The sequence below is a fragment of the Musca domestica genome, unplaced genomic scaffold, assembly GCF_030504385.1.
Source record: "Musca domestica strain aabys unplaced genomic scaffold, Musca_domestica.polishedcontigs.V.1.1 3, whole genome shotgun sequence".
Taxonomy (NCBI): domain Eukaryota; kingdom Metazoa; phylum Arthropoda; class Insecta; order Diptera; family Muscidae; genus Musca; species Musca domestica.
The window spans coordinates 9,361,146-9,433,234 of NW_026712299.1; the positions used below are offsets into that span (position 1 = coordinate 9,361,146).

The 72,089-nt window shown below is 37.8% G+C and overlaps 5 protein-coding genes across 10 annotated transcripts in view; 1 reads left to right on the forward strand and 4 right to left on the reverse strand.

Annotated features, from left to right (window-relative positions):
• Positions 1-2,964: 2,964 nt before the first annotated feature.
• On the forward strand, positions 2,965-5,375 carry LOC101888982 (uncharacterized). Its single transcript, XM_005176208.4, has one exon. The coding sequence runs from the start codon at positions 3,056-3,058 to the stop codon at positions 5,288-5,290; it is 2,235 nt and encodes a 744-aa protein (XP_005176265.1). The 5' UTR covers positions 2,965-3,055; the 3' UTR covers positions 5,291-5,375.
• Positions 5,376-10,107: 4,732 nt separating this feature from the next.
• LOC101898410 (uncharacterized) lies at positions 10,108-25,179 on the reverse strand. 4 transcript variants are annotated; one of them, XM_059124568.1, is made up of 4 exons: positions 25,043-25,179; positions 11,628-12,871; positions 10,647-11,570; positions 10,108-10,339 (listed from the first exon to the last, which is right to left on the reverse strand). In XM_059124568.1, exons 2-4 carry the CDS (start codon positions 12,802-12,804, stop codon positions 10,329-10,331), a joined length of 2,112 nt encoding a protein of 703 aa, XP_058980551.1. In that variant the 5' UTR covers positions 12,805-12,871; positions 25,043-25,179; the 3' UTR covers positions 10,108-10,328. The 4 variants fall into 4 exon arrangements, with proteins under 4 accessions (XP_058980551.1, XP_005176229.3, XP_011295365.3 ...); XM_005176172.4 differs by lacking the exon at positions 10,108-10,339 and having other exon boundaries at positions 10,480-11,570; XM_011297063.3 differs by lacking the exon at positions 10,108-10,339 and having other exon boundaries at positions 10,480-11,570; positions 25,039-25,165.
• Positions 25,180-28,925: 3,746 nt separating this feature from the next.
• On the reverse strand, positions 28,926-39,654 carry LOC101888803 (uncharacterized). Its single transcript, XM_005176207.4, has 3 exons — positions 39,583-39,654; positions 35,861-37,087; positions 28,926-30,313 (listed from the first exon to the last, which is right to left on the reverse strand). The coding sequence occupies exons 2-3, from the start codon at positions 37,059-37,061 to the stop codon at positions 28,977-28,979; spliced, it is 2,538 nt and encodes an 845-aa protein (XP_005176264.2). The 5' UTR covers positions 37,062-37,087; positions 39,583-39,654; the 3' UTR covers positions 28,926-28,976.
• A 1,423-nt stretch (positions 39,655-41,077) lies between these two features.
• LOC101897892 (uncharacterized) lies at positions 41,078-50,927 on the reverse strand. Its single transcript, XM_005176170.4, has 5 exons — positions 50,623-50,927; positions 50,334-50,423; positions 45,390-46,313; positions 44,579-45,326; positions 41,078-41,185 (listed from the first exon to the last, which is right to left on the reverse strand). Exons 3-4 carry the CDS (start codon positions 46,270-46,272, stop codon positions 44,602-44,604), a joined length of 1,608 nt encoding a protein of 535 aa, XP_005176227.1. The 5' UTR covers positions 46,273-46,313; positions 50,334-50,423; positions 50,623-50,927; the 3' UTR covers positions 41,078-41,185; positions 44,579-44,601.
• A 12,751-nt stretch (positions 50,928-63,678) lies between these two features.
• Positions 63,679-72,089, reverse strand: part of LOC101897724 (ATP-binding cassette subfamily G member 4) — a 51,837-nt gene continuing 43,426 nt past the window's right edge. For 2 of the 3 annotated variants that reach the window (XM_059124573.1, XM_005176167.4), the window contains exons 3-8: positions 69,505-69,622; positions 69,101-69,436; positions 68,803-69,041; positions 64,835-65,296; positions 64,505-64,761; positions 63,679-64,435 (exon numbers count right to left, since the gene is read on the reverse strand). In XM_059124573.1, the coding sequence (XP_058980556.1) occupies positions 64,007-64,435; positions 64,505-64,761; positions 64,835-65,296; positions 68,803-69,041; positions 69,101-69,436; positions 69,505-69,622 (1,841 nt within the window). In that variant the 3' untranslated portion in view covers positions 63,679-64,006. Of the gene's footprint in view, positions 64,436-64,504; positions 64,762-64,834; positions 65,297-68,802; positions 69,042-69,100; positions 69,623-72,089 lie in introns of those variants that run through there. The other variant, XM_059124574.1, reaches the window with a different exon arrangement.

Genomic DNA, 72,089 nt, shown 5'->3' on the forward strand with positions numbered 1-72,089 from the left:
AAACAGAAAAATTTCCTAATTTTGCAGTTGCTCTATAGAAATTTACGAGGAGTTAGTGTTTAGGACTGGGCAGAAGCCTACCAATTTGGGCAGCCATCGGACAATAATTAGCGGGTAAAATATAACCTAACATTTATATAAGAAAATAGGAAATTTTCAACTAAACCGCGAATATTTTTAATCCCAGCCAAAGCTCAAATACATTAAATTATCGTCCGAACCTCACGATCCGTGTGGGTTATGAGTCAGAAATAAATCCTATTGTTCTCAAGATGTAGTTTACGGGTTTAAATGGACTAAAAAATATTAAATTTTTCTAATTTTTGTAATCGTCCTATAGACCACAATTAAAAATTAATCGACACCGAATTTCGCATCAGAAGAGAGTTAAGGACAGGGAAGAAATCTAAAATCATCAAAATACCAAATATCGGGGGGTACCAATATATGAGGGGCTCTACAATATCGTGGACCGATATAGCCCATTTTCGAAACTGACCTGCGTGCATACAAATGACTGATCTGTGGAAAATTTTAGCTTCCTATCTTAATTCATTTTGACTATAGAGTGATTACAACAGACAGACGGGCGAACGGACGGGCAGAGCTAAATCGTCTTAGCTGATCAAGAATAAGAGTTACAAATGATATGATGGAATAAATGTACCCTCCATACTATGTATGGTGGAGGGTATACAAATCTTAGAAATACTCGTGTAATCGTGGATTTTTTTAGGAATATCTTCTGAATGAAATCCGAGGTTTAGAATCATGAGTTTTTTAAGAATATGTTTTGAAGGAAATCCAGAACTATAGTCGTGATTTTTTCGACTATTTTTGGGAAGAACCCTAGATAAACGTAGATTTTTAGGAATATTTTTTAAAATAGTCCCAGAGCTATAATTGTGGTTCTTTTGAAGAATATTCTTCAAAAGACCTGAAGTGTATTTATAAAAATGCTGTTCTATTGAAAGAGTGCCATAGTCTTTTTGGGCTATGGAAGCCCACAGAAGAACTTTTGTGTGTAGCATACCTCTTAAACGTCTTTGGGATTTTAAAGTTCTTTCTAAAGGTGCCTTATCGAAATAACAGTTTGAGACCGTAGGTCTAATTGTACTAAATCCCTTTCTGGAAATTTGGAATCGATCAAGGGTTTCCGTCCGTCCGTCTGGCTGGCTGGCTGTGCACGATAACACTCGAAAGGAGTATCCGATTTGACCCAAATTTGGTACATCGTAATATTATTATCAAATTTAGATCGAACTGAGAGATAGGATACGATTTTGTTGAAACTTAGAAAATTATAATATTTTTGTCAGTTTTAAGTCAGGTGGAAAAATGGACAGTATTATCCTACTCCATCAAGTACCTCCCCTACAAAGGTCAAAATTCGGAATAATTATAACTCTTATAAAATATGAAATAAGAGTTCAGTTGTCTTCATATTTCGCATATCTTAATATTTTTATTAGCACAAGATCTGGTCTAATCTGTCGATCTAATATATTGGTTCACTTCTTCTGGTATCTCCCCCACAACGGGTAAAAATTTGGAATAATTAACGCTGCGAAATAAGCCTTAAATTCTCTTTAAATTTCACCCATCCTAATATTTCTATCAACACAAGGTCTGTTTTGAAGATGGAACATATCGGTACACTACTTTTGGTACTTTTCCCACGAGGGGAAAAAATTTTGAATAATCATGAAGTTCGTAAAATGTGAAATGAGCATGCGAAACCCAATCCCAATATGTTTATCAACACAAGATCTGATTTGAATATGGAATATATCGGTTCACTCCCTTGGTACCTCCCCACAACGGTTGAAAATTTTCTATACCCACGAAGCTCGTAAAACGCGGAATGAGAATCCGATTTCTTTCAAACTTGGCACATCTCAATATTTCCATCAACCCAAGATTTGTTGTTAAGATGACAGATATCGACCCACTCCTTCTGGTACCTTCCCCACAAAGAGTCAACGTTTTGAATAACCAAAACGATCATAAATTACTAAATAAGCATCCGATTCCCTTCACATTTTACACATCCTATTATTTCGTCTGACAGATGATCTGCTGTGAAGATGGGATATATCGGCCCACTCCTTCTGGTACCTCCTCCACAGAGGGTTAAAATTTTTGAATATCCATGAAGCTCATAACATACGAAACAAATCAGCGATTCTTTTCAAATCTGGCCTATCTAAATATTTCTCTCAATCAGAAATCTGATGTGAATATGGAATTTATGCGAATGTTGCAAATCCCTAAAAATGTTAGTCTTCCCAATTCCCAAAATTTTATGGATATTGAAGCTTATATATGTCTATATATGCGCCCAGCTTAATGGAGTTTTATTCCTCACCATTGGAGTTGAGTTTAGTATTTTTTTTTATCCCAATCTCTCAGTTCAGTGTAATTTCGCTGGAGAAATTTCCATATTTCGAAATATGAAACATTTAAAAAAATGAAGTAAACTCATATTAATGACTATTTCCTATCTTCCCCCAAAAGACCCCTTGGGCGCCACGAAAAAAGTATTAGTTATGTATTTTGTTTTTTAACTGGGGGCTATATTTTTGGTACTGGTGAAATGTGTCTGTGGCTTCCAAATGAACCTCGGCGTTTGCGTATTAATGACGTCTTGCACATTTGGTGCCGGCATAACTTCAGGGGAAGGGGGTCTTTTGGCGCAAACAACAATGTGGATTATTTGTTTGTTGTTATGAGAGTTATTGTTGTTGTTATTGGTGTGTGGACAAAACAAAAACTTAAATTGTTTTCGTCGAAGATGATGATTTGTTTTGGTGGGGGATGTCGATCGGAAACAACAACAACAAAAAACAAATAGACAAACAATTTCACACCTTAGTGGACAATGCTGTGAATGAGCCAGTGACAAGTACGGCGGAAGAAAACCCAAATGACTCGATGACCCGAAAATTCAATAAGTCGTTGAAACAGTCTTAATTGGAAATTCGTTAGCGAAAGACGGGACACGCTTAAAAATCGGAACGACAAAATAAAAAAACAAAATCGGCGGATTAAAAAAATGAGTTTTTTGTTCAAGGGATTTGTATCCTTGTTGCTGTGGATTAGCCTAGTAGCTTCGCACACCCACGATGAGTTGCCTAAATGTGCCCTGACGGGGGTGCATAAAACACGCCAGACTATTTTGGAATCACCCAATTATCCGGATGATTATCCACCCGGTACCTGTTGGGATTATGTGATCAAATCACCTTTCCGCTGTCCCACCAAATTCCATATTCAATTTTTGGATTTCTTTTTGGAAAAGTCTCCAGGTTGTAAAAATGACTACCTCTCGGTGGGTTTGGATAATGTCGATGAGGATATGGATACCCTGTGTGGCCAGGTGGTGGGTATAAAAAAATATCACACCCCCGATGGAGTGTTGCGTTTACGTTTCCATGCTGATGATTCGCCCTGGTCAACGGGTAAGGGCTTTAAGCTCTTGATAACCCGGCTGGCTTGCGAAAAGGAAGAGGTTTTAAGAAATCTCAAGAGCAACGATGATGACGATGAGGAGGATAGTGATGACACGGTGACAATTACGGCACCTGGCACCCATTTGAGTCCACCTCAGGTTCAGTTGATGGAATTGTTTCGAAACATTTCAGGTGCAGATCAACATCAGGTGTATCCCTTGCCTCCTCTGTTTGGTTTGAATTATCCCAATCAGTTGGCCACGCCTCTGTATCCCACCACCTATGGGCCATTTTATTTGCCCACGGGAACATTCAATCAACAACTGCCACAGCAAAATAATTATTTGGCCACACAGCCGACGGCTGCCTCGGAAAAGGCCTGTAAGGATAGCAAACATCACACCAAGAAGCAGCAACAACAACACCACATACAACCCTATTTGCCACCATATGTGGTGAATCCTTATGTTCCGGTGACCCAGGATCAGTATATTGGCACTTGGCCCTCGACCAGTTATCTTAGGGCCCTCGATGGCGCTGGCAATGTCCTGGAAGCCTGCTGTACAACACCTTTCCAACAGAAACGATTCTACCTCTCCAGCCCTGGATTTCCCCGCACCATTTTCAGTAACCTCCTGTCCATCAATCGTCGCGATTGTGAGTTCCGCTTGCAGAAACATTCCTCGAATATTTGTCGACTTCGTGTCTCGTTTAAATTTTTCGATTTCGGCAAGAGTTCTCCGGGTCTAAGTGGCGTGGGGGGTACAATTGGTCTACCCGGTATTACGAGGAATACCTGTCCCGATGATTTCATTGAAATCGACAATCAACGATTCTGTGGCTGTCGTTCGGATTATGTCTACAATGGATTGTGGAATTATCAGGGTGATAAGAAGATACGCATGCGCATGGGTTATTCGGGTGTGCCATCGAGTGGTTTCCTTTTGGAAATAAGTCAGGAATCATGTTCGGAGTCGCAGTTTGTCACAACAACAATTAGTCCTACGTTGCCGATATCGGCACCGGTCACGGTGGGAAGTACGAATTTATTGGGGCAAAATTTCCAACAGCAACAGGGCAATTATCCGGGGCTATCACAACAGACGTTTGGGGGTCTTAATCAGCAGCAACAGCAATTGGTGCAACAACAGCAATTGGCTCAGCAACAGCAGCAATTGTTGCAACAACAACAATTGGCTCAGCAACAACAGCAGTTGGCACATTTACCCCAACAATCCTTCAATGGCCTCAGCAATCAATTCCCTCAAAATCTGCAACAAACCGGAGGCGCCAACTTCGGCCAGCAACTTTTCAATCCCCAAGGCCTGGGTCAATCGTTCCAACAAAATCCTCTCTATGCCCCCTCATTTATACCACAACATGGTGGAAATGATCTAGGATTACCCCAGCCCCATCCTCCACAATTCCCCGAGGGAGGCGGCTTTCCGGGCTACGCATACTCCAGCCCCAACCCCTTACAACAAAACCAACCATTCGGGCTACGCTATGCCCGTTCTTTCGAGGATCAAAAACCCGTTAGCATTGTGGAGACCAATTCCACACGCAAGGAATATTATTTCAGTGAGAATGCAGAGAAGGGAGATCGGGATCCTTTGCTAAGCATTGCCATGTCACGATCCAGCAAAGCCGAAGATGGAGCCTTGCGATGGGAATCGGAAGAGTTAAGGGCCAATGATAATCCTCCACAGGCCCAAGTGAGACAAAAGTGCAACTTCGATATGGGTGATATTTTACGTCTGTCCGTCGATGTGCTGTGGCTGACGAAACCCACCTGCTATGCCCCGCAACGAAATTGGTTTACGAATTTCTTGGGTTAATTTTTAAGTTTTAGAAAAAAAATGAATATCGATTATGAACGAATAAAGAAAGGATAATACCATGGTCTCTAGAGGAGGATTATTATTTTAATTTGTCGTTTTTTTAGAGATAGTTGTTTTTGTGAGCGGTAAGTAAGTGGATATTTTGTTAAAATTTCTAAAACAAGACAAAAATTAAGAAGTGCCAAGTCTGAATGGAATCGGATGTAAATTTCGGGTTTTGTGAGCTTCATGGATATTCGAAATGAACCTTTGTGGGGGAGGTATGAGAAGGAGTGGACCGATATATCCCATCTTCACAGCAGATCTTGTGTTTGTCGAAATAATGGAACGTGTGAAATTGGAGGAGAACAGGATGCTTATTTCGGATTTTATGCTCGTTTTGGTTATTCAAAATTTTAACCCTTTGTGGGGGCGGTACTAGAAGGAATGGTAACAGATATTGTGTTGCTGGAAATATTGAGATGAACCAAGTCTGAATGGAATCGTGTGTTAATTTTACGTTTTAGGAGCTTCATGGGTATTCAAAATGTTGACCCTTTGTGGGGGAAGTACCAGAAGGATTGGACCGAGGTCACACCAGACCTTGGTTTAATAAAAGTATTGTGATGTGTGTATTTTGAAGACAATCGGACTCTCGCATCACATTTTATAAGAATTACAATTATTCAAAATGTTGACGCTTTGTGGGGGAGGTACTTGATGGAATGTCCATTTTCGTACCTTACCTAGTATTGATGCAAATATTAGGATTTTTAAAGTTGGAGTCAAATCGGATTATCCTATCCTTTCTCTTTCTGAGCAGTAAAATAATTCTTTTGGAGAATTTCGAACTTTTGTGGGGGACGTAACAGAAGGATTGGGCCGATATTGTCCATCTCCGAACTCGATCTATGTTTGATAGTAGTATTACGATGCACCAAATTTGGACCAAATCGAATAATCCCTTCGGACGGACATTCTTAGATCTACTCCCAACGGATTTGGATCAAAGAGACAAAGGGTCTAAAACTGTTATTTCGATGAGGCATATTTTGGCCGTATCAAATGATATATGCGCTCTGTAGCCATATGGCTGAGGCTATAATTACAATAAACTAAAAAATACGATCAGATAATTGTCAATGCAGATTTTAGATAAATGTCTATGCAGGTCCACATTTTGGTATGGCTTCCATATAACATATTACACAAGAGGGCAGAAAATCGGGAACTATGCTGTACTCTTGGTACTCGGGTGGTTGATGTGAAGTGTGATTAGACGTCGATTGAAGGTGACGGGGTGCTTGAGGGTGACCCTCAGATTCTGACAAGTGAGCGTAACGCTGGCGTTGGGGATGGTGACGATTTCATAGTAAACGGGAATTAGTAGATTGCCGTCAGATGTTTTGATTGGTTTCGAAATTTAGGAATTCCAATGCTTATGTTCGGGATGTTGACGATTTGTAAGTAATCAGGTAGTCGTTTGTTATCAGAAATAATGAGATTGGTGCTCTTAGTGACGTCGGCTTACGGGATGTTGACGATTTGCAGGTAATTTGGAATTTCAGTGAATGGTCAACGGGCTGACGAGTGGTGGATAATCGAGGTTTACGATTTAGGTGTTTGGGATGTTGATGTCCAGATCTTTGGAAACGGGTTAGGGGACTTGTGGTATAATCGATAGGGGATGGCAGTCCACTGTAGAGATACTAGGGAGAAGGTAGCCAGGTCGTCTTAGGTTGTTCGAGTTGGCCAGCTTGCAGGTGCTATTTCGGTTTTCTAAGATGGATAGAAATTCGTTCGGGTTCGACAGCCCACTGTGGTTATGTTCGAGAGCGATTTCTAGGTCTTGAGGAGACGGCAGTCCACAGCTTGAGTTCGAGTTCGGCAGCTGACTGTGGTAATGTTCGGGTTTAGTTGTGTGGGTTGTCCATAATGGCTAGGAAATTCAATTAACTGCCAGTGTTTGAGCTATGAGACTGTAAAACGAGATGGATCTCCTGCGGAATAATGAGCCGAAGCTCCTGCGAAACAGCGAGCCGAAACGCATGTGTAAATGAATTATCGGCCACTGATATTAGTGGGAGGGAGAGCCCAGCTAACGATTCTGTTAATCGAAGTACAGAAAATACTTCACCAACTACTCTTTGGCAAGCCCCCTGCATTATGCAAGCCTCCCTCATCGTAAACAATGCCGAAAACTGTATGTGACCGGCATTATAAAGTTATTGCGAATTATATACCTCATGAGGATGAAACCATCACGTTACACGATTTCAATGTAATTGTAACTTCACCCAGATCCTCTAGATTCAGCTAATGATTCTGTTAGTCGGAGCACAGAAATTGATTCAGAAAATCACTTTGGAAAGCCTATCTCAGCGTAACCCAAACCGAAAAAGGGTGAGATAAAAAACTGCAACCAAGTTAAACGCCATCATTTTTACATTTTTTTAAATTCTATTGAATGAAAGCAAAAACTGTCGGAAATAGCATCAAATTTTAGACTAAGTTTAGATTTGTTCGAACTGGTCACCATTGGCACGAATTATGGCCTTCAAACGGATAATGAAACGTCACACGCTGTCCGAAGGTTGCTCTGCGGTATTTTGGCCCATTCCCGGCCATTTTTAGTGTCAACCTTGCTTTCCAAAATACTTCAGACGCAATAGTCCAACGGATTGGTATCCGGAGATTTTGGTGGCCATTGTGCGCTGGAAATGAAGCAAGGAATCTCATTTTGTGGAATGTCCAAGGTCTGCGGCCAAAATGTTTGCGTGGCCAAGGCTACAACACACTCTTCAAAATATTTTTGCTACAATATTCGGCATTTATTTTGATGCCACGGTCGATTAATACGAGGGGAGAGCGACCATCGGCTGTTAGGCAGCCCACACCATCACCATGGCCTGCGCTTGAGTTCTGGTGGCCAACAGAAGATGCACATTTTCTGCTGACCTCTTTGTCAACTAAACACGATCATTTTGTTTGGTTACAAACTGCTGGACAACGAATGTTTTGTCATCGGAGAAACCCAAATTCGGCAGTTCACCACTTTCGGCCAAGCGAAGCAACTTTTTAGCTCTTTTGAGTCTATTTTCTTTCTGTTGCGGTGTAAGTTCTTGCATATTTTGGAATTTCAATGGCTTTACTCCAAGCTCAGTTTTCAATATTTGCAGAATGGAATATTGCGATATATTCGGCTCACGAGCCACTGCGCCGCGGGTTTTGATCAAGTCGCTTCTTTACTTTTCGCACTATTTCTGCTGATGTTGTTGATGATGTTTTCTTTCGTCCACTTCCTAGACGTCAGGCTAGTATCACGGTAACGAGCGATGGTACGAGACACAAAAGATTTATTTACATTTAAGTGCTGGAGTGCTCTTACCATAGCCACATGTGGTTTTCCAGCCAAATATAAAGAAATCACACTTGAAATCCATCACGAATAGCTTTTTTCCTGGAAAATTCTCACCAAAATGCTTTTGTGCACTTGTAAACAATATAATGAGCTGTCACTGAAATAATTTTAACAGCTGTCGGACGAGTGGCTTCGAAATGACAGCAGTCTGAAGTTGGTTGCAGCTTTTCTCACTTTGTATATGTGACCAAGTGAATGAGAATTATTTGCCTTTTGAGAATAAAATAATCACCATACATGAATATGCTAGCCAACCAAAACCAACACAACACATTTGAGTATGTATGTTTCACAGATTAGAACATCGAGAGAGTAACTCTCCCTCTCTCTCTCGGTAAACATTGTGTGTGTGTTAATCCACGCGAAGTTCAAAATCACCAATCCTCCTACTTCATTGAAAGCTGAAAAGCTACTGAGTGTTTGCAAAGCAAATTTGTTGTTGGTAAAGAAGCATAGACAAATTAAGATATAGACAACGAAAAGTTAGTTTGGTCTTTTTTTCCAGGTGGCTCTCATCATGTTTTGCATAGTCAACATGCTCATTTACGCGTTCAAGCCACTCGACTTCGAAAACACATTTCATCGTTTTTCAAGAATTTCACTTGATTATTCCGGAATTTTTTGATGTCTTCTCGTAATTTTCACATTTATTTTATTATGGAACAATTTCCAACTGACAAATATCCTACAGTTTTTGTTATTTTTAACGTTTTAGAATTGAGTGACTTCAATATTCCCACTCAAACCCCTGAAACGATATAGACGACATCTGCTGATTCGATTTTTTTCGAAGATAAACGGTGAGAGCATTTCGTTGTCTATATTTTCATTTGTCTATGTAAAGAAGTGAACAGTTATGCTGGTGAGTTTAATGATTGATGGCATAGACAAATGAAAATATAGACAACGAAATGCTCTCACCGTTTATCTTCGAAAAAAATCGAATCAGCAGATGTCGTCTATATCGTTTCAGGGGTTTGAGTGGGAATATTGAAGTCACTCAATTCTAAAACGTTAAAAATAACAAAAACTGTAGGATATTTGTCAGTTGGAAATTGTTCCATAATAAAATAAATGTGAAAATTACGAGAAGACATCAAAAAATTCCGGAATAATCAAGTGAAATTCTTGAAAAACGATGAAATGTGTTTTCGAAGTCGAGTGGCTTGAACGCGTAAATGAGCATGTTGACTATGCAAAACATGATGAGAGCCACCTGGAAAAAAAGACCAAACTAACTTTTCGTTGTCTATATCTTAATTTGTCTATGTTGATGGTGAGTTTTATACACAAAACTATGATTGTGTGCGAGGTGTGTTGAATTTCACATGGGTGGTGTTTTGGCAATCCCTGCTCCTATACTTACCGCTTCAAAAAACAAACTTGAACATAAAATTACACAATTGACAGTAGATATTGTCATTACTAAATAAAAAACAAATTTATTCGAGAATTATGTTTTTTTCTTTTTCAACTACAACAACACAAAAAAAAGGAATCTCAGAGAGTATAAAATGTGTATATATATTTTCTCCTATAAAAATATTTCGCAAAGCTTCGACATTTACATTAGCAAATATAGCAAAAGCTGGACACAAAAGCGCTCATTCTGTTTCTCTGTTTTTCACTGCTTTTCTAGAAATATCCTGGAAAGAAAATTTTCGAAATAAAACAAATGTTGGATAATTTCGTGTGAAACAAAGGGTGCCAAAGGGGGAAAATGAAAAATGGGGTGCCAAAAAATAGTTAGTTTTTACAGAAAAGATTTGGAAGAATTTTGAGAATCTTTTTCTTTTGGGGTTCAGAAAAGTTAGTTGATAAGGAAAGCTGTTAGGAGGGTTACAAGTGTTGCCATACACCAGGTGTTGAGTCCACTACCACCACTACTGACCAAATGTCGATTCATGGATTCAGCCACTATGGCCGAGGTACGTGAATTGACATGATAATCACCTGGTAACTTGAGTAGATCGGGATTTGCACCGGGGCTGAAGGGAGCCAATGGTACGGAGCCCTCGGGTATGGTGAAGGGTGTTGTCTGCAGGGGAGCTAATGCCACACCTTGGGCTGTGGGTTGAATTGTGGCCTCTGTTGCGTGTAACTCAGTTGAGCTGGCTGCTGCCAATGGGGCCGATGTTGTTGAGATGGGAGTGGTTTCTGTGGAGCCGGTGGCAGCAGGAGCCGCTGCCGCAGCAGCTGCTGGTGCTGGTTCGGGAGCAGGGGCATTATAGCAGGCAATTTTTTCTACTTCAATGGTCTTGGTGCTGTCATTGGGATCAGGTTCCGGTACTTTGACAGGAACGCAAATAATGCCACCGGCAGCAGGAGCGGCAGCAGGTTCGGCTGGTACAGCTGCTGGGGCAGCTGCAGGGACTGCGGGAGCTGCACTTGAATCTGCACCACCTGCCATGGCTGCTCCAGCAACGGCCGCTGTTGCAGCACCAGCTGCAAGGGCGGGGACTGCAGCAGCTGCAACACCACCACCTGGATTGCTTTGGTCTGGTACTGGATTTGTGGCCTGGGTGGGTATGGGACCAGGTGCGCCGGCAGGTGGATCAGGATATGTGGGATTCATGGGAGCCAAATTTGCACCAGCTTGACTATTATAGGTGGGTGCTGGAGCGGGTGCAGCTGGCTGGCCTCCATTGGTTGTAATAACAGTGGTGCCACCACCAACATCTTGTGTCGTCACCGAACCCGGAGGACCATTATTGATGATGATAATCTTGTCATCATTTTGGGCAGCAGGAGCAGCAACACCGCCGCCACCACCTCCATAACCGCCGCTGGGAACATGTTCAATAACCTTGGTGTGGGTGGGGGTAAGGGCATGACCCAAAATGGCACCAGTCAAACCACCGGCCAGTAAACCGCTACCTGTTTAAGAAGGGGTCATTTAAAGGTGGTACTTTGAGATTTTATCTATTTACTTACCAAAACCTAGGCCAGAGGAGGACTTCTGGGGCTGCTGAATAAAGGTGGCCCCTGCGGGTATGGCCGAACCGGCCGGCAAGAATGTGGCACCAGCTGGCAGCGCCTGGGCCGAGGGATAGTACATTGGAGCCTGAACAGGAGGTGAAGGATAATAAGTTGCTCCCGCCGGCAAGGCACCAGGACTGTGGTAGGTTGCCCCAGCCGGCAAGGCTCCGGGACTGTGATAAGTGGCACCAGCAGGCAGAGAGGAGGCCGAAGGATAATATGTGGCACCAGCCGGTATTTGACCGGGAGCATGATAGGTGGCTCCAGCTGGCAATTGACCCGAGGGGTGATAGGTTGCTCCAGCCGGCAATTGTCCTGCCGGGTGATAGGTAGCGCCAGCTGGCAAATGACCTGCCGGATGATAGGTGGCTCCGGCAGGAAGCGATGAGGCCGATGGATAATAGGTTGGTGCTCCCGATTGTTGCTTGGGATAACTGGACTGTACACTGTGGGCATTGGTTGCGGTTATGGGTGTGTGGACCCCACCGCCAGTGCCAAATCCTCCGGTGGAATTGAAACGATTGCGATTATAGCTCGATTGTTGGCTATTGTAGTTGGTGGCACTGACCGGACGATTGTTGTAGTTTGTGGAACTGGCTGGACGATTGTTGGCATTTGTGGCCGCCGAATAGCTGGGTGGTGCGGAATAGCTGGGATTATAGGCTGGTGACTTTTCATACATATTGGTCTTGGCCCCACCCACGGGATTTGTGGCCGAATATGCTGGCGGAGGTCCTTGAGGTTTGGGTGGCACATTCCAACCTATGGGTGAGGTGGTTGGCCGGGCCGGTGAACTATGGGTGTTGCTGGCATGACTATTGGTAATGTGGGTATTACTGCTGCTGCTGGGACGTTTATTGGCCTGTTGATTATAGCCAGCATAGCTCAAGGAAGACAATCCCGTGTGAGACAGAGAAGGATTCGAGTGGGAGGTGCTGCCACCTCCGCTATAGGAATTCGATCTGTTATTGGTATTGGTACGCCTTACACTCGACGATGAGGAGGACGACGAACGACGACTGCCACTGGAACTGTAAATACGTTTGGCTTCAACATTCAGGTCATGACTCAGCAATAGTACTACAAGGGTCAGCAGAATGCAATTGATTTTATTTCTATCACGCTTTGCCATTTTTGGATTTTTGTTTTTGTTTTAACGACCTGCAGGCACCCTTCTTGGTTGCTTCAGTTGCTAAATTCTGTAATTGAATGAAATAAGAGAAAAACAAAAACCGACAGATGAGAATTAATTCAATAAATTAAATAAATTTTAGTGCTCTCGAAGTTACGCCGCACCAAGAAATTGCCCACGATTGCCGACATCCGGTGGCTAAATTACATTGTTTTTTATTTGTGAGATCTTGTCACGTCTTCGTCTCATCTTGATCTCGTTTACATGATGCGAACGAACATGGTTGGAATCAAGTGATTGCAAGAAATTATGAAAGGCAATAGAAAGTGACAAAATATTCAATTAACAAATATTACGTAGACGATTTTTGGGAAAATTCCAGAATTTTTCAGAATTTTTCTTAAAATAAAGTTGGAAAATAGAAAAAAATACTGTTGAAAGCCAAGTCTTTGCTGTGTTCGGCCTCTTACTCTCTCTCACACAAAATGATTCTAAAATTAGTAAAATGACGGAGAAGCCGGTGCATGTTATCAACTCGAAATGCTTGTATTTTCAGCTGTCAGTGAAGTCAGTCAGCGGTCAGTAAAGTACTGTAAGAAGTTCAATGGCTGATACTCCCCTCAAGTTGCTGAGAGAGAAAAGGTTCTGATCAGGGCAAATCTTAAGACAGAGCGGAAGTTCAAAAAGTAAATAAAGCAGCTAAGTTCGGCCGGGTCGAACTTTTCATACCTCCCCCACTTGGAAGAAACTTGAAAATTTTCAAAAAAAAAAAAAAAATCGTCAAAAATATCGCTGAAATGAATACCGTTAAATGTGCGTCATACGAAGACGTGGTCCTGCATAAGTAATTTGTGTCATAGGCTGTAGTAACGGTTCCGAACTTTATATACGTAATTTGAAACAATTCAGGTGAGTAATGTCGCAAAAATCATGAAAATACCGAATATCTGGGGGTACCGTTATATGGGCGCTATGCTAAAACGTCGACTTATTTAGGCAATTCTCTTCTAGGGTGTAAAGCATTCCGAAGGAACCTCTTTTGTGGATTTTACGAAAATTCCATTGACATTTTTGGCTGAAATCATAAAAATACCGAATATCGGGCAATATCGGGCGAATATCGATAAAATTTGGCAAAGGTATTTCCGAGCTATATAAGGTATATGCTACGAAATATCATTGTTGTCGAATGCATATTACGAATGTGAGCAGAGCAGAGCAGTGTGTAAACAATGAAAAAGATCGTCTTTACTTGCCAAAGAGGTCAGCTAAAAATGTGCACCTTCGGTTGGCCACCAGAACTCAAGCACCGGCCATGGGGATGGTGTGGGCCGCCATAGCAGCCGATGGTCGCTCTCCGCTCGTATTAATCGACCATGGCATCAGAATAAATGCCGAATATTATTGCGAAAATATTCTGGAGGTTGTATTAAAGCCTTGGGCACGCAAACATTTTGACCGCAGACCTTGGACATTCCAACAGGACTCAGAACCATCGCACCCAGCACGCGCCACCCAGAGAATGTTTACAAAATGAGGTTCTTCGCTTCATTTCCTGCGCACAGTGGCCACCAAAATCTCCGTATACCAATTCGTTGGACTATTGTGTCTGGAGTATTTTGGAAAGTAAGGTTGGCACTAAAAAATACCAAAGTATCGATCACCTCAAGCAAGCGCTTTGCCGGGAATGGACCAAAATACCACAGAGCAACATTTGGGCAGCGTGTGACGGTTGCATTGTCCGTTTGGAGGCCATGATTAGTGCCATAAGTGACAAATTCGAAAAAATCTAAACTTATTTTAAAATTTGATGTTATTTCCGACATTTTTATATCCTCCACCTTGGAAAGGAGGGTATATTAACTTTGTCATTCCGTTTGTAACATCCTTAAATATTCGTCGTAGACCCCATACGTAGACCCCATATATAGTATATATATATATTCATAATCAGCATAAAATTCTAAGTCGATTTCCGTCTGTCTGTCTGTATGTTGAAATCACGATGCAGCCCACATTATTTGACGTAGAGCGCCAAAATTTAGCAGAGCAATTAGCCCCCATATAACGGTACCTCCCGATATTCGGTATTTTGATGGTTTTTGCCACATTTTTGCACTGATTGGTCTAAAAATTGGTATTTGTAGGTCATAATGGGTTCTAGCTCCGTTGGCGATACATTACATGTGTAGGTCCACGATTTGGTATAGCCCCCATATAACGATACCTCCCAATATTCGGCATTTTAATGGTTGTTGTCACATATCTTCTAATGTTTCCTTTACCCTAAGGTGGAAGGTATTAAAAGTTTGGCCCGGCCGAACTTAATGCTTTTTTACTTGTTTGCTTTCATTCAATAAAATTGAAGGAAAATATAAAAATTATAGCGCTTGACTTTGTTGAATTTTTTTTCTCACCTAAAACTATATCTGAAGCGATTTTCGCAAAATTTGATGTATTTGCTTCTAGACTGAATTTGGTTGAAAGTGCAAAATTCAGGTCATTTTGAATCGGTTGAAGCTATATATAGGAGGGTTCTTCCTTGCGGCAAACAAATATTCTTTGGAAAATTTCATCTCAATCGGATAAGAAATGCGACCTGCATTTTGTTCACTAGATACATGGACAGATGGACGGACGAACAGGCGGGCTGATATGCATAAATCGACTCAGTGATTCTATGATTCCTCAAAAGTAACTATAGGTCTACCTCGCTCTATTCTTCATGTTACAAACAAATGCTCAAAGACATAATACCCTTACCACCATGTGATGTAGCTACCCTTAACCTTATTCTGAAGAATTTCATTGAATTTTACTTAAATCGCATTTTATTTCATATTCGTGCTATTTGTAATTAAACGAATTCTCTAAGCTGAGCAACAACAACACAAAGAAATCTTATCACAAAAATTAATGCTAAACTGCCGAAAGCTTGACTTAGGATGAACTCTGTAGCTGATAAGCTTGAATGTTATTCCAGATTAGAGAGCACAATTTGCGGAATAACAAACGATGGGAAATGCCTGTTCATGATTAATGTGTCAAAAATATATACAAACAAATGTACATATTTATGTTTGCAGTATAAAAAAAATATTAAGAAACAGACTGTGTAAAGTAAATATTACATTGAATTAATTGGATTGGATTGAAAATTCGTAGAGGTCCAGTCAATAATTTATTGAGCATTGGGAAAAAATATAGCATTTTTGACTTAAAAATGTAGATAAGAATAACATATATAGAAATTAAGTCTAGTTCAATGTCAGGGGAGACAAAGTGTATACTGAGAAAATGGGATTTTATACATTTTTTCATTTTGGAGCTTAACGAGGAGAGTATTAGTGGAACCATTTCACAATGGATCCACATCCAATTTTTCTGTCCAAAACAATTTCAACGTCTCCATATATAAACACTAGCAAGCAACAGTGGCCTCAATATTAAATTATAGTATTTCAGCTTTGTAATTTCCCTCAATTCAATGAACAACTTGCACCTTTCCATCCTGAACACCAACAGTGACTACTACTTTTCGAACAAAATATTCATTCACTATCCAATTTAGTACCACATTTTCAAAAAAAAAAAAAAAAAAAAAAAAAAAAATCGTCATACCTTCCCCACAGACACCAAAAGTGACTTTAATATAAAATTTCAGGATTTCAGCTCTATCTCTTCACCTAATACCAATTTTAGACACATTAAGTACTTTTCGTTCAATTATAGCACACATTGTCAAAACCACCCTCCATATCTCAATTCTAGATACCATCAGTATCCAAATATCAAAATTCAGAATTGTATCTCCATCCCTACATTCAATACTAAATATAAAACCATTTAGTACTTTTCGAACAATTATATTACACATTTCCAAAATCATCTCCATATTTTAACCACAGGCGCCAACAGTGACATCTGTATCAAATTTCAGAATTTCAGCTCTAATCCATTACCCAATACCAAATGAAGTACTATTTAGTACCTTCCATACAACTATAGCACACAATTTCAAAACCACCTCCATATCTCAATTCCAGATGCCCTCAGTAATCCAAATATCAAAATTCAGGATTTCATCTCTATCCCTTCACCCAACACCAAATATAGTACCATTCAGTACTTTTCGTACAATTATAGTAGTAGTCATTTCCGAAACCAATTTTATATGTCCAAGCTACAGATGTATAGCGACCCTAATACCAAATTTCAGATTTCAAGCACTATCTGTTTAACCAATACCAAATTGTATCTAATATAGTACTATTCGTGCACTTGTAGTACACTTTTCCCACACCCAATTCCCAATTCCCACACCATCCGTTCACCCTTTACTTTCCAACCTTGATTCACATAACAAATTTTTGGCTCTGTCTGGTCAATTAATACCATTTTAGAATTTTAGTATTATTTCAGAACTTTTTGTAACATTAAATTCCAAATTTCGGAAAGCCCTTTGGCATATGTATCCTGCACTTCTTCAGCGTCTCTCATTCTAAATTTCAGAATCTAGCTCATTCCGTTTGTCCAATACAAAGTATTGAATTTTTAATACATTTTAGTAATTTTCGAACTCTTTATGAATTTCCAAAAACCAAGCCTTCCCACTCGCCTACGAACTAAGACTGACCCTTGTGCAAAATTTCGCCTGGGCGTTGATTCTGGATCAGTCAGTCAGTTACTCACCACTTTTTATACCCTCCACCATAGTATGGAGGGTTTATTAAGTTTGTCATTCCATTTGTAACACCTCGAAATATACATTTTAGACCCTACAAAGTATATGTATATTCTTGATCAGCATAAAATTCTATGTCCATTTAGCGATGTCAGTCCATCTGTCCGTCTGTGGAAATCACTCTAGCTTCCGAACGAAATGAAGTAGATTGATAAAATTTTACTCAAATGTATATTATGTCTGCAGGACTTTTGTTATTGAAAATGGGCCATGTATGCCCTTCGTATAGCCCCATATAATGCTACATCCCGATTTTCGGTATTTTGATGATTTTAACGACATTATTCACCGGAATTGTTTCAAATTTGATATTTGAAGTTCGAAATGGATACAACAGCCCAAGACAGAAAATTGTCTGTGGAGGTCCACGTTTTGAATATATAACGGTACCTTCCGATATTCGGTACTTTGATGATTTTAGCGATATTATTCACCAGAATTGTTTCAAATTTGGTATTTGAAGTTCGTAATGCCACATCGCCTATGCCATAAAAGTATCTGTGCAGGTTCACATTTTGGTATAGCCCCCATATATGGCTTATGACAAAATTTGCCTATTCATGTCCACGTCGTCGTTTAGACCCTGATATGACGGCCACATTTGGTATTTTTAAGATTTTAACAGAATTTTTAACGGATTTTATTTTTTTGAAAATTGCCAAACTCTTTCCAAATGGTAGATGGTATTCAAAGTTCGGCCCGGTCGAACTTACAGCTTTTTACTTGTTTTTTTTTTACACTAATTCACAGTGCGAAAATTTGGTACCATTCTGTACATGTTTCGTATTTGGGTACAAATTCGGAATGTAGATAGATAACAAAATTGAGACACGGATCTCAACTTATTACACATTCGAGGAACACAAAATTCGAGGTACCGTTAGAGATCCTATTCTGAAAATTTTTTGAAATATTGATCCAAATTGAATTTCAAATTATAACAAATTCCGTAGAATATTGCGAAAATCAATATGAATTGTTACATAGGTCCTGTTCCATCCATTGCAGTTAAGTACGACATACAGTCAAATTTTGTGTTTAAAAACTTGTTTTTTGTTTACAAGCTATGATTTTTTACTATTCCATTAATTACTTCACATCCAAATAGCTAAGCTGTGTATTGTTGTGGACAAGTTCGTTGTAACCACTTTCGAGTTCCTACGACTATTAGGTGTTTGTATGAGTCATACTTGCATATGTTTACATGCTTATGTATGATTTAGAACGTTACGGTAGTTAGGGGTGGAATGCTTGACCCATTGTATAGCCGTTGCATTAATGAACACTCTAATTCAACCAGAACATAGTGTATAAATCAAAAGCAGAACAGCTTTTGGTAATTAAAAAAAAATGATTAGAAAATATATGTTTTTAAAATTGAAAAAATTCGTTTAAAAATAAAATATCGCATTTCCTCAATGACTACGAGTCTATGTGACAAATTTTGTCCTTTGAGGCTATGCCAACATAACGACGGTTTTCTGCTTAAGTGGTCCATACGCAATTTATTCGATTTAAGTAGAACGTATTTTAAAGTGTTCATTTCAAACTGCTTGGACCTGGTAAAAAATTGTGACAATTTGTGACTTTTTTGGATAAAAATGCTATTTTCCGTATTAAATAAATTGGAAAATTTTAGAAAAGAGTTTTTAAGAAATATTATTTTGAATTTATTTCATATCGACACTTTTGACGCAATTACGAAATATTTTGTATTATTTTAAAAAATACACAATTTTTCTCATCTTGGAATGTAGCATCCGAATTTTTATATTTATACCCTCAGACATATGGCTATAGAGGGTAGATATCATTTGATACGGCCATCGAAATAACTATGTTAGATCCTAGGTCTCTTTGGACAAAATCCATTTCAGGACATTTGGAGTCGATCTAGCGATGTCCGTCCGACCGTCCACTAAGCATATTTAGTAGAGCTACCGTAACAAAAAAAAATTATTTGAAGTAGATCATACTACCTATCAACATTTGGCTTTAGAGGAGTTATTGTTTAGTTTCAGAGGGAACTTATATATGGGAGGCATATCCAATTCTGCATCGATTTTCACTAAATGTGACGGAGACATTTTAATCTGTTATACCAAATAACATTGCTATAGAGTGCATGATAGGACTTCCCAAATCGGATGAAACATATTTATGGGAGCTATAGCTAAATTTAATGTGCTTGCTTCTAGACTGAATTCCGTCGAATGTGCCAAAATTTAGGTTATTTGGACTGATATTAGCCATTATTGGATAAAGATATATATGGAATCTGAACCGATCTCGATAAAATTTGACAGATGTATTTTAGGGCAGTATCTTATGTCCGGTAGCAAATATCATTCTTTTGGAATGCATATTACGCTTAAAACCCCAAATCGGATGAAACATATGTATGGGAGCTATAGTTATATCTGAACCGATTTTCACCAAATTTGATGCACTTGCTTCTAGACTGAATTCGGTGCGATGTACCGAAATTCAGGTCATTAGGACTTATATTGACCATTTGGTGCACAATAAACCTGATATCGGATGAAGATATATATGGGAGCTATATCCAAATCTGAACCGATCTCGATAAAATTTGACAGATGTATTTTCGAGCAGTATCTGATGTCCGGTAGCAAGTATCATTCTTGTGGAGTGCATACTACGCGTGTGAGGGACTTTAAACCCCAAATCGGATAAAACATATATATATGGGAGCTATGGCTATATCTGAACCTATTTTCACCAAATTTGATATACTTGCTTCTAGACTGAATTCGGTCGGATATGCCGAAGATCAGGTTATTTGGGCTGGCATTGACCATTTGGTGCACAATTAACCCGAAATCGGTTGAAGAGAAATATGTGGGAGCTGTAACTAAATCTGATCCGATCATCACCAATTTCAAGAGGGTTCGTCCTTGGGCCAAACAAATATTGTTTGCAAAATTTCATGTCAATCGGATAATAAATGTGACCTGCATTTTTGTTCACAAGAATACATGGACGGACGGATTGACATGCATAAATGGACTCAGAAAGTGATTCTATGAGGATCCTCAAAAGTATCAAAAGTTTCCTTCTTCCTATTACAAACAAATGAACAAATACATAATACCTTTACCACTATGTGGTGTAGGGTATAATAAAGCAAGTAACCAATACAGTCCAAGCCTGGCACGTCGCAATATTTATATGATATTTATTTAGGTCCTTCGGAACCCACTCCATAGAGGGGTCAATAATTTGAATAATTATAACACAAGTCAAAATATATTTAAATAATCGATCATTGGCTGAGGGTACACAACTTTCGGAAAAATCCGACAAATAATTTTTAAATTGTTGGTATGGTATTTTGTTGGGGCTATATATAATATACTTTTATTCCCATTGAACTTGTGTTCCCGCATATAATTATTAATTCTTATATATTTCTTATATTTTATATGCACGCATGTTTATAATTAATTTTCAAATACATATTATTTGTCTTTCTACTAATTAATGATCCTGATCATGGTGATGCTGTTGATAACCTTTAGTCATATTTGTTTTGAACAGCCAAGGCTATTCAACATGTGCGATCCCAAAAAAAAAAACCCAAACTGCATTTACTGCCACCCCTCGCATTGTCTTTTCGTTATGGGAAATTCGGACAAAGTGTTCGTATCTTTGTCTATGTACGGTAATGTGTACTAAAAAAATAAAAATATATACCTAGATAAAAAAGGAACATCCGCTTGCACTTCGTGAGGACTTTTTCTGTTTATCAAATCTTCACTTTTCATGTTTCACTAATGAATTTTAAATGGTTGCATGTCATCAATTACTACCCTAGATTGTAATTATTTTTGTGGAGGAGTCCATTATCGTGTGAGTAACTTGTGTGTGTTCGAAGTGATAAAAATCCTATTTTGTAAAAAAAATCTAAAACATTGGAAATGAGTCATCCACCGTTTCGTTGAAATTGAAACCAGACTTACAAAAAGTGTGGTCATTGTTTTCAAATCGTGAGTCGTTGTAGACCGGACAACGCATTGTTTGTTTTTTGTTTTCTAATCTAGATCAACTATTGTTATTTAAAAATTTCTTTATGGTTCATTTACTATTTGGAACAAAATAAGAAAGGCACATTAATGTCGGAATGTGAAATGAGTTTGTAATTTACTTTTAGCCATCCTAATTGATATGCAAATGTTTCAATTGTATATTTATTAAAAGGTAGGATATGTTAGTGAAAGAAGCAAGTAACAAGTTAAAAAGTATCAGTCAGTCAGTTTTGCCCCCAGATTTAAACTCTTAGCCAATATTCGATCAGTAAAATATATTTTGACTTCTGTGCCAAAGACCCTCTATGGAGTAGGTTCCGAAGGAATGAGCCAATATTATCCATTTCGTGTTGGACCAAAATAAATATGATATAAATATTCCGACGTACCATGTTACTTCCTTTTATGAGCTTCATGGATATTCAAAATGTTGACTCTTGTGAGGGGGAGGTACTTGATGGACTTGGTGGACGATAATGTCCTAGCTCTGATAAAAATATTAAGATTTCTCAAGTTGAAACAAAATCGGATTATCCTTCCACTTTCTGCGCAGAAAAATACAGGCTGAGATGAAAAAACTGCAAGCAAATTCAGACTGTTGTCATTTCTAAGCCACTCATCCGATGGTTGTTAAAATTATTCCGGTGTCAGCTCATGATATTGTTTATAAGCGTACAAAAGCATTTTGGTGAGAATTTTCCAGAAAAAAAGTATTCGTGGTGGAATTCAAGCGTGATAGTGTGATTTCTTTATATTTGGCTGGAAAACCACAAGTGGCTATCGTTAGAGCACTCCAGCATTTTAATGTGAATAAATCGTTTGTGTCTCGTACCAACGCTCGTTACCGTGATACTGGTAGCGTATAACGTAGTCGAGGAAGTGGACGGAAGACAACAGCAAGAAATGGTTTAAAAAGTAAAGAAGCGACTTGATCGAATCCCGCGCCGCAGTGACTAAAAAATGGGTCGTAAGCTGAATATATCGCAATATTCAATTCGGCAAATATTGAAAAATGAGCTCGGGTGAAAGCCATTGCAATTCCAAAAAGTGCAAGAACTTATACCGCAACAGAAAGAAAATTGACTCAAAAGAGCTCGCTTGGCCGAGTGTGGTGAACTGCCGAATTTGGTTTTCTCCGATGAGAAAACATTCGTTGTCCAGCAGTTTGTAAACAAACAAAATGATCGAGTTTACTTGCCAAAGAGGTCAACTGAAAATGTGCACCATGGGTTGGCCACCAGAACTCAAGCGCCGGCCATGGTGATGGTGTGGACCGCCATAACAGCCGATGATCGCTCTCCGCTCGTATTTATCGACCATGGCATCAGAATTCTAGTAATTTGGACTGATATTGGCTATTTAGTGCACAATTAACCTGAAATCGGTTAAAGTTATATATGGGAGCTATACCCAAATCTGAGCCGATCACGATAAAATTTGGAAGAGGTATTTCTGGGCTGTATCTGATATCAGATACCAAATATAATTGTTCTGGACTGCATATTAAGAATGTATGGTACTTAAACACGAAGTCGAATAAAAAATAATATATGTAGGGGCTACAGCTATATTTGAACCGATTTTCTCTAAATTTAATGTACTTGCTTATAGACTGAATTCCGTGGGATGTACCAAAATTCAGGTCATTTGGACTGGTATTGGTCATTTAGTGCACAATTAACCCGAAATCGGTTGAAGATATATGGGAGCTATATCTAAATCTGATCCGATTCTCACCAATTTCAATAGGGTTCGTCCTTGGGCCAAAAAAATATTGTTTGGAAAATTTCATCTCAATCGGATAAAAAATGCGAAAGGCATTTGGTCACAAAAATACATGGACTGACAGACTGACATGCATAAATCGAGTCAGCAAGTGATTCTTTGAAGATCCTCAAAAAGATACTATGGGTCTATCTCGCTTCCTTCTCCGTGTTACAAACAAATGCACAGAGACATATTACCCTTACCACTATGTGGTGTAGGGTATATGAGTTAAATTATTTTCTTTGAAAATGTCGACCATTTGTGGGGGAGGTACCGGAAGGAGTGGGCTGATATTTCCCATCTCCGAAGTCGATCTAAATTTGCTTTACTACCTTCGAGAGTTATCGTGCGCACCAGACAGTCAGACAAACAGACGGACAGGCACCCCTAGATTGACTCCAAATGTTCTGAAACAGATTTGGTCCAAAGAGCAAAGGTCTAAAGCCGTTCCACGTTTGGCTGAAGGTATAAAAAATAATATATCCTCATTTTCCAGGTGAAGGGTAAAACAATTTTAAAGGCATAAATAAGTACAAACCGAGTACAATTCAGCACACCTTTCATTTATTCCAATTTCGAAAATTTTAACTATGTTTTTTCTAATATCTTGGCCATTTTTTAGAATTTCCTTTTTTAGAATTTCGAAAAAATTCGGAAAATTGTGAGCAAAACCCTAGCGCAATTCAGCACAACTTTCTTTTTTACGAAATTTTGAAAATTGCAATTTCAACGGACACTAAATGAAATACTTTCATATTTTTCTTTAGATAGAACCTATGTTTCCAGAGGGAAAGAGTGAAGAGAATTCCAAGCGCTCGAACTCAGTTTATTTCGGTCGGGGTTTTTTTCTAGTGTCAATATTAAGGTTTCAATCTTGCCGAACAAACTTGAATTTTTATTTAATTATAATTTCACAATTTTCTCGAAATCTTCACTTCATCTTCATGGAATGACATGCACATCAGAGGTATTGGGGTCGACCTCCTTATCTTTCTCCGATTGATGTAAAACTATTATTTTCAGTTATTAAATTTTAGCGAATTTTTTTTAAAGATCATATCTTTTTATTGTCATTTTGTTGCTGTTGTTGTAACAAAACACACTTTGCTATTGTTGTTGTAGTTTATATTCAATTTATAAACATTGTAGAAATGTATAGTTTACAGTCAAACGTCTTTATGACGACAAATGTGGAGCGTTGAAGGAATAATGAACGTTAGGTATTGTATATTTTAATAGATTTTGAAATATATATAATAAATAACCGGATATTGAACACAAAATGAGCTATATTTGAATTTCTCATAACCGAATCAGCAGGTATGTCTTTTGTTAATATCGATGATCAAAAAAAAAAAAAAAAAAAACACAAAATTTATTACCGTTCCTTCAATGAGACACTTTGAGACACTGTGTGTTGTGAATCACTTTGGACACTTTGGATTGGCTTTTGTTGTTTTCTTGGATTCTCTGGTTATGTTGTTGTTGTTGTATATCTGTTATTGAATTGAATATTGTATATGCTTTATTATTATTGTTGTTGGGTATATACAAAATGTTTTTGTATAATTAAAAAAAAAAAACACAAAATAATATATTTTTATTTCGGAATTGGACGCTTGTGTATCTCTCGCAGGGCAGGCAGGCAGACAAAACAGACACTCACTCACTCACTCACTTGTTTGTTTTTTCGTTTTCCGTTTAGCTTGTTTCGCGCTCAACGACGTTTGTCAATAAACTAAATAAAGTTTACGTTTGTGCGATCTATTTTGTTTGTTGTCTGTTTTAAGCATATAACAACGACGACACCGCACCGACACCGAAGAGAGGATCAATCGCCCACGTTTCAATTAAATGATCAGTGATGGAAACAGAATGTTGGTACTTTTCGTACGGGTATTTTGAGCCGAGTTCTATGCTGGGTTGGCTGCTATTCACATGCAATGGTCATCATAATTTTTTGTGATTGGAAGTGGCGTTGTTGTTTTTAATTTTTCAAAATAAATACCAACAGCGTAAACATCAAAACGGGCATTCAAACATGAATCACTATTTCCACTGCAAATTGCGAAATTGTCACATAGTGGTCAGCTTTTAAATGCCTGTCTGCTTATTTCGTTGTCGAATATTGCAGAACACACAAAATTTGTTTTGGACGCGAGAGGGAATGTCAAAATCGATTTGAAAATTCTTGATGCAAGACAGATGTCATATGTCATTGTTTCGGCTCATTAGAGAGTGTTTACATTGCAGCCATGCAAAAAATAAATCAATATTTATACCCTGCACCACATCGTGGTAAGGGCATTATGTCTTTGTGCATTTGTTTGTAACATTGAGAAAGAAGCGATATAGACCCATAGTTACTTTTGAGGATATACATAGAATCAATTTCTGAGACGATTTACGCATGTCCGTCCGCCCATGTATTTTTGTGAATGCAGGTCGCATTTATTATCCGATTGAGATGAAATCTTCCAAACAATATTTGTTTGGCCCAAGGACGAACCCTATGGAAATTGTTGATAATCGGATCAGATTTAGATATAGGTCCCATATATCTTCAACCGATTTCGGGTTAATTGTGCACGAAATGGCCAATATTAGTCCAAATGACCTGAATTTTGGCACATCCAACCGAATTGAGTCTAGAAGTAAGTACATAAAAATCGGTTCAGATATATCTATAGCGCCCATATATACGCTTCATCCGATTTGGTGTTTCAGTCCCTCACATTCGTAATATGCATTCGACAACAATGATATTTGGTACCAGAAATCAAATACAGCCCAGAAATACCTCTGAAAAATTTTATAAAGATCAGTTGAGATATGGATATAGCTCCCATATATATGTTCAACCGATTTCGTGTTAATTGTGCATCAAATGGCCAATATCAGTCTAAGTGGCCTAAATTTTGGCACATCCAAAATGACCTGTATTTTGGTACGTCCGACCGAATACAGTCTAGAAGCAAGGAAATCAAATTTGGAGAAAATCGGTTGAGATATAGCTACAGCTCCCATATATATGTTTCATCCGATTTGGAGATTTAAGTCCCTTATATGCGTAATATGCATAGCACAAGAATGATATTTGGTACCGGATATCAGATACAGCTCGAAAATATCCCTGTCAAATTTTGTCGAGATCGGTTCAGATTAGGATATAGCTCCAATATACAGGGTGAGATGAAAAACTGCAACCAATTTCAGGCTGCTGTCATTTCTAAGCCACTCGTCCGACAGGTGTTAAAATTATTCCAGGGACAGCTCATTATATTGTTTACAAGCGTACAAAAGAATTTTGGTGAGAATTTTCCAGAAAAAAAGTTTTTGGTGATGGTGTGATTTCAAGCGTGATAGTGTGATTTTTTTATATTTGGCTGGAAAACCACAAGTGGCTATTGTTGGAGAACTCCAGCATTTAAATGTGAATAAATCTTTTGTGTCTCCTTCCACCCCTCGTTACCGTAATACTGGAAGCGTAGCCCAACGTCAAAGAAGTGGATTTAAGAAAACAGCAACATCAGCAAAAATGGTTCGAAAAGTAAAGAAGCGACTTGATCGAAACCCGAGTCGCAGTGCCCGAAAAATGGCTCGTGAAGTCAACATATCGCAATATTCCATTCGGCAAATATTAAAAAATCAGCTCGGGGTAAACCCATTAAAATTCCAAAAAGTGGAAGAACTTACACCGCGACAGAAAGAAAATAGACTCAAAAGAGCTAAAGAGTTGCTTGGCTTGGTCGAAAGTGGTGAACTGCCGAATTTGGTTTGCTCCGATGAGAAAACATTCGTTGTGCAGCAGAGCAGTTTGTAAACAAACAAAATGATCGTGTTTTCTTGCCAAAGAGGTCAGCTGAAAATGTGCACTGAGGTGGCCAACCACCATAACTCAAGCGCCGGCCATTGCGATGGCGACCATAACAGCCGATGGTCGCTCTCCGATCGTATTAATCGACCGTGGCATCAGAGTAAATGCCGAATATTATCGCGAAAATATTCTGGAGGGCACGTGACCAATTCAAACAAATCTAAACTTATTCTAAAATTTGATGCTATTTCCGACATTTTTGGCTTTCAGTCAATAAAATTAAAAAAAATGTAAAATTTAGGCCGTTTGACTTTGTTGCATTTTTTTTTATCTCAAACTGTATATGTTTCATCCAATTTGTTGTTTAAGACCCTCACATACGTAACATGCATGCGACATCAATGATATTTGGTACCAAATATCTTATAGGGCTCGGAAATACCTTTGCCAAGCTCCCATAATTATCCCCAATCTGATGTCAGATTTATTATACAAATAATGGCTGATATCAGCCCAAATTGAGTGAATTTTGGAACCTATGTTTCCATTTGCCGAATCTCGGCCCCGATATATATATTTTTTTGATATAATCCTTCTTGAAGTGATATCATGCACTCTATAGCAATGTTATTTTGTTTAAAAGATAAAAATGTCTCCGTCAAATTTAGTGAAAATCGATTCAGAATTGGATATGCCTCCCATATATTGGTTTCCTCTGAAACCAAATTATAACTGCCTTAAAACTAAATGTTGATAGAATTTAGTTGAAGTAGATCATGCGACTTCAACTAAATACTATCTCCTAAATATAAATAGTGTTGTAGGGCATAGTCGGACCCAATGGAAATCACTCTAGCTTCCAATACAAATTGAAGTAGCTTCATAAAAGTTTACTCAAATGTGTGCAGGACTTTTGTTATTGAAAATGGGTTGTATAGGTCCACGTTTAGGTATAGCCCCCATACAGCTGTACCTCCCTAAATTCGGTATTTTGATGATTTAAGCTACATTAATAAGCGGAATGATTTCAAATTTCATATAGGCACTTCGTAATGGGTAAATTGTCTACACAGGTCCAGGTCTTCGTATAGCCCCCGTATATTCGGTATTTTGATTATTTCGGTTACATTATTCACCGGAATTGTTTCAAATTTCGTATTTACACTTCGTAACGAGTGCTACAATATACTACAAAAAATTACCCATTCAGGTCCAGGTCCAAGCATAGCCCCAAATAACGCTATCTCCCTATATTCGGTATTTTCATGATTTCAGCGACATTATTATCCGGAGTGATTTCAAATTTCATATTGGCACTTCGTAATGGGTACTACACCCTGTGACAGAAAATTGTCTACACAGGTCCACGTCTTCGTATAGCCCCCTATATCAGTACCTCCCTATATATATTAGCTAAATTATTTACCGGAATGGTTTCAAAATTTCGTATTTGCACTTCGAAACGAGTACTACAGCCTGTGACAGAAAAATGCCTTTGCAGGTCTAGGTCTTCTTATAGACCCCCTCTCCCCCTTTATCGGTGCCTCCCTATATTCGGTATTTTGACGATTTTTGCGAAATTATTGATCAGAGTTGTTTCAAATTTCGTATTTGAAGTTCATTATGGGTTATACAGTCTATGACATAAAATTGTCTATGCAGGTCCACGTCTTCGTATAGCCCCCATTATGACGGTTCCACCCTTTATTCGATATTTTTTCCATGAGCTAAAAAAAATATTGAAAACATCTCAAAATACATTTTAATCGAAACATGTTAATACAAAATTGGTGTGTTATGTGAAATACAACAACATTATAAAACTAAGAGATGCGAATAATTTAATATTGAATTGTGCACACGATCCTGAACCGCCAACAGGATCTATGGCTCCTTGAGTATTAAACGAGGAATTCAAACCTCCATCAGTGGATTTATTGTTTGGTATTTGGTGATTTGAGAGGTAATTTGGATTTGGATATTGATTTAGAGAAGGAGGTGGAGGATTATAGGTTTCTGGCTGAACCAGGGCGGCATTCATTTCAAAATTCAATGGATTCCTGCAAACATCCTTTATGACTTCCACGATATTGGTGCTGTTATTTGGATCCACTTCAAAGACTTTCGTTTTGTAACAAATTACTTGACCTGGATTCCCTGCAGATTGCGAGCCCTGAGAGACATCATTTGGTGGATAAGCTGGATAACATTGCTCTTTTTCAACTTCAATGGTCCGGGTGCTGTTGTTCGGATCGGTTTCATTGACTTTTATTTTGTTGCAGACAATTTGTCCATTTGGATAAGTTTGAGGATATTGTGGGGGATAAAATGGATAACACTGTTCCCTTTCCACTTCAATTGTTTTGGAGCTATTGTCCGGGTCCGTCTCATTCACCTTTATTTTATGACAGGTGATTTGGGCACTGGGATAATTTTGGGGATAAACTGGATAACATTCCTCCTTTTCCACTTCAATCGCCTTAGAGCTGTTTTTAGGGTCCGTCTCATTTACCCTTATTTTGTGGCAAGCGATTTGTCCATTCGGATAATTTTGGGGATATTGTGGTGGATAATTTTCCGGATAAACTGGATAACATTGTTCCCTTTCCACTTCAATCACTTTAGAGCTGTTTTTAGGGTCCGTCTCATTTACCCTTATTTTGTGGCAAGCGATTTGTTCATTCGGATAATTTTGGGGATATTGTGGTGGATAATTTTCCGGATAAACTGGATAACATTCCTCCTTTTCCACTTCAATCACCGTAGATCTGTTTTTAGGGTCCGTCTCATTTACCCTTATTTTGTGGCAAGCGATTTGTCCATTCGGATAATTTTGTGGATATTGTGGTGGATTATTTTCCGCATAAACTGGATAACACTGTTCCTTATCCATCTCAACAATATTCATGGGATTTTTCGGATCGGTAGCATTGACTTTTATTTTCTGGCAAATAACTTGGCCATTGGGATATATTTGAATGTTCGGATTAACATTCGGCAATGGTTGCTGCACATTTCCCTGTTGATTTGCATTGACCACCTTAACAACGGCCGGATTTTCGGTAGTTGTTCCATGTTGCCTTTGTCTGTTCCGTTGTCTCCGTAACGCATATGCGAATTCTTTGGCAAATTCTGAAAAAAAAAAATTATTTTAAAATTGAAAACTTTGCATTGCAAATAAACAAAAGTTTAAGTGAGTTCCTCTCTATTCCGTTCTTTTTTGGTGGGGATTTTCGGAGTAAAAATTGAGTTACTGACCTTTTCATCAACGCCTAGGCTAGAATCTTGGAAATTCGTACTAGAATTGTACTAAAAAGCACTAAATTTCGTACCTTTTGGTACTTTAATAACGGTTGCAGCTAAAATCTTGACATTTGGTATAGCAATGAAGTATGAGAAGTGAAACATGTACTAAGGTTTTGAAATATGTACTAAAAAGTACTAAATATGGTATTTGGGTAAGAGATTGAGTTGGAATTCTAAAATTTTGCATTACGATCACAGTTGGTGTATAGGGTTGAGATTTGGAGGTGGTTTTGGAAATAAGTACTTAAAAGTACCAGATGGTACTAAATTTGTTATTTGAATAAGGGATTGGGTTGGAAGTCTAAAATTTGGTATTAGGATCACCCTATGTGCGGATAAGAATCAATGTCTTGAAAATGTGGTTGATGTAAGGAGGTGGTTTTAGAAAAGTGTACTAAGTGTAAGAACTGTACTAAATGGTACTAAATTTGCTACAATTGGCTTTTGGGTGAACGGCAGAGGCTGGTAGTTTGAAATGTTGGTATTGGTGGTACGTTTGTGATAGAGATGTGATTTTAGAAATGTGTACTACAAGTGCACTAACAGTACTGAATAGTACAATATTTGGTACAATTTGATATTGTGTGAACAGATAGTGTATGAAATCTGAAATTTCGTGTTGGGTAGCTATTCATGTGTAGCCTGGACATATGTAGGTGGTTTCGGAAATGCGTACTAAAATTATACGAAAAGTACTAAATAGTACCTAATTTGATATTGGGTGAAGGAATAGAGTGAATTCTCTAATTTGATATTGAGATCTCTGTTGGTATCTGGTATTGAGACTTGGTCGTTGTTTTTGGAATTGCGTACTATAATTGTTCGAAAAGTACGAAATGGCACTTATTTCGGATCACGGTTGGTGTTTAGGATGGAGAAGTGTCGAGGTGTCGAGGTATAGAGCTTAAATCCTTAAATTTAATATAGATGTCACTGTTGGTGTCTTTGGTTAAGATAGGGAGGTGGTTACGGAAATGGGTGGTATACTTGTACGAAAATTACTAAGTGGTACTAAATTGGATATTGGATGAAGGAATAGAACTTAAATCTTTTAATTTGATATAGATGTCACTTTTGGTGTCTGTGGTTAAGATAGAGAAGCAGTTATGGAATTGAGTACTATAATTGTACGAAAAATACTAAACGGTACTAAATTTGGTGTTGAGTGAAGGAATATAGTTTAAATCCTGGAATTTGGTCAGATGTTACTCCTGGTTAATATATGGAAATGGTCTCGGAATTGCATCCTATATTTGTACAAATAGTACGAAGTAGTACTAAAATGTGTATGTGATGAGGGTATAGGGCTGGAACTCTGAAATTAGATATAGGAGTCTTTTGTTATACCCTCCACCATAGTATGAAGGATATATTAAGTTTGTCATTGCGTTTGTAACACCTCGAAATATATACATTTTAGACCGTATTAGACGGTATTTTTATATTTCGTATTTGACGTTCCTAAACAGGTTCCCATATAACTGTACCTCCACATGTTCGGTATTTTGACGAATATGCAACATTATTAATCGGAATGTTTACAAATTTATTATTGGCACTTAACAATGGTTACTATAGCCTGTGGCAGAAAATTGCATATGCAGGTCCACGTCTTCGCATAGCCCCCTCTATATCGGTACCTCCTTATATTCGGTATTTAGATGATTTTGGTTACATTATTCACCGGAATAGTTTAAAATTTCGTATTTAAAGTTCGTAATGGATACTACAGCCTATTACAGAAAATTGTCTGTGCAAGTCCTTCGTATAGCCCGCATATAACAGTGCTTCCCTATATTCGGTATTTTGGCGATTTCAGCGACATTAACAATGGGCACTACGGCCTGTGACAGAAAATTGCCTATGCAGGCCCACGTCTCCGTATAACCCCCTATATCGGTACCTTCTACTCGGTATTTTTATGATTTCTGCGATATTATTAACCGGAATTTCGTGATAAGTATGCACAAAGTGATGTTTTAAAAAGTATGGTCGTTTGCACAAAGTGATGTTTTGAAAAGTATGGTCGTTTGCGCAAAGTGATAAGTATGGTCGTTTGCACAAAGTGATGTTTTAAAAAGCATGGTCGTTTACACAAAGTGATAAGTATGGTCGTTTGCACAAAGTGATGTTTTGAAAAGTATGGTCGTTTACACAAAGTGATGTCTTGGAAAGTATGGTCGTTTACACAAAGTGATGATTTGGAAAGTATGGTCGTTTGCGCAAAGTGATAAGTATGGTCGCTTGCACAAAGTGATGTTTAAAAAAGTATGGTCGTTTGCGCAAAGTGATAAGTATGGTCGTTTCCGCAAAGTGATAAGTATTGTCGTTTCCGCAAAGTGATAAGTATGGTCGTTTACACAAAGTGATGTCTTTGAAAGTATGGTCGTTTACACAAAGTGATAAGTACGGTCGTTTCCGCAAAGTGATAAGTATGGTCGTTTGCCCAAAGTGATGTTTTGGAAAGTATGGTCGTTTGCACAAAGTGATGTTTTAAAAAGTATGGTCGTTTACACAAAGTGATGGTCGTTTGCGCAAAGTGATAAGTATGGTCGTTTCCGCAAAGTGATAAGTATGGTCGTTTACACAAAGTGATGTTTTGGAAAGTATGGCCGTTTTCACAAAGTGATAAATATGGTCGTTTGCACAAAGTGATAAGTATGGTCGTTTGCACAAAGTGATAAGTATGGTCGCTTGCGCAATGCGATGTTTTGGAAAGTATGGTCGTTTACACAAAGTGATGTTTTAAAAAGTATGGTCGTTTGCACAAAGTGATAGGTATGGTCGTGATGTTTTGGAAAGTATGGTCGTTTACACAAAGTGATAAGTATGGTCGTTTGCACAAAGTGATGTTTTAAAAAGTATGGTCGTTTACACAAAGTGATAAGTATGGTCGTTTGCACATAAATATATGAGGAACTTATGCACCCATAAACGGTCTTTAATAGTTCTTCCAAAATGTAGGAGACCCTCATAATGCCATCTGCCCATAGAAGAACTCATACATGTTTTTTATTGAAGACGCTACTCTTATATACACTTCCCTCCACCCCCTCCCAAAGACCAGCAAATGTGGATTTTTTAAATAATATTTTTCAAGAACCCAGAGACCAGCAAACGTGGATGTTTAAAAGAGTATCTTCCGAGGACCCGGAATCCAGCAAACTTTTTTTTTTTAGAATATTTTCCGAGGTCCCAGAATAACAGCAAACGTTGACTTTTAAAAGAATATTTTCTGATTAAAAAAGTATGGTCGTTTACACAAAGTGATGTTTTGGAAAGTATGGTCGTTTGCACAAAGTGATGTTTTAAAAAGTATGGTCGTTTGCACAAAGTGATGCCTTGGAAAGTATGGTCGTTTGCACAAAGTGATAAGTATGGTCGTTTACACAAAGTGATGTTTTGGAAAGTATGGTCGTTTACACAAAGTGATAAGTATGAACGTTTACACAAAGTTATGTTTTAACAAGTAAAAAAACATTAAGTTCGGCCGGGCCAAACTTTTAATAACCTCCACCTTAGGGTAAAAGAAACATTAGAAGAAATGTGGCAAAAACCATTAAAATGCCGATTACGGGGAGGTACCGTTATATGGGGGCTATACCAAAACGTGGACCTATAATTACAATGTTTCGCTACACGAACTAGGACCCATTATGACCCACAAATACCAATTTTTAGACAAATCAGTGAAAAAATGTGGCAAAAACCATAAAAATACCGAATATCGGGAGGTACCGTTATATGGGGGCTATACCAAATCATGTACCCATACATGCAATGTTTCGCCACCGAAGCTGGAACCAATTATGACCAACAAATACCAATTTTCGAAGAAATCCCTGAAAAAATGTGGCAAAAATCATCAAATTACCGAATATCGGGAGGTACCGTTATATGGGGGCTATACCAAAACGTGGACCTATAATTACAATGTTTCGCCACCGGAGCTGGAACCCATTATGACCAACAAATACCGATTTTCAGACAAATCCGAGAAAAAATGTGGAAAAAAAACTAAAATACTAAATATCGGGAGGTACCTTTATATTGGGGCTATACCACAACGTGGACCTATACATGCAATGTTTTGCCACACGCTCAGGGACCCGCTATGACCTACAAATACCAATTTTAAGACAAATTCGTGAAAAATGTGGCATAAATCATCAAAATACCGAATATCGGGAGGTACCGTTATATGGGGACTATACCAAATTATGAACCCATACATGCAATGTTCCGCCACCGGTGCTGGAAACCATTATGACCCACAAATACCAATTTTTAGACAAATCCGTGAAAAAATGTGGTAAAAAAACTAAAATACTAAATATCGGGAGGTACCTTTATATGGGGGCTATACCACAACGTGGACCTATACATGCAATGTTTTGCCACACGCTCAGGGACCCGCTATGACCTACAAATACCAATTTCAAGACAAATCCGTGAAAAACTGTGGCACAAATCATCAAAATACCGAATATCGGAAGGTACCGTTATATGGGGAATATACCAGAACGTGGACCGATATATCTCATTTTCAATACCAACCATCCTAGACACAATGCAAATAGCTCTGCTAAATTTTGGAGCTCTACGTCAAATAATGTGGGCTGTATCGTTATTTCAACAGACAGACAGACGGACAGACAGACAGACGGACATCGTTAAATCGACCTAGAATTTTATTCTGATTATGAATATATATACTTTATGGGGTCTAAAACGAATATTTAGGGATGTTACAAACGGAATGACAAAGTTAATATACCCTCCTTTCCAAGGTGGAGGGTATAAAAAGTATGGTCGTTTACACAAAGTGATGTTTTGAAAAGTATGGTCGTTTGCGCAAAGTGATAAGTATGGTCGTTTGCGCAAAGTGATAAGTATGGTCGTTTGCACAAAGTGATGTTTTAAAAAGTATGGTCGTTTACACAAAGTGATGTTTTGGAAAGTATGGTCGTTTGCGCAAAGTGATAAGTATGGTCGTTTGCACAAAGTGATGTTTTAAAAAGTGTGGGCGTTTACACAAAGTGATGTTTTAAAAAGTATGGTCGTTTACACAAAGTGATGTTTAAAAAAGTATGGTCGTTTGCGCAAAGTGATAAGTATGGTCGTTTGCACAAAGTGATGTTTTAAAAAGTATGGTCGTTTGCGCAAAGTGATAAGTATGGTCGTTTGCGCAAAGTGATAAGTATGGTCGTTTGCGCAAAGTGATAAGTATGGTCGTTTGCACAAAGTGATTGGCACTTAAGAATGACACTTAAGAATGGGTACTACAGCCTGTGACAGAAAATTGTCTCTGCAATACCAAAATGTACGTATAAGACCCCTCATTTAGTAATACGTTTTTTGCCGGGCACTTACCTTCAGAGAATGAAGATTCCCTTGGCTGTTGATGCACCACGATTGGAATTGGGACTGGAAAATTTTGATGTGGATGATTATAGGGTATACCAGGCATGGAGCTGGGAATATATTGTGGATGGTTTCCAAATAACGTCGCTGATTGATGATATTGCGCATCACTCCCCAAGGGATGAGATGCTGGTGCTTGTTGAGGATAGTACCCATGTGTTGATCCAGATTGCTGGTAATGTGATGCTGCATGATCACCACTGGGATATGGTGGATGGGACTTTGATGGTTCCATTGGAGGGGCTGAAGGTTCATAAGAATGATGTTCTTTTGCTTGTGCATGTGTTGGTGTACTCCACAACATGTGAGATGTGCGATTTGATTTGCTCTCGTGAGGGATTTTGTTGTGACCCGGATTTTGGTGAAGATATGTCTGTTCGTGTTTCAAAAACTGGTCTATAGTGGAATTATGCTTGACATTTCCAGAGGATTCATGTTTGAGTGGCATTGATTTGTCCGTATTCCCATGGGCCACAGCAACTTGCCAGCCCATTGTCGAGTTCTTATGTTTTTGAGGGGATGCATCTAAAACATGACTCTTCGTCTTAGTTATTGAACTAAGATCACTAGGCAAAGGTGGGGCTGAAGGTTTATAGCCATGGTGGGGTTTATTCGACAAAATTCCATTATGGTTCACATCCTTGTGGGATTTATTGTGCTCCGATAATTTGTGGTTATCGTTGTGTTTTGAAATTATAGAAGAAGAACCAACCCAAGATGATGTATGATTCTTGGTATCTTTCGAATGCAGCAGTGGCTTATGGGTGGTGTGATGATGGAGATCCGAGGAGGATTCTTTAGTTGAAGTTTTATCTTTAGCATCGTGCGAGGACTTGTCATGATGCGTTGTAGTGGGCGATTTGTAACTTTCATGTTTTGACGAGGATGACGAAGACGAAGAACTGCCGTGATGAGAGGAAGTCGAAGAACTTCCGTGATGAGGAGAAGACGAAGAACTGCTGTGATGCGAGGAAGACGAAGAACTGCCATGATGAGAGGAAGACGAAGAACTGCTGCGATTCTTGTTGTGGAAGGAAAAAATTCCATCTTTTGATTTGGTTTTACTACGTTTCGCTTGGGCGCCAGTATTGAAATTTGTCATTAAAATGGCAAATATCACCAGCAGAAAAAATATTGTGTTTCTGCTCATGGCGATGAGTACACTAGTTCCTCAGTCTAAAAAATAATAAAATTAAATGAATAAAATCTTAAATACAAATATTTATATTAATATATAAAAAATTAATTTTAACCCTCAAGCAGATCACCAAATCGATATTTCTACTAAGTTTTTCGAAAAATTGTTGAAAAGTCTTTTGCATCTGAACCAATCTTCTCCAAATTTTACATACCTGCTTCTAGACTGAATTCGGTTGGATGTATTAAAATTCAAGACTTTTGGGCAGATATTGGCCATTTAGTGCACAATTAACCCGAAATCGGTTAAAGATATATATGAATGCTATATCCAAATCTAAACCGATCTCGATAAAAATTTAGCAAAGGTATTTCCGGGCTCTATAAGATATCTGGTACCAAATAGCATTGTTGTCGAATGGATATTACGAATGTGATGGACTTAACCACCATATCGGATGTACTTGCTTCTGAGCTGAAATCGGTTGAATGTGCCAAAATTCAGGTCATTTGGACAGATATTGGTCATTTGGTGCATAACTAACCCGAAATCGGTTGAAGAAATGTATGGGAGATATAGCTATATCTGAACCGATTTTCTCCAAATTTGATGAACTTGCTTCTAGACTGAATTCGGTCGAATGTACCAAACTACCAGGTCATTTTGACTTATATTGGGCATTTGGTGCACAATTACCCCGAGGTATATCTAATTCGGATCCGATTATCACCAATTTTAATAGAGATCGTCCTTGGGCCAAACAAAATATTGTTTGGAAAATTTCATCTCAATCGGATAATAAATGCGGCCTTCATTTTGTTCAAGAGAATACATGGACAGACGGACGGACGGTCTGACATGCATAAATCGACTCAGAAAGTGATTCTATGAAGATCCTTAAGAGTAACTATGGGTTTATCTCGCTTCCTTCTGCCTGTTACAAACAAATGTACAAAGACATAATACCCTTACCACTATGTGGTGTATACCCCCCATTCATATATTGGTACCTCCCTATATTCGGTATTTTGATGATTTTACCGACATTATTTACCGGAATTGTTTCAAAGTTCGTATTTGCACTTCGTAACGTGTACTACAGCTTGTGTCAGATAATTGATTATGCAGGTCCCGGTCTTCGTATAGCCCCATATAACGGTAGCGGTATTTTGATGATTTCAGCGACATTATTCACCGGAATTGTTTCAAATTCTGTATTTGAAGTTCTTAGTGCATACTACAGTCTATGACGGAAAATTGTTTTTGCAGGACCAGGTCTTCGTATAGCTCCCATATGTCGGTACCTCCCTATATATCGTATTTTGACGATTTTAGGTAGAATATTCACAGGAATGGTTTTAAATTTCGTATTTGACGTTCCTAATAGGTACTATAGCCTGTGACAGAAAATTGCCTATGCATGGTGTAGGTCTGCGTATTGCCTCCATATATCGGTACCTCACTATATTCGGTATTTTGATGATTTCAGCGACTTTATTTACTATAATTGTTTCGCATTGGAACTTAGAAATGGGTACTACGGTCTGTGACAGAAAACAGCGTATACAGGTCCCGGTCTTTGTATAGCCCCCATGTAACGTCACTTCCCTATATTCGGTATTTTGATGATTTCAGATGCAATATTCCCCGAAATTGTTTCAAAACTCGTATTTGCACTTCGTAACGGATATTACAGCCTGTAACAGAGATCTGAGTATGTAGGTCTACGTCCTCGTATAGCCCCCATATAACGGTACCTCCCTATATTCGGTATTTTGATGATTTTGGCGACATCATTTTCCGGAATTGTTTGAAATTTCGTATTTGCCTTTCGTAACCTACACTCGGTGACAGAAAATAGCCTATGCACGTCCATGTCTTCGCAGAGATCCCAAAATAACGGTAATTCCCGGTATTTTTAATATTGTAATAGAATTTTTAACGGATTCTACTTTTTTTTTTAAATTTCCAAATTCTTTCCAAATGGTGGAGGGTATTCAAAGTTTGGCCCGGCCGAACATACTGCTTTTTAACTTGTTTTTTTTTTTTAAATAATTGTCATATTTTCCCTTTAATTCCGTTAATTTTAGTTATTTTGTGTTTAACCTTTAGTCCTCTATTTCTCTCCAAGTGCCTAACCATGGCATGTTAATATAATCAGATTTTGAAAATTGTTTATAAGTGGTTAAAAAATAATATATTTTCCTACAAAGTTGATTAGTGTAAAATTTTAAGACGCAGCCTCATTTGGCAAGCATTCTCTGGCAATATGGCATTTTCTTTTTGGATTTTATTAATGGATGAACGAACATTCTAATGATGACAAACAGACCGACAGCCACACTTGAAGTCATAAAACAAATATTGGTATTAGGACCCCCATTCACGATGTTATTGGCTCAATTTGTTTGATTGACTTTGTCATGCATTGTTGCAATTAATTGTTGTGTTTTTTTGTTTTTGCTTCAAATTATCCATCAAACAAACATTTATTATTTCACATTTTTTAATTTGTTTTTTTTTTTTAACTCACAATCGGAACTTGTTAGCCGGCAGATCTAAAACGTTGAGCAGCCTCTTAGAAACTGCCAAATATTCTCTGTTGTCTTTTGAATATAGAGATCTTGCAATTCAATTTTGTTGTTTTTGTTGTTGTTATATATTGCGATGATACAATATTGTATATGCATGCGTATGTATTTACGAAATGTGTACAGTGAGAGGCAAAAGTGCAGAGAGAAATGGTTTTTGGTTTAGGTTATTGGTGTTATGAAGAGAGCAAAAATTCAAAATTATTATCAAATTATAACATAAAAAAAAACAAATCATAAAAATATAAACACTTGTGTTTGTTCTTAGTCTCTTAAATAAATAATTTTTAGGTTATGTATGTGTATGCTGTTTTCAACAGAGTTACGAACCCACACAAATAATTGGTTTATACGCCGTACACTCAAATGTGTGTTTGGTCAGCAGGTATTGAAAGTGGGCTGTATATGTCTACTTTTAGGTATAGCCACCATATATCGGTACCTCCCTATATTCGGCATTTTGATGATTTAAGCGACATTATTCACGGAATTGTTCCAAATTTCGTATTTGAGATTCCTAGTAGGTACTACAGCCTTTGATTTTATATGGCTGTGGCAGATAGCATATGCTTGGTATTGAAACCAGAATACTTTGTACATTGTTCCAAATGTTGCTAAGGAGTGATAGATTTGGGTACCATTTTCCCTGGAATGAGATACATGAATCGAGTGTTGAGATGGTGGCCCGATTTGATTTTTTACTCGTTATGGTTACTGTCGTAGTATCAGTAGTTATGTTATTAAAAAAAATAAAATCACTTTAGCTCCACTGTTTTGTATAGGTCTCAAATAGGTAGGCATACCTCCCCACCAAATTTAAATATTTTCAGGGGTTGAGATGCATTGACCTAGCTTTTGGTTTTTAAGGTCCTGTTAACATTTTAAAGCCGAAATGGATTTAATTTGATTTTTTTTTGGAATATAAATAAAGAATATCCTTGCAACATTCTTGCCAGGCTCTTAGACTACTCTATTTCACAGCAATTAAATTTTTTCAGAATTCTGCGGGTTATGAAAAAAAATTCGAAATCAACACCGAATTTACCAATTTCTTAAACTCACAAAGTTGTTAGCTTTAGGTAGATGTTAAACTTTCAACAACTTCTTGGATACTGTGAAGTATATACTATCTTGCGTTGCGCTTTTAAATCCTGCAATTCAATTTTTTTTTTGTTAATTATATTTCGATATTGATAACATATTTATTGCATGTTTAAGATTATGAGCTAGTTATGCATATTACTACTATGAGTGTCAAAACTGGGTACACATACGTATTAATTGGGTTGGTTATTAGTCAAAAAAAAAAAAAAAAAAAAAAGAAAAAGAGAACAATTTTTATAATTTTTGATTAAAACTCATATATTTTTATTAAAAAATAATAAAAACGAAATCAATAAAAAAATACAAAACAATTTTTTTTCTTAATCTCTAAAATAAATAATGTATACACTTTGTATGGGTATGTGTTTGGAATATTTCTTTGAACATAGGTTTTGGAACACATAAAAATAAATAAATACGTGCCGCCGCGGATCGCAGTGCCTGTAAAGAAAATATAGAAAAAAGTTATATTTATAAAGTATTTGTCAAAAATTCTAATCAATTTATAAAGAGCTTCAAGCGTGAATTTTTAAAATAATTTTTTGGAAGTATTTGAAGATCCTCTAAATTATTTTTGAGTTTCCTGAAGAGCTTCAAACGAGAAAATAATTAATTTAAAAAGGTGTAATAAAAAGATCTTCTAAATCATTTTTGATTTTGCCTGAAGAGCTTCAAACGTGGATTTTTAAAATATTTTTTGGAAGTCCTTAAAGGTCTTTAAATGAGAATTTTTATACACTCCACCATAGGATTTCAAAGGATTTCAAGCCTGGATTTTCTAAATACTTTAGTGGGACTCCTTGAAAGCCTTAAAAAGTGGATTTTGTAAGTAATTGCTTGTGGCTCCTTAAAGGACTTCAAAAGCCTTCAAAGTGGATTTTCTAAATAATTTTAATAGCTCCCTAAAAGCCTTCAAAGGTGGATTCTCTAAATCATTTCTTGAGACTTCTGAAATGACTTGAAAGACCTTCAAATGTGGATTTTCTAAATAATTTCTTAAGGCTTCTTAAAGGACTTAAAAGACCTCGAAACTAAATAATATCTAAACTATATATAATTAAAATATTCAAATGCGAAACATAAAAAAAAATCGGTGAATAATGTAGCTAAAATCATCAAAATCCCGAATATCGGGAGGTACCATTATATTGGGGCTATACGAAGATGTGGACCTGCACAGATGTTTCTCTGTCATAGGCTGTAGTATCCATTACGAACTTCTAATATCAAATTTAAAACAATTCCGGTGAAAAATGTCGCTAAAATCATCAAAATACCGAAAAAAGGGAGGAACTTTTATATGGGGGCTATACGAAGACGTGGACCTGCACAGACAGTTTTCTGTCTTAAGCTGTAGTATCTATTTCGAACTTCAAATACCAAATTTGGAACAATTCCGGTGAATAATGTAGCCAAAATCATCAAAATACGGAATATCGGGAGGTACCGTTATATGGGGGCTATACGAAGACGTGGAGCTGCATAGACAATTTTCTGTTACAGAATGTAGTTCCCATTACGAACTCTAAATACGTAATTTGAAACAATTCCAATGAATATTGTCGCTAAAATCATCAAAATACCGAATATAGGGAGGTACCGTTATATGGGGGCTATACGAAGACCTGGACCTGCACAGACAGTTTTCTGTCTTAGACTGCAGTATCCATTACGAACTTCAAATACCATATTTGAAACAATTTCTATGAATATAGTCGCTGAAATCATCAAAATACCGAATAGAGGGAGGTACCCTTATATGGGGTCTAAAATGTATATTTCGAGGTGTTACAAACGGAATGACAAACTTAATATACCCTCCATACTATGGTGGAGGGTATAAAAAGAGAAATTCTTGAGACTCCGTTAGGTCTTCAAATATGGATTTTCTACATCATTTTGTGGGACTCCTTAAAAGACTTGAAAGATCTTCAAACATGGATTTTAGAAATAATTTTTGAAGGTCGTCAAACATGGATTTGTTGAATAATTCTCTGAGGTCCCTTTCGGGTGTTCAGACAAGCAATTGACAAAAAAATATTTTGAGACCCTGTTCAGGAATTCGCGAAGTCGTTTATAGCTACTATTCGACCCCATGTGAATATTTTTCTCTGGCAGCGTCAAACGTTAATTAGTAGGTGGGGGGTCTACTCTACACAAATGAATCGTATTGGTTATTCAAAACATTGATCCTTTGTAGGGGAGGAACCAAAAGGAATGGTTCCTCCTATCTTCATAGAAGATCTTGTGTTGATTGAAATATTCGCATTTCATGAGCTTCATGGGTAATCAAAATTTTGATCCTTTTTGGGGAAGTACCGGAAAAAGTGGACCAATGTATCCCATCTACACAGCAGATCTTGCGTTAGTAGAAATAATGGAATATGTGAAATATGAAGAGAATCGGATGCTTTTTACGGATTTCATGATCGTTGTAGTTATTCAAAACTTTGACCATTTGTGGGACTAGTAAGAGTGGATCTATACATTCCATCTTCACAGCAGATCTTGTATTAGTAGAAATTATGGGATCTGTGAAATATGATGAAAACCGGATGCTTATGTCGGATTTTATAATCGTTTTGGTTATTCAAAACTTTGACCCCTTGTAGGGGAGGTACCAGAAGAAATAATCCGAACTTTATCATCTTTATAACAGATCTTGTGTTGATAGAAATATGAAGATGTTCCAAGTCTGAATGGAATCGGATGTTAATTTCGCTTTTTATGAGCTTCATGGATATTCAAAATTTTGACCCTTTGTGGGGGAGGTACCACAAAGAGTGGACCGATATATTCCATCTTATCACCAGACCTTGGGATGTGCGAAATTTGAAAACAATCAGACTCCTACCATCACATTTTATAAGAGTTATAATTATTCAAAATGTTGGCCCTTTGTGGGGGAGGTCAACTGACCTAGCACTGACGCAAACATTAGGATTTGCAAAGTTTCAGTAAAATCGGATTGTCCTTTCTCTTTCTGTGGGAGAGGTACCAGAAGGAGTGGACCGATATTGCCCATCTTGATCTAAGTTTGACAAATATATTACGATGTACCAAGTTTGGACCAAATCGGATACTCGTGCGGAGCAGCCAGCCCGATAGAGACAGACAGTCGGACGAACATCGCTAGGTCGACTCCAAATGTCCTGAAACTGATTTGGTCCAAAGAGTCCTAGGGTCTAAAACCATTATTTCGTTGAGGCACGTTTTGGTCGTATCAAATGAAATATACCCTCGCTAGCCATATGAATTGGTATACCCCCCCCATACATAACGGTACCTCCCCATTATCGGTATTTTGAAGGTTTCTATCGCAATCTCTAACCAAAATAGTGGAATCTTGATATTTGGAGTTTGTGGAATCATATTTTCTCTCCTTGCAAAAAAAGTTCGATTCAGGTCCATTAATTGGTGTTGCCGCCATATATGACGGTACCTCCAGCTTTTCGGTATTTTAAATATCCAACAAAATTAGCCGAAATTTGAAAAAAAAAAAATAAAACCTCTTCGCGGAATATGTGTTATGTAGGTCAATGTCTCGAATTAGCGCCCACATAAAGGTAACCCTTATTTTAACTATTTCTAGGGTCTTGACCACCATATTTTCCAACCGATTTGGCTAAAAATTTGTACAAGGCCTCCCTATTATGTTCTTCTATGAAAAAAAAAAATAGTTTTGAATTATTCAGCATTTCTAAAGGATGGAGGATCTAAGCTACCTTATACCGTTCGGAAGTTAAAGTGATTTTTCGCGAAATTTTGGGGATTTTTTGAGGAATTGAAAGTCCACGTTTAGGCTGATAGAAAAAATAGCTATAAATTATTTACCATTTCTGAGCGGGGAGAAGAGCCTAAGCTGGTGCTGCATTTGGTACATATACTGGACCGGAGGGAGCTAAACTTGCTGGGACCGCAGATGAAATAGTTGGCTGGGGCAGGCTATTCATTTGAGGCACATATACCGGTGCTGATTGGACGGGGAGTTCTGCGGGAGCATCCTGTTGTGGCATATAAACGGGTGCTGATTGTGGCGCCATCACTGGAACATTTGTGGCAACACTTTGTTGTTGTGGTGCCGCTGCCGTATTTGGCATAAACACCGGCCCCATACTCATTGGAACAGTTGTTGATGGCATACCCTGTTGTGGAATGGTGGGCATTGGGGACATTGTTGGTGCTGATTGTCCCAAACTCATTGGAACAGTTGAGGGCATAGCCATGGGTCCTGATGGCATTGCCTGTGGCTGCTGTTGCAATGGTGCCATTGGAACATTTGCTCCGTCGGGTATGAAGGGTTTCTGTGTTGGTGGAGCCGGAGCTGGATAACATACGGTCTGTTCAATTTCCTGAGTTTTCATGGGATCTTGAGCATCCGGCTGGGGAAGTTTGATAGGCACACACACAACACCATGGGGTGCTGCATTTGGATTTGGTGGACCATCGGCCACGATGTCATTTGCTGGCACAGCTGTGGTACTGCCAGCTGTGCTATTTGTCCGTTGTTGTTCCTGTTGTTTGCGGCGATTTCTGCGGCGTATGGCTGCAGCTATTCTACGGCCAAGGACCCTACCCTCCTCTGGAAAAAAGGAAAAAGAAAGTGACAAAATTTCAAAATTTGGTTACCCCCCAAACTTCTTACCATAGGCCAAATCATCGTACGAAGGTGCCTGCTGGACATAGACCACACCGGCGGTGGGATATGCTGCACCCGCCGGTACATATTGGGCATTTGGCGGCAATGAGCTGTGATGGGGGTAATGAGTTATTGTCCCATGGTTGGGATAATTTGGGCTGGGTTGGGGATCCTGCATGGGATAACTGTGGGCCGGATGATTCTTAACACCATGATGACCCGACGCCGCCGTCTGACCATGACTGGGGTGATTGTGAATGGGCTGTTCCATTGGATTCATTTCTCCCTGCTCTGGTTTCTGGTGATGACTGTGAATGGGATGATTTTTAATTGGCGGTACATGGGTGGGTGAACTCTGGCTGGGGTGATTGGGTTTGGCATGTCCATGATTTGAGGGCGATTTATTGGGATGATTATTGACCCCATTTCCGGGATGGGGAGAATTTGGACTCGAGTGATTGTGTATGATACGATGGTGGGTCACACCACCACCACCACTCTCATTGCTGTTTCCACCTTGGCTGGGGTGTTTGTGATAGGGATGTTTGCTTCCGGGTATACTTTGTCCTGGATGATTTTGTCCCGGATGAGGGCTTTCCGGTGATGAAGATGATGTCTGATGATGTGGATGATTAGGCCTAGAGGGTTTGTTTTCCTGTGTTCCACCACTGGTTTCAAGTTTGTTGTGTTCCGTATGAGTGCTGCTGGCGTGTGTTTTCTTATTGGAGCTACTGCCACTTCCGGAACTACTTCCGGTTTTGTGGCCACTGGAGTTTTTGTGTTTATTTCGCCGTTTTGTTTTGCCCTCCACACTGGGCAACATGCTGGCCATGACAATGCAAATGACCAGAGCTATGCACCATAGCTTAATGCCTCTTCTAGCAGTCATTTCTAGTTGGGAGTGTGTGTGTGTTTTTTTTTTTTTTAGTTCTGAAAGCAAAAAAAAAAAACAACGTTCGGGTAATATATCTGAATGACTCCATTAAGGCCAGAACCCCTGTATTTGTTTTAAAGATTTTTTAAGTTATTCTAAAAATCAGAATTTCCGACTTTAAAACCACTCTAAAATCAGGAATTCGAGGATTTTTCCAAGCCATCCTGAAAGCCTGAGTTCATGGAATTTTAAGACCTTTTTAAGCCATTCTGAAAACCAGGAGCTTTAAAGATTTTTTAAAGCCAGTCTGAAGCCAGAATTTATAGATTTTTTTAACAATTATTTAAAATAATTCGAGGATTTTACGGATTTTTTTATTTTTTTTTTTTTTAAATAATTCTAAAAATCTGACTTTCGAATTTTTTCAACCATTCTGAAAGCCAGAATTCATTTATTTTTAATTTTTTTAAGCCATTCTGAAATTAAAAAATCATTTTTTAGGATTTTTAAACCATTCTAAAAGCCAGGATTCGTGAATTTTTGAGAAGTTTTTAAAGCCAGTCTAATGCTAGATTTTGTGGATTTTTTAAATTATTTTTTTTAAATCATTCTAGAAACCTGAATTCCGGAATCTAAAGATTTTTCTAAAATTTTTTTAAGCCACTCAGAATTTCAGGATTCGTAAATATTTAAAGAGTCTTTAAAGCCAGTCAGAACGCAAAATTTACGGACGTTTTTAAGTATTTTTTAAATCATTCTAAAAATCTGAATTCCTGAATTTTTTATGCCACTCATGGATTTTTAAGACATTCTGAAAGCTAGGATTCGCGAATTTTTGACGAATTTTGAAAGCCAGATTAGATTTTTAAATCATTCTAAAAATCTGTATTCCTTATTTTTTAAGCCACTCTAAAAGCAAGGATTCGAAGATTTTTTTAGTCCTTCCGAAAACATGAGTTCATGGATTTTTAAAGATTTTTTGAGCCATTCTGAAAGCCAGAATTCGTGAATTTTTGAAGAGTCGTTAAAGCCGGTCAGAAGTCAGAATTTTGGATTTTCTTTTAAGGTTTTTAAGTCATTCTAAAAATCTGAATTCCTTACTTTTAAGCCACTCTAAAAGAATTCATGGATATTTAAGGATTTTTAAGTCATTCTGAAAGCAAAGAATCGTAACTTTTTGAAATGTTTTTAAAGCCAGTCTGAAGCCAGAATTTGTGGATATTTTTTATAGATTTTTATATCATTCTAAAAATCCGAATTTCTGAATTTTTTAAGCCACTTTTCAAGAAAGGACTCAAGGAGCCACAATTCATGGATTTTAAGCCATTCTGAAAGCCAGAATTCATGAATTTTTAAAAATGTTGGAGAGAGCCAGGATTCGTAGATTTTGTAGGAATTTTGTAGATTTTTTTTAAGAATTTTTTTAAAGTCTTTCTGAAAGAGTTTTTTGAGCCAATAATGATGATTTTTTTAAAGATTACTTAAACCATTCGGAAAATCTAAAAATCTCGAATGCCAAAAATCGTTGATTTGTAAGGATTTTTGAAGCCATACTGAAAGTCAGAATTAATGGATTTAAAAAAAAAAATTAAAACATTTTGAAAGCCAGAATCTGTAGATATTTGTAGGATTTTAAAGTCAGTCTAAGGCCGCGAATTCCTGAATTTTTTGAACTTTGTTCGTCATTTTGAGCTTTTTTGATTTGTAAGAATCTTTTTCATCCCATTCTAAAATTCTGAGTTTTAAAGAGTTTTTGGGGCCGTTCTGACAGCTAAGAATTGTGATTTAAAAAAAATTCCCAAAATCGGTTCAGATACAGCTATAGCTATCATATATACGTTTCTTTCGATTTGGGGTTTTATGTCCTTCACATTCGTAAAATGCACTCCACAAGAATGGTATTTGGTACCAGATATCAGATACAGCCCAGAAATACCTTTGCCAAATTTTACCGAAATTTTACCGAAATATGAAAAAAAATCCATTTTGAATTTATGCCAACCCCATTACGGAAATACAAAACACGAGTCCACCACCATCGGCCTGTCTACTTAGATTTTCATTGAACTTGACTGCGTCACACACAAGAATTTTTCAATTTATGTCCTCGTTTGTTTTTTAATAGTTTTCAAAAATTATTCAAAAAAATATTATGCACAATAAAAATAGCATCAACAAAACTAGTTTTCCCTCCGCTTTAGTGGAGGCACATTATACCACTCTAATGCACTTGGACTACTCAGTTGATAGATACCACAGAAATCCAGTTTTTCTCAAAATCCATTTGCAAAAACAATGCGATTCGTTGCCTGAGGCAAGATTAATGAATGAATTCCTGACCAAACTTAACAAAACACATTGGCATGTCTTGGGTACCTGCGTAGTATGTTTTTGCTGTTGTAGTGTTTTTTTATACCCTCCACCATACATAGTATGGAGGGTATATTAAGTTTGTCATTCCGTTTGTAACACCTCGAAATATACATTTTAGAGCCCACAAGGTATATATATTCTTGATCAGCGTAAAATTCTATGTCAATTTAGTGATGTCCGTCCGTCAGTCCGCCTGTGGAAATCACTCTAGCTTCCGAACGAATTGAAGTAGATTGATAACATTTTACTCAAAAGTGTGTTTGGCATGCAGGACTTTTGGTATTGAAAATAAGCCATGTGGGTCCACGTTTTGGTATAGTCTCCATATAACGGAACCTCCCGATATTCGGTACTTTTTTGTTTTTGGCGACATTAGTCATCGGAATTGTTTCAAATTTGGTATTTGAAGTTCGCAATGGATACTACAGCCTATGACAGAAAATTGTCTGTGTAGGTCTATGTCTTCGTATAGCACCCATATAACGGTACCTCCCGATATTCGGTATTTTGACGATTTTATCGACATTATTCGCAGGAATTGGTATTTGAAGTTCGCATTGGATACTACAGCCTACGACAGAAAATTTTATTTGAAGTTCGCAGTGGATACTTCAGCCTAAGACAGAAATTTGTCTGTACAGGTCCACGTCTTCATATAACCCCCATATAACGGCACCCCCCGATATTCGGTATTTTGACGATTTTAGCAGATTTATTCACTGGAATTGATTCAAATTTGGTATTTAAAGTTCGTAATGGATACTACAGCCTAAGACAGAATATTGTCTGTACAGGTCCACGTCTTCGTATAGCCCCCATATAACGGTACCTCCCGATATTCGGTATTTTGACGACTTTATCGACGTTATTAACCGGAATTGTTTCAAATTTGGCAATTGAAGTTCGTAATAGATACTTCAGCCTAAGACAGAAATTTATCTGTGCAGGTCTTTGTATAGCCCCCATATAAGGGTACCTCCCGATATTCGGTATTTTGATGATTTCAGCGACACTATTCACCGGAATTGTTTCAAATTTGGTATTCGGTGTTCGCAGTGGATACTACATCCTATGACAGAAAATTGTTTGTGCAGGTCCACGTCTTCGTATAGCCCTATACAACGGTACCCCCCGATATTCGGTATTTTGTTGATTTTAGCGTCATTATTCTCCGGAATTGTTTCAAATTAGGTATTCGAAATTTCGCAATGAATACTACAGCCTAAGACAGAAAATTGTCTGTGCAGGCCCACGTCTTCGTATAGCTCCGATATAACGGTACCTTCCGATATTCGGAATTTTGATGATTTTAGCGACATTATTCACCGATTTTTTTTTAGAGTTTCGCATTTGACTATTGTAATGACTAATGACAAAAGTTGCCTATGCAGGTCCATGACGTCGTATAGACCCTAATATAACAGCTACGTTCGTTATTTTTAAAATTTTAACAGAATTTTTAAATTTTATTGTTTTGAGAATTGGTAAATTCGTTCCAAATGGTGGAGGGTATTCAAAGTTCGATCCGGCCGAACTTACAGCTTTTTTACTTGTTTTTTTGTTTGTTTTATTTTTTTAATTTTAATTTCGCATCACTATAAATTAATTATACCAGTTTTCGATTTTTTATGTTACGTTTTTTTCCAAATCAAATTCAAAATCGTTGAAAACAAAAACTATTTTTATTTCACTCTGCTACTCACACAAAATTTATTTCCTAGAGTCCAAGTTTCAGGGCTTCACTGATGCAGTTTCAAGACGACGATCTGTGACTTTGGGCAGTTTTGAAAAGACTGAAATTGAATTGGGGTTTGTTTCATTATTTTCTATTATTTTGCAGATTATAATTACAATACTCGACACAAAAAAAAAAAACGAAAACGACAAAATAAGTCACATCAACCATTCATACAAAAATATCGGCTGAGAAACTAAAAATATACGCCAACAAAATACAGAGTGTATTTGAAACAGCCAGCCCGACAGACAGACCTTCGTCTATACAATACCAATCAAATGAGAAAAGACGAGCGAGCGATCAAACGAACGAAAAAAACGTTAAACTTGTTTCAATCGAGATGATTTCTTGAATTTGAATTGCTTTTTTTTGGTTTGAATTTTTTTCTTTTTTTTGGTAGGTCTTATGGTCACTTTCGCAAGATTGGCGATAATGCTGTCTTCGGTTGATTTATCAGAAGAAATTTGCGTTCAATTAATTATTTTGGAAATGCAAAGGAACCTTTTACTGATACCGACTGAGTGACCGCGCTTCCGACCCACCGACCGACACAGCCTGCATTCAAAGAGGCTCTTAAATGGCACATCGAACAACAAAACAAAACGTAACGAAAACGAAAACAAAAAATTAAAATTAATTGCCATACTTGTTACACAGCGAGAAATCAAGACAACGAGTGCGATGCGGTGCGGTGCTGCCTTAAACAACTTTGTAACACTGTTAGCTTGAAGCTTGGCCAAAAGCTGCTGTTGACTGTTAGCTTTGTGTGTCGGCTTTTAAATGTAAACGCAGCATCGTATCATGGCATGGAATGGATCAAGAAAAACAGAAAAATAAAAAAACTAGTTTCTTCACAACTACTTTGAGGTCATGTGGAGTGAATTATAAATCGATTGTAAAATGGTTATTGGTAACATATCGATTATTAACAAAATCGCCAGATATTTACAAAGCAAATACGTTATGAAGAAATTCTTTTGAATTTAGAAGAAAAAAATTAAGGGCTTACAGGAAAACACCAAAAGCAGCTAAGTTCAGTCGAGCCGAACTTTTAATACCCTCCACGAATTTGGAAATTTTCAAAAAAAAACATCCGTTAAAAATTCTATTAAAATATTAAAAATACCGTTGCCGATATTTTGGGGTCCATACGAAGACGTGGACCTGCACAGGCTGTAGTACCAATTACGAACTGCAAATACGAAATTTGAAACAATTCCAGTGAGTATTGTACCTAAAATTGTCAAAATACCGAATATGGGGAGGTACGATATATGGGGGTCATACGAAGACCTGGACCTGCCAAGATAATTTTCTGTCATAGACTGTAGTACCCGTTAGGAACTTCAAATAAGAAATATTAAACAATTTCGGTGAATAATGTCGCAAAAATCATCAAAATACCGAATATAAGTAGGTGCCGTTTTATGGGGGCTATACGAAGAACTGGACCTGCATACGCAATTGTTTGTCATAGGATTAAATACCCATTACGATATCTAAATACGAAATTTGAATCAACTCCGGTGAATAATGTCCTTAAAATCGTCAAAATATCGAATATCGGGGAGTGCTGCTGTATGTGGACTATACGATACGATATATATAGACATTTCTCTTCAAATGGGTTAAGTGCTTAGAAAGAACATCTAGCATAGACAATTCCATTGAAAAATGTAGCTGAAATCATTAAAATACCGAATATGGGGAAGTACCGTTTAATGGGGGATATACGATATCGTGGACCTATATTGACATTTCTCTTCCAGGGGGTAAAGTACTCAGAAGCAACTTTTTTTTGTTGATTTTCAGACAATTTCACTGAAAAATTATAACCCCGTTATATGGGGTTATGCGATATCGTGGACCGATATAGCTCATCCTTGAACTTGACTGAAATTTTATCTTCCCATCTTTATTCGTTTTAACTTTTGCGCCAAATCGTCTTAGAATTTTGCGCGGATCAAGAATATATATACTTTGTTATATCTAAAATTATAACTTCGATGAGTTTGTAACGGAATAACAAACTTAATACACCCTCTATACAGGGTGAGATAAAAAAAAAACTGCAACAAGGTCAATTGCCATAATTTTTACATTTTTTTTATTTTATTGAATGAAAGCAAAAAATGTCGGAAACGGCATCAAATTTTAGAATAAGTTTAGATTTGTTCGAATTGGTCACCTTTGGCACAAATCATGGTCTTCAAACGGCCAATGAAACCGTCACACACTGCCCGAATGTTGCTTTGCTGTATTTTGGCCCATTCCAGGCGAAGCGCTTGCTTAAGGTGATCGAAACTTTAGGGTTTTTTAGTTCCAACCTTGCTTTCCAAAATACTCCAGACGCAATAGTTCAGCGGATTGGTATCCGGAGATTTTGGTGGCCATTGTGCGCTGGAAATGAAGCGAGGAACCTCACTTTGTAACCATTCTTGGGTGGGGCGTGCTGAGTGCGATGGTGCTGAGTCCTCTTGGAATGTTCAAGGTCTGCGGCCAAAATGTTTGCGTGCCCAAAGCTTTAATACACCCTCCAGAATATTTTCGCGATAGTATTTGGCATTTATTCTGATGCCACGGTCGATTAATACGGGCGCAGAGCGATCATCGGCGTCCCACATCATCACCATGGCCATCGCTTGAGTTCTAGTGGCTAAGTGAAGATGCACATTTTCAGCTGACCTCTATGGCAAGTAAACACGATCATTTTGTTAGTTTACAAACTGCTGAACAACGAAAGTTGTTGGAGAAAACCAAATTCGGCAGTTCACCACTTTCGGCTAAGCGAGGCAACTCTTTAGCTTTTTTGAGTCTATTTTCTTTCTGTTGCGGTATAAGTTCTTGCACTTTTTGGAATTTCAATGGCTTTACCCCGAGTTCATTTTTCAATATTTGCCGAATGGAATATTGCGATATGTTCAGCTCACGAGCCATTTTTCGGTCACTGCGATGCGGGTTTCGATCAGATCGCTTCTTTACTTTTCGCACCATTTCTGCTGATGTTGTGTTTTCTTTCGCCCACTTCCTTGACTTCAGGCTACGATAGATTTATTCACATTTAAATGCTGGAGTGCTCTAACGATAGCCACTTGTGGTTTTCCAGCCAAATATAAAGAAATATCACTGGGGAGGAGTGTGGATCGATATTGCCCATCTTTGAATTCGATCTAAGTTTGATAATAATATTAAGATGTACCAAGTGTGAACCAGTCACGGAGGGACATCGCTAGATCGACTCCAAATGTCCTGAAACGGTTTTAGTAGAAAGAGACCTACGGTCTAAAACCGTTATTTCGACTAGCCACGTTTTGGCCGTATCAAATGATATATACCCTCTGTTGCCATATGGCTGAGGGTATACAAATCATGGTAAAGTTGCAGAATGTGTGCGAAACTTGCATACGGCTTTTAGAAGAAGAGAAGTATTATTGGGCCAATTTCTCTTAAAAATGAAAATAAATGGGCCATGTTAAAAACAATTAAAAAAAGGGGATATTGATAGCATGTGGTTTCAACTAATTGCCACACATTTTAACCCTCAAAGGAGTGACTGAATGGGGTCTGTTTGGTCCTTTTTCAAAATATGGTTAAACAGGATCGTTGTAAATCAGAATAGTCTGCGAAATTATTTGTCATAAAATTCTTCTATAGGTCCTTTGGTTTCAACTAAGTACCACACAGCGGAATTTTCAATTATTCCTTATGCAAACTGATTTGAATATTCTTTCCAAGGAAAACAAAATGTTACGAGGAATTGTTCAACTCTCAATATAGTCTTCTTGATGGCATCCGAAATTTCTTCGGTGTAGCCAGCGCAATGGATTATAGAACTCGATTGAATTTAATCGATTTTCATTAGAAATTCATAATTATTTTACGACTTATTTTGAAATCTTATTACAGATGATTTTGAAAAAAAAACAAATATAGATTCCTTACAAATATTTCACAAGATTTCGCTCCTGGTTGTGATGCAAATAAAAAAAGAAAAAAAAAAAACTCAAAGTAGATTATATTTTTTCATTGACGCCTTAGTGAGACAATTTTCAATTCGGATTCTGAGAATGAATGGAGAAAGAGATAAAGATGCATGTTTGTACATATATATGTTTGAATACACATCTTAACGACGATACTTTATGATTTACATGGAAATGTGATTAATCGTGAGTTTTCCAGGAAACCATTTTCAAGGATTTGGGCGAACTTTTCGAATAATTTAAAATGAATTTTTTTAGGAAAAAAAAAAAATTCTTAAGAAAAAATGGAATCGTTTTGAAAGTCTACATCGCAAATTAACCTAAATCGTGCGGGCAAGTTCCCCCACATCCATTTTATACCCTCCACCATACTGTGGAGGGTATATTAACTTTGTCATTCCGTTTGTAACTCCTCGAAATACTCATGTCAGACACAACAAACGTAAATATTCTTGATCAACGTAAAATTCTAAGTCGATTTAGCGATGTCCGTCTGTCTGTCTGTCTGTCTGTCCGTCTGTCTGTTGTAATCACGCTATCTTTCGAATGAATTGAGATACAAGGCTAAAATTTTGCACACAGGTTTATTTTTACAGTACAGGTTAAGTTCGTAATTGGGCCATGTAGGCCCACGTTTTCATATATCCCCAATATAACGGTACCTCCCGATATTCGATATTTTGATGATTTTATTATTCACAGGAATTGTTTCAAATTTGGTATTTGAAGTTCGCAATGCATACTACAGCCTAAGACAGAAAATTGTCTGTGCAGGTCCACGTCTTCGTATAGCCCCCATATAACTGTACCTCCCGATATTTGGTATTTTCATGATTTTAGCGACATTATTAATCGGAATTGTTCAAAATTTGGTATTTGAAGTTCGCAATGGATACTACAGCCTAAGACAGAAAATTGTCTGTTCAGGTCTACGTCTTCGCATAGCCCCAATATAACGGTACCTCCCTATATTCGGTATTTTGGTGATTTTAGCGTCTTTATTTACCAAAATTTTTTCAAATTACGCATTTAGAGTTCGTAATGGAAACTCCAGTCTGTGACAAAAAATTGTCAATGCAGGTCCAGGTCTTCGTATAGGCCCCATATAGCAGTACCTCCCTATATTCGGTATTTTGACGAGTTTAGGTACAATACTCACCGAAGTTGTTTGAAATGTCGTATTTGAAGTTCGTAATGGATGCTACAAAATATGACAAAAAATTGTCTGCGCAGGTTCAGGTCTTCGCACAGCTCCGATATAACGGTACCTCCCTATATTCTATACTTTGATGATTTTAGCTACATTATTCGCGTTTATTTCAAGTTCCGAATTTGAATTTGGTAATGACTCATGACAAATAATGCCTGTGTGGGTCCACGTCGTATAGGCACCAATATAACGGCAATATTCGGTATTTTTAAAATTTTACCAAAATTTTTTTCAGGATTTTATTTCCAAATTCGTTCCAAATGGTGGAGGGTATTCAAAGTTCGGCCCGGCCGAACTTACTGCTTTTTAACTTGTTTTTTTTAATTTCGGTATATAATTCTTTGGATTCCATTGATTTTAGGTATACAATGTCTTCGACAATATTGCAAGCAAAAATATGAAGAATAATTTGATCGAACATTTAACCTCAAACAAGTCACAAATATAATATTTTTGGTCTTTTTTTTAATTATAGTACAGTCCCTGAAAACGGGATGGTAGAAGGTCAAGATATTCTACAAAATTATTTGCCATAAAATTCGACTACATCAAAAGTCCAAATCTTACCTAAATGCTGGGAATTCATATATATTCACAAAAAATTAGGGTTTAAGTCGAACTTTATGTGAGTATATACAAAAATCTTCTACAGAAAAATCCTCTTAGTGGGATGACTTCAAAAAACAAAAAAAAAAAAAAATGATTTCAGTAAAAGCCATCAAAGAAAACTCTATTTCCATTATACAGGGTGAGATGAAAAAACAGCAACCAACTTCAGACTGCTGTCATTTATAAGCCACTCGTCCGACAGCTGTTAAAATTATTCCAGTGACAGCTCATTATATTGTTTACAAGCGTAGAAAAGCATTATTCGTGATGGTGTTCAAGCCTGATAGTGTGATTTCTTTATATTTGGTTGGAAAACAACAATTGGCTATCGTTAGAACACTCCAGCATTTGAATGTGAATAAATGTTTGTGTATCGTACCACGTTCGTTACCGTGATACTGGTAGCGTAGCCCGACGTCAAGGAAGTGGACGGAAGAAAACAGCAACATCAGCAGAAATGGTTCGAAAAGTAAAGAAGCGACTTGATCGAAACCCCCTCGCAGTGGCTGAAAAATGGCTCGTGAGCTGAACATATCGCAATATTCCATTCGGCAAATATTGAAAAATGAGCTCGGGGTAAAGACATTGAAATTCTCAAAGGAGCTAAAGAGTTGCTTGACTTGGCCGAATTTGGTTTTCTCCGGTGAGAAAACATTCGTTGGCCAGCAGTTTGTAAACAAACAAAATGGTCGTTTTACTTGCCAAAGAGGTCAGCTGAAAATGTGCACCTTCAGTTGGCCACCAGCCATTAGAACTCAAGCGCCGCCCATGGTGATGGTGTGGGCCGCCATAACAGCCGATGGTCGCTCTCCGCTCGTATAAATCGACCGTTGCATCAGAATAAATTCCAAATTATATTATATTATAAATATTTTGACGGCAGACCTTTGACATTCCAACAGGACTCAGCACCATCGCACCCAGCACGCACCACCCATGAATGGTTACAAAATCCAAAATCTTCGGATACAAATCCGTTGGACTATTATTTGGAAAGCAAGATTGGCACTAAAAAATATCAAAGAGTTGATCACCTCAAGCAAGCGCTTCGCCGGGAATGGACCAAGATACCGCAGAGTAACGTTCGGGCAGCGTGTGACGAATTCATTGGCGGTTTGAAGGCCATAATTCGTTCCAAAGGTGACCAATTCGAACAAATCTAAACTTATTCTAAAATTTGATGCTATTTCCGATATTTTTTGCTGTCATATAATAAAATTTAAAAAATAAGTAAAAATTATGGCGTTTGACTTTGTCGCAGTTTTTTATCTCACCCTGTATTGCGGTTACTTTGGGATATAAACTTTCAAAACTCCGATGCAGATGTGTCTTTTATTCTTATAAAATTATTATCATTCTTAGATCGAGTTTGGAGATAAGCAATATCGGTCCACTCCTATTGGTACCTCCCCCACAAATGTCGAAATTTACTGCACAGAAAGAGAAAATATAATCCGATATTGCTTCAATTTTGCAAATTTATTAACACAAGATCTGCTGTGAAAATGGAATAAATTGGCGCACTCCTTCAGGTGAGAGAAGGAGCACTCTACAAAGGATGAGAGATAAATGTATCTCTCAACCAGAAACCCGAGACGAAAATTGAATATGTGATTTCGCAAAAAATTAGATATAAATTTTCGATTTTTTTTGTAATTTTGTCCATACCAATAGTTTTATCTGAATAAGATGATGTATGAAAATGAAATACTTTGATCGACTATATCTGGTATATCACGCACATTTTAACATTTTTTAAAAATTATCACATATCTCATATAAAGTGAAGGAAGTAAACAATATAGTCCAAACCTGGCACGTCGCAATATTTATATCATATGTATTTAGGTCCTCTACGAAATGAAAAAAACGATTATTGTCTGAGGATATACATCCGTCGGAAAAACCGACTAATACTTTTTAACTTGTTAAGTCTACTTTTTTCATAATATTGGTAGCATTCATGAATTTGTAAGGTATCCCATAACCGACCCCATCATCATAATCAGCACCATCCAATCTAATTTTGTTTTTATCTTCTACGACTAAAATACCACAAATTTTTAAATACGCAATGCCATCAATAAATGTAGGCGACAATGTGTCTGATTTGTAATATAGTATTGATTCAAAACGGATTGGTTTGGTAATTGCGCTATTGTATCCACATTCTTTCGTTTTAATATTATTCCCTCGGATTTTGCGTTTTATCTGTAAACAAAAAGAGCCAAAAAAACCAGTTTCTCAGAATCAACCGATTTATGAAAATAATCAATAATTTTGAATCTGGTGGAGATTATTTCAAATATTTATAGATAAACATTTCGTAATATATTTTGACTTTTTTTATAAAAAAAAAACATATGTTTAATGTGCAGACTGGCAGCCGCAACAACAAAAAAATTATAAACAAAACAAACATATAAAAACACAAGACATTAAACAATAAACAACTAAAAAAATACTTACCTGTTGTCTGTGTCTACTTCTGCAACAATTGGTCATAATTCCGCTAGGTGTTTCCAAGATTGTATAATCGCGCCGGTCTCTTGCACTTCACATCATGGGAGACATCATTACCGGACATAATTAGAACTCGTTCTATTAGTCAACATCTAATAAGCGCCAACGGAAGATGATGGTCAATTAATTTAATACCGCTGGAGCATGGTTATGCCATTCTTGTAGAATAATGGTTGGTTTTTTAAGGAAGATCTTATATTTTAAATTTTAATTCAATTTTTTAATGTTTTTTTTTTCTTGATCTCGAATTTTTTTTAATTGGGATGTCTGGATTATATGTGGGAATCTTTGAAATTCAATTCAAACAGAATCCAATTTATTTAATTTGGATCGACTTATGGGTATATAGGGTAAGAAAAAAACGGCAACAAAGTCAAACGCCATAATTTTCACATTTTTTAAAAAAAAAAGCAAAAATATCGGAAATAACATCAAATTGTAGAATAAGTATAGATTTGATCGAATTGGTCACCTTTAAGCCGCCAATGAAACCGTCATACGGTGCCCGAATGTTGCTCTGCGGTATTTTGGCCCATTCCCGGCGAAGCGCTTGCTTGAGGTGATCAACACTTTGGCATTTTTTAGTGCCAACCTTGCTTTCCAAAATACTCCAGACAGATAAATCTAACGGATTGGTATCCGGAGATTTCGGTGGCCATTGTGCGCTGGAATTGAATTAAGGAACCTCATTTTGTAACCATTCTTGGGTAGCGGGTGCTGAGTGCGATGGTGCTAAGTCCTGTCATGGAATGTCCAAGGTCTGCGGCCAAAATGTTTGCGTGCCCAAGGCTTTAATACACCCTCCAGAATATTTTCGCGATAATATTCGGGATTTATTCTGATGCCACGGAGAGCGAGCGGCCTACACCATCACCATGGCCGGCGCCTTTGTTTTGGTGGCCAACCGAAGGTGCACATTTTTTTGTTTCTTTACAAACTGCTGGACAACGAATGTATTCTCATCGGAGAAAACCAAATTCGGCAGTTCACCACTTTCGGCGATGGGAAGCAATACTTTAGCTCTTTTGAGTCTATTTTCTTTCTGTTGCGGTGTAAGTTCTTGCATTTTTTGGGATTTCAATGGCTTTAACCCAGCTCATTTTTCAATATTTGCCGAATGCAATATTGCGCTTTGTTCAGTTCACGAGCCATATTTCGGCGACGCGGGTTTTGACCAAGTCTCTTCTTTACTTTTCGAACCATTTCTGCTGATTTTGCTGTTTTCTTCCGTCCATTTCCTTGACGTCGGGCTACGCTACAAGTATCACGGTAACGAGCGATGGTACGAGACACAAAAGATTTATACACATTTAAATGCAGGAGTGCTCTAACGATAGTCTTGTTGTTTTCCAGCCATTCCAGAATTCCATCACGAAAAACTTTTTTCTGGAAAATCCTCACCAAAATGCTTTTTTATGCTTGTAAACAATGTAATGAGCTGTCACTGGAATAATTTTAACAGCTGTCGGACGAGTGGCTTAGAAATAATAGCAGTCTGAAGTTGGTTGCAGTTTTTTTATTTCACCCTGTATATGGGAGCTATAGCTATATCTGAACAGATTTTCCCCAAATTTGATGTACTTGCTTCTAGGCTCAATTCGGTGGGATGTGCCAAAATTCAGGTCATTTGGAGTGATATTGGCCATTGATCGGTTGATTGATTGATCGATTGAAGAAATATGGAAGTTATATCTAAATGTGATCCGATTATCACCATCCCTCTGTACATGTATTCTTGTGAACAAAATGCAGGTCAAATTTATTATCCGATTGAGATGAAATTTTCCATGCAATATTTGTTGTCCCAAGGACGAATCCTATTGAAGTTAGTGAGAATCCGTTTAAATTTAGATATAGCTCCCACATGTATCTTCAACGGATTTCTGCACCAAATGGCCAATATAAGTCCAAATGACCTGAATATTGGCAAATCTGACATAATTCAGTCTAGAAGCAAGTCCATCAAAGCTATAGCTCCCATATATATGTTTTATCTGATTTGGGGTTTAAGTCCCTCACATTCGTAATATGCATTCGACAAAAATGATATTTGGTACCAGATATCAGATGCAGCCCAGAAATACCTCTGCCAAATGTTATCAAGATCGGTTCAGATTAAGATATAGTTCCCATACATATATTCAACCGATTTTGGGTTATTTGTGCACCAAATGGCCAATATCCATCCAAATTACCTGAATTTTGGCACATCCGAACGAATTCAGTCTAAAAGCAAGTACATCAAATTTGAAGAAAACCGGTTCAGATATAGCTTTAGTATATATCCTTCATTCGATTTGGGGTTTAAGTCCCTCATTCTATAGCAATGTTATTTGGTATAAAATATTAAAATGTAGGGTGTCATACAGTCGGTCCCGACCGACTTTTCCTTACTGGTTATCTTTCACGGATTTCACGCTCTCCTTGGGAAATTAAGATTAGAATAATGTTAATTTGTTTCAAATTGTTTGCATTTTACGACATATAATGAGCTCATAATCATCACTACCAAAAAGCAGATTCTCCCTCTTTATCTGCAAAAAATTGCCACCATATAACCACATTTTTGATGGCTTTAGAGTATTTCAATGATTTTTCATCGTGCAAGAAATAATTGGGTGTTACTCTCATAATTGTCTTTGTTTTTAATAATTTGTTTGTCACAATTGTGATTTGAACCATTAACCTTCTGGTGCACAATGTGTCAAAACAATGCATAGCAAAATAAGTAGGAAAAGAAATGAAGAAGCACATCATCAGCACGTGTTTTATACATTGTATGATCGGCCATCGATCTGAGAGTAGACTTCCAAAGAAAATGACCTTATATTGCATCAGTCGGTTTTCTATTATCAGGTACTTTATTAAAAAAAAAAAAAAAAAAAACAAGTAAAAAAAATCTGAAAAATCTTGGAAAAAATTTGGCAATTTTCAAAAAAAAAAAATAAAATCTGTGAAAAATTTTGTTGAAATCTTAAAAATACCATCAAAATAGCGAATATCGGGAGGTACCGTTATATTGAGGCTATTCGAAGACGTGGGTCTGCACAGACGATTTTCTGTTATAGACTGTAGTACCCATTACGAACTCCAAATACCAAATTTGAAACAATTGCCGTGAAAAATGTCGCTAAAATCATCAAAATACCGAATATCGGGAGGTACCGTTATATGGGGGCTATACGAAGACGTGGACCTGAATAGACAATCTCCTGTCATAGGCTGTACTATCCATTACGAACTTTAAATGCCAAATTTGAAACAATTCCGGTAAATAATAATCGCCAAAATACCGAAAAAAGGAGGTACCATTATATGGAGGTTATAGCAAAACGTGGACCAACATGGCCCATTTTCATTGCCAAAGTCCTGCAAACATAATACACATTTGAGTAAAATGTTATCAACCTACTTCCTTTCGTTCGGAAGCTAGAGTGATTTCCACAGACGGATAGAGGGACATCGCCAAATCGGAGGGTATAAAAACGAACAAAAAACCTAAGAGGTATTTACAGGTCAATCTTTAAGACGAGCCAAGTTTCTATAAACGAGCTCTCAGGGAGTTTTCATAGACGAGAAGGTAATCTCTATAGATGAACTCCGAAGGCATGGAGTCTTTATATACGACCTGCGATGAAGGGAGCTGCACAGTCAGAAATTCTCTATAAACGAGCTCTCAATAGATAAGTCTTAAATCAAGAAGTCTCTATAGACGAGCTGTGAATGCAGGGAGTCGTATAGTCGAGCGGTGAATGCAGAGAGTCTCTATAGACGAGCTAAAGGCAGTGGGTCTCTATAGAACAGCTGTAAAGGCATAGAGTCTCCATAGACGAGGCTGAAGGCAGGGTGTCTCAATAGGCGAGTCTGAAGGAAAGTAGTTTCTGTAGCAAGCTGTGAGGCAGGGAATCTCTATAGATGAGCTGTGAAGGCAGAGAGTCTCTATAGACGAGCTGTGAAGGCAGAGAGTCTCTATAGACGAGCTCTGAAGGCAGAAAGTCTCTATAGACGAGCTGTGAAGGCCGGGAGTCTTTATAGACAATCTGTGAATGCAGAAAGTCTCTATAGATGAGCTGTGAAGGAAGGGAGTCTCTATTGACGAGCTGATGGCAGAGAGTCTCCATAGACGACTTTGAATGCAGGGGGTCTTTATAGACGATTCTAAAGGAATGGAGTCTCTATAGACGAGTTCGGGGGTAGGGAGTCTCTATAGACGCGTCTGAAGGCCGGGAGTCTTTATAGACAATCTGTGAATGCAGGGAATCTCCATAGGCAAGCTGTGAAGGCAGGAATAGATGAACTAACGGGCTGAACACACAAGAAGTCTCTATAGACAAGCTGTAAAGGTAGGGAGGTTCTATAGACGTGATGCGAAGGCAGGGAGTCTCTATAGAAGAGCTGTGAAGGCATGGAATATCTATAAACGATTTGTGAACGCAGGGAGTCTCTATAGACGACTCTGAAGGCAGGGAGTCCCTATAGACAAGCTATGAAGGCAGGGAATCTCTATAGACGAGCTGTGAAGTCTGGGAGTCTTTATAGACGATCTAAAGGCATGGAGTCTTTATGGAAGAGTTTGAAGGCAGGAAGTCCTGTATAGACGAGCCGATGGAATTTTTCTTGGCCGAATATAAGGTTTACAATTATTCTAAAGAGATCTACATAATAAATAAAATTGACTGCAAACAAGAATAATTTCAGATTTTTGATCATCTTGTCCTCCGTTATGTTGCAGATGGAAAATAACATTTATAGTTTTTAAATTAATTATTTTTTATTACAACTTCTTTTTTCGTATCAAAAATATTTTATATAATTTTTTATAACTAATATCACGTTGGCAAAATCGGCAACATAGCGAAATTTTATAAATTCGTTGATCTAGTTAAAATCTACCCTCATAATTAAAATATTTTAAATTATCCCATAGCAAATATATATTCATACATAATTATTCTAAAAATAAAATATAATTATATACTAAGGAATCCTATGGGAAATAAAACGTCTGTTTTAATTAAATTGATCCTGACTTGGACATATTTGATGTCTCATATGTTTCAATAGGCCACATTATGTCCCACAACTAAGCAAGTGCCTTCCATGGCATAACATCTGACAGCTGCTGACAAGGCTACTATTTCCCATAGGATATTAAGTTAAAACAACCCCAATAGCTACTTAAAACTACATTCTTTGTACATCTCCTGTGCTTAAGAAGTTATTCAAATCCCAGCTGAGGCAGCCATCACAAAATTTATTAAAAGGAAATAAATTCAAAATTGGCCAGCCACTTCAATATCACACACCCACCCATCAGTATTTATAGGTGGTGAAATTTAAATATTTCACCAACATATGATTGATGTATTGAAAGATGCGATTTGTGGCACCGTTCGATGCGGACAAACGATGTTTGATTAGCACAAAAGCCAGCGAGGTACAGACGATGTAATAGATTACCAAAAAGAATATCGAGGACCAATAGTTAAGATTGACATAGCCCAAGATTTCACGCAAGAATTTGGCATTTTTGAATAGGCACAGGACCTCCGTCGGTGGGCAAATGGTGTCCGCACGATTATAGCCATACAATGTTTCCACCAAGGCTTCCATGCTGTGGCGCAAATAACTGAAGTTCATAATGAAACGCATAAACGGTGAAATATCACGGCCATAACCAATGCCATAACAGGAGAGCAGGATCAGCGGCACAGCCATTACGGGGCCCATGAACATGGCATTCTGGAAGGGAGGGAAATATATATTTTTTAATATTTCAATTTCTTCTCATTTCTTTGCTTTTTTACTTACCACCAAACTCAGCCTCGAAGATACCAACATACCCACACTATCCGATATCTGGGCCGTTAGTATGGCCACCAGAAAGAGCATGGCAAAACGAAATAATTCTAAAGGCTGATTTGACATCAAATAGACCATGGTTAAGTAAATGACGGCCAACAGGAACATATAGGGAAAGCGAGAAGTGATCATGGCCAGATAATAGGAACTCAGATTGTACCATTGATTGAAATATTCCCGCTTCAAGAGCTTCATTTCCGTGGGAACTAAAAAAAATATCAAAAATTTAAATAAATTACAAACTCAAAATCCCTCGCCTCCCTCCATCTCTCCACTTACATTGGGCCAACACCGGCATCAGAGGCAAATACAGGTACGCTATCACAATGGTAAAGGCAAATCCAAAATTAAACAACGCCTTACTGGCATCATTGCCCACACCCACATAGATACCGCCCACAATCAGCCCCAGAATGATATTCATGTAAAATCTTAATTTAATATAGGATTTATCACGCCACATTTTCGTCACCATATGATGCAGGAGTATACGATATTGCAGCCACCAGGAACAGTGAGACTGCAGAGCCTTTTTATCAATTTCCATTTCAAATTGTTCCAATTCATTGAGTGACGATGCACCCGATGATGCTCCCGATGTGGTGTTGGATGTTGTCGGCGATATTGATTTCATTTCCGAATAGCGGCTGTTCGGCATCCAACGATAAACATTGCCATTATCGATGGCATTCACCATCTGCTTGTGATAGTCACCGTACTCGCGACATGCCACCTCAATAACTGGAAAGATAAAGAAGATGGGAAAAGAACATTAAAAAAATTATGAAAAATTAAATTCTGCACTTAAATGATTAGCAGAGAGTACCATCTGAAGTACAACAAATGGTACCCCGGATTCTCTAATGGCAAAAGAAAGAGTCTCGAAAGACGAGCGAAAGAGTCTCTGTAGATGAGCGAGATAGTCTCTTTAGATGACCGAGAGAGATAGAGTCTCTATAGATGAGCTGAAGGCAGGGAGTCTCTGTAGACGAGCTCTAAGCTCTCTGCCTACACAGCTCGTCTTTAGAGTCGGCAGGGAGACTGTGTAGCTGTGTAGGCAGAGAGTCTCTAAAAAGCTGAAGGCTGGGAGAGCTAAGACAGGCTGTGAAAGCAGAGAGACTCTATAGACCAGCCGAAGGCAGGGATTCTATATAGAAGAGCTATGAAGGCAGAAAATCTCTATAGACGAGCTGTGAAGGGAGTCGCTATTGACGAGCTGTAAAAGGGAGTCTCTATTGACGAGCTGTTAAGGCAGGGAGGCTCTATGAAGAACTGTGAAGGAAGGGAGTCCTCAATAGACAAGCTGGAGGCAGAGAGTTGTGAAGGCAGAGAGCCTCTGTAGACAACCTGTGACGGCATGGAGTCTCTATAAACGAGTTAAACAAGGAGTCCTCTATAGGTGAGCTGAAGACGAGCTGTGAAGTCAGAGAGTCTCTGTAGACGAGCTGTGGAAGCAGGGAGTCTCTATATACGAGCTGTGAATGCAGGGAGTCTCTATAGACGATTTGAAGCAGGTAGTCCCCTATAGACGAGCCGAAGGAGAGAGTCTTTATAAACGAGCTGTGAAGGTAGGAAGTCTCCATAGGGCAAATTTATAAAAGAAGAGCAAGGCTAATTTATGACGAACTGGGGGTGAATTTTTGATGAGCATGTGGCAAATTACTAAAAGAAGAGAAGGTCCAATTGATGAGGAAAAGGCGGCGATTCTTTTTTTTATGAGTATGAGGACATCTTCACTGACGAGGCCAATTGTTTAGTTTTTGTCAGTCATCTTGGTTCTATGTGACATGTCTAGATCATTCGTTATTTTAAATTTGTTTGTGACATAAGGGTTAAGAGTTAAAGTGAAATTTGCTTCACACATATAAAGCATACTTTTAGGATTTCTGTAAAATCAAATGTGAACTCTACATATAAGATGAGAGATTCAATATACAATGAAACCGTCACATACTGCCCGAATTTTGCTCTGCGGTATTTTGGCAAATTCTCGGTGAAGAGTTTGCTTGAAGTGATCGACACTTTGGTATTTTTTTTATTGCCAACCTTGCTTTCCAAAATACTCCAGACACAATAGTCCAACCGATTGGTATCCTGTGATTTTGGTAGCCGTTGTGCGCTGGAAGGAACATCATTTTGTAACCATTCTTGGGTGGTGCGTTCTGAGTGCTGTTGGTATGCCCAAGTCTGCGGCCAAAATGTTTGCGTGCCCAAGGCTTTAATACACCCTCCAGAATATGTTCGCGATAATATTCGGCATTTATTCTGATGCCACGGTCGATTAATACGAGCGAAAAGTGACCATCAGCTGTTAGGGCGGCCAACGGCCGCCGGCTGCGCTTTAGTTCTGTTGGCCAACCGTAGGTCCACATTTTCAGCTGACCTCTTTGGCGTTTAAACACGATCATTTTGTTTGTTTACAAACTGCTCATCGGAAAAACCTTTACCCCGAGCTCATTTTTCAATATTTGCCGAATGGAATATTGCAATATGTTAAGCTCACGAGTCATTTTTCGGCCATTGTGATACGGGTTTCGATCACAAGTCGTTTCTTTACTTTTCGAACTATTTTTGCTGATGTTGCTGTTTTTTTCCGTCCACTTCCTTGACGTCGGGCTACGCTACCAGTATCACGGTAACGAGCGATGGTACGAGATGGTACAAAAGATTCACATTTGCTCTAACGTGCTCTAACGATAGCCACTTGTGGTTTTCTAGCCAAATATATATATTATAAATAGCAGCAGTATGAAGTTTGTTGCAGTTTTTACATCTCACCCTCTAGCCATATGACTTAGGGTAAAAAAATCTTGTGTGTACCTGAACATTTTGGCATTTTTTTAATTGATTGGAATATATTGTCAGGCCCTCACATAATCAAAAGAATTTTTCATCGAATTTTTAGAAAGCCTACCGAGCTATTAGTCCTTTAAATCTATGACTGAAAATCAACGATAACAGCTGTTTATAATATTCGTATTCCTTATAGCACTCATGGCCTTTGAATAACATTCCTTAGAAATCCATATTTATAGTCCTTGGAAAAATAATCTTTGAAAAAACCCAAGTAGAGGGCTCTTAAGGTCCTTGAAAAATATATTCTTAAAAACCCACACTTATAGCTCTTATGGTCTTCGACAAAATATTCATCTACGGCTATAGTTCTACTAAAAGAATATTCTAAGAAAAACTCAACGTTCATTGACGAAATATTGGTCCGCGACAAAATATTCTCAAAAAAATATAGGTTTTTAGCTCTTGTGGTTCTTAAAAAAATTCAAGTTTATAGCTCTTATGGTTCTTGAAAAAAATTTTCTTAAAATATCCTCATCCATAGCCCTTGTGGTTTTAAAAAAAAAATATTTGTAAAGCATCCACTTTTATAGCTCTTACGGTCGCCAGTCGACAAACACGCCACCAAATTATTTGTGGTTTTCTCCAATCGCAACATATTCAATATTTCTTAAAGAAATATTCTTAAATGTTCCTTTAAGGCTCTTATGGTCCTTGAATTAATACTGTAAAAAAGTCCAAGTTTATTCCTCTTGTAGTCCTTGACAAAAAAGTTTTAAAAGCCTTGAAAGTTTTTTTTTGTGTTCCTTGAAACAAACTTTCTTAAAAAATCCACTTGTAATCCTTGAAAAAAATATCCTTAAAAATCACATTAAAGACTCTCATGGTCCTTGAGAAAAAAATATTCTTAAAATTCCACAACTACACCCGAAAAAAAATTCTAAAAAATAATAGAATTTCGAAACCCCTTGAGCCCTAGTCTAGACATGCTATTCAAAATCTTTCTTAAAAATCCAACATTTATATCTTCTGTAATCCTTGAAAAAAAAAAATATCCTTAAAAAATCAGATTTAAGGCTCCCATGGTCCTTGAGAAACAGTATTCTTAAAATTCCACCCAAAAAAATTATAAAAAAAAATAATAGAATTTCGAAACCCCTTTGAGCCCTTGTCTACGAGCAGACACGCTATTCAACTAGTCACATAGGTAGCAATAAAACATTTAATAAAATGACCATTTAATATTTTAATTACCGGTCGGCCACACTTCGTTAGTGACCCACTAACTGAGAACAGCATTTAACGGAGCACCATAATTATATAGTCTCTCAAAAACACAAATAAATTCAATTTATCATGCAAAGTAAAAAAACACAACACCTTAATTTGACAACTTAAGTAGCTATTAAATTTAAATTAATCTGTATTTACGTTAGCAATTTTTATATACTTACAAAAATCAGCTGGATTATAGGTTATGGGACATGATAGTCCAATTTCCTTTAGATACGGCACAATGTTGCCCACACTGCCCTGATAAACGCATTGACCCTCAGCCAAGACATAAACCTTGTCGAACATTTGAAAGAGTTTGGCAGGCGGTGTGTGAATCGAACATATTATTGTACGTCCCGAATGGGCTAGGCGGCGTAGCAGCGACACACACTGGGAACTGGAGAGATCATCTAAACCTCTGCAAAGACACACAAATTATTAAAAATTCATTTCAATAATCTCCAAAACGAAACTTACGTTGTTGGCTCATCGAGAAACAGCACCGGCGGATTATTCACCAACTCCATGGCAACACACAGGCGTTTTCGTTCACCACCCGACAAACGTGCCGCCACAGTATTCGCCGTCTTCTCCAATCGCAACATATTCAAAATTTCCTCGATAATTTCCAATTTTTGCTGCCGATTGAATTCACTGCCCAATTTCAAGTTGGCCGCCAACATCATAGCTTCCATAACAGTGAAATATGGATCCACAATATCATTTTGCATGATGTATCGCGACATTTTGCGAAAGAGTCGCGGATCGCGGGGATTGCGATTGATGTTGATGTAACCTGAATAGTTGGAGATTCTGAAAACAATATTGAAAACCATGAATGTTGAAGAGATTTTTTTTTTGGAAATGTCAAATGGTGTTACCCAAATCCTGCTAATAAATTAAGTAACGTTGTTTTACCGGCTCCAGAAGGACCCATAATGGCTGTTAGTTCGTGGGACTTAAATTCACCGCTGATATTCTTTAGAATTTTCTTTTTACCTGTGAAACATAAATTATATACATTAAAATTGTAAAGTTCATCCGGGCCGAACTTCAAATACCCAACACCATAGAAAAATATTGAAAAATGTTGTTAAAATAAAAAAATTGATTATCGGGAGGTACCATTATATGCGCGTTGTAGAAAAACTTAAACCTATATACAATGTTCTTCCCCCCTAGCTAAAACTTATTGAGAACTACAAATATAAAATTTTACACAAATCCGTTACAAAATGCGGCTTAAATTTTGAAAATACTGAAAATCGGGAGGTAGGTCATTTCTATCCTTGCAGAAAATTTCGATTAAGGTCCACTGATTGGTATAGCCTCCCACACAACGGCTATACCAATTAGAGGACCTCAATCGAAATTTTTTGCAAGGTGAGAACTGACATAACCAAAACCCCAATTGAAAAGTTTCAGCTAATTTGGTTGGAAACAGTGGCAACAGAAACTTTAAAAAATACCGAAAATCTGAAGGAACCGTAATATGGGGGCTATACCTTAATTTGGACCAATTAGCTCATTTTCAATACCATTCAGCCTACATATATAGGGTGAAATGAAAAAACCGCAAACAACTTCAGACTGCTGTCATTTCTTAGCCACTTCCAGTGACAGGCTCATTATATTGTTTACAAGCGTACTTTTTGGTGCATTTTGGTGAAAATTTTCCAGAAAAAAAAGTTATTCGTAATGGAATTCAAGCGTGATAGTGTGATTTCTTTATATTTGGCTGGAAAACCACAAGTGGCTATCGTTAGAGCACTCCAGCTTTTAAATGTGAATAAATCTTTTGTGTCTTGTACCATCGCTCGTTACCGTGATACTGATAGCGTAGCCCGACGCCAAGGAAGTGGATGGAAGAAAACATCAACATCAGTGGAAATGGTTCGAAAAATAATGAAGCGACTTTATCGAAACCCGCGTCGCAGTGGCCGAAAAATGGCTCGTGAGCTGAACATATCACAATATTCCATTGGGCAAATATTGAAAAATGAGCTCGGGTAAAGCCATTGAAATTCAAAAAAGAACAAGAACTTACACCGCAACAGAAAGAAAATAAACTCAAAAGAGCTAAGGGGTTGTTTCGCTTCGCCGAAAGTGGGATGAGAAAACATTCGTTGTCCAGCAGTTTGTAAACAAAGAAAATGATCGTGTTTACTTGCCGAAGAGGTCAGCTGTAAATGTGCACCTTCGGTTGGCCACCAGAACTCAAGCGCCGGCCATGGTGAATGAGTGGCCCGCCATAACAGTCGATGGTCGATCTCCACTCGTATTAATCGACAGAATTAATCAGAATAAATGCCGAATATTATCGCGAAAATATTCTGGAGGGTGTATTAAAGCCTTGGGCACACAAACATTTTGGCCGCAGACCTTGGACATTCCAACAGGACTCAGCAACATCGCATTCAGCACGCACCACCCAAGAATGTTTACCAAATGAAGTTCCTCGCTTTATTTGCAGCGCACAATGGCCACCAAGATCTCCGGATACCAATCCGTTGGACAATAGTCCAACAATTGGAGTATTTTGGAAAGCAAGGTTGGCACTAAAAAATATCAAAGTGTCGATCACTTCAAGCAATCGCTTCGCCGGGAATGGGCCAAAATACCGCAGAGCAATCTAAATTTATTCTAAAATTTGATGCTATTTCCGAAATTGTTTGCTTTCATTCAATGTTGCTGTTGCAGAAAATTGTCTCTATGGTATGGCCCCATATAACCGACACACCAAATTTTTAGCATTTTAAAGTCAACAAATGAATTTTCCATTTCCGATTTTCCTGGCATTTCCACTTTAAAATGGAACTCACTCGAGTATGGAATCCAGATACTTTTATTTTCAAAGGATTCCATTACTTCATGGTGGATTGGTGATTATCGGTCCAAATTTAGATATATGTAGCTCACATATATATCCTCGACCGATTTAAATTTTATTGGGCGCCATATGTGTAAAATAAGCCCAAATAGAATGGATTTCCGCACATACCACCGAATTTAACCTAGAATGATGTATTTCAAATTTGGTGAAAATCGGTTCAGATATAGCCGTAGGTTCCACAAATGCAGCTCAGATATACCTCTGCGAAATATTGTCCGTTTTGATATGACGATTTTATGTTTATTGTGCACCGCATGGGTAATATCAGCTCATATTATATTAATATTGGCAAATTTGACAGAAATTAGCAAGGGTCACATTTGCGAAAATTTTGGTGAAAATAGGTTCAGATTAAGGTTCATTACGATAAATTCCGAATTTAACTAGCAAAGACACAAAAAAGGCTAACAAAATGCATTATTTAATCGTAATTAATAACTGTTCCAAAGATTGTAGGAGTACAGACACCCATTAACTCGCACCACAATATTATGTGTCAGGACAAGTTTACAACCAACTGTGCCTTCCAGGATAATTCTGCCGGTACAATATGGGTACCTACGAATGATAATG

Bases quoted from the DNA above. Each gene is read 5' to 3' on its own strand.
- LOC101888982 (XM_005176208.4), top strand. From the start codon at position 3,056: ATGAGTTTTTTGTTCAAGGGATTTGTATCCTTGTTGCTGTGGATTAGC.
- LOC101898410 (XM_005176172.4), bottom strand. From the start codon at position 12,804: ATGGCAAAGCGTGATAGAAATAAAATCAATTGCATTCTGCTGACCCTT. The intron at 11,571-11,627 runs GTAAGTAAATAG...CTTCTTAAACAG, and splicing joins CTCCTCTGGCCTAGGTTTTG to GTAGCGGTTTACTGGCCGGT.
- LOC101888803 (XM_005176207.4), bottom strand. From the start codon at position 37,061: ATGAGCAGAAACACAATATTTTTTCTGCTGGTGATATTTGCCATTTTA. The intron at 30,314-35,860 runs GTAAGTGCCCGG...TTTTTTTTTCAG, and splicing joins GGAATCTTCATTCTCTGAAG to AATTTGCCAAAGAATTCGCA.
- LOC101897892 (XM_005176170.4), bottom strand. From the start codon at position 46,272: ATGACTGCTAGAAGAGGCATTAAGCTATGGTGCATAGCTCTGGTCATT. The intron at 45,327-45,389 runs GTAAGAAGTTTG...CCTTTTTTCCAG, and splicing joins GTACGATGATTTGGCCTATG to AGGAGGGTAGGGTCCTTGGC.